We start from the raw sequence: 72,089 nt of genomic DNA on the forward strand, positions 1-72,089 counted from the left end.
GTTACTGCTATGATTAATATGAAAAGAAGATAACAATTCATATAATAGTTAATTTTTATACTGATCATTCAGACACCTTTGGGAGAATTGGGCAAACAAATTAATTTTAAAATTTAGGTGTCATAAAGGTATCAGTAAAATAGTGTCCTAGTTCAACAAAGTAACTATATTCTGGATACTTATGTTCTATCTCATGATCTAATCACCCTTTCTCTCTTTCCTGAAACCAGCCATTGTTCTCTAGTCTTGGGTAGTGTCGTAGTCTCTGCACCATGGTCTTCCATTGTCTTGGATTAGAGTTTTCTTGCTTGAAAAAAAAAAGCAAATCAGACAATGTCTAGGTTAAGTAAAATTTGGAAATCAAATCGCCTGAAATTACATATAAAAATCAGGTTATATATCAGTTTAGTGAGATCGGTGTTACTGTGTGGACATTAATCGTGGTATAACAATGAAACAATATCCAACAAATTTTGTAGATTTGAGAACAAATCCCTCAGAAGAATATTGGGAGTTAAATGGCAGGACAGCGTTAGAGATGAAACTATAAAAGAGATTACTCGACTGCCATATATGTATGAGATCATCTTTTCTCTCTAGGCCTACTCACCCCTACATAATTTCTTAACATACTTTGATTTCAAACCTTCTAAAAAGGTTTCTATTGTACAGAGGACTCAACACGTTTTATAATTATTTTAGCATTGTTTTTTATATATATATTTAATAATTTTTAAAGAAAACATCTTTATTTTTAAGTCTAAGCCCTTCATGTTTATTTTTTTTTACTGTAGGTCTACGCCCATTCAGAAGTACGTCCTCTCTCTCTCTTATATATATATATATATATATATATATATATATATATATATATATATATATATATATATATATATATATATATACAGTATATAGCCTATATAATAAGATGTTTGCTCTTAATGGTATAGGGGAGAATATTATTGTTTTAAAACAAAACAAAAAGGCAAATAGGAACAATAATGTGGTTCTTATGCCTATATTTTTCTTTTTCTTCTAATTTCACGTTGAACATTTCTAAAATTTAATAATTTTACGGTTTTTTTTATAGTTTCGATTAATTTGTATAGAGGAGACTTAAGCTTGATTCCAAATGAAGTCAAATCTTTTTGTATGTGTTAATTTTCTTAGTGTAGGTTTGCAATAACGTACATGTCTGGGTTGTTAATACCTTTCAAGATTTTAAGATAATATTACTGCAATGCATATAAATCTTAATTTATAAGAAGAATATCATTTATGTGTTTATATTTGTCCCTAGTATTCTAGAAGTTTTATTCCAGCTGTTACCAAGTTGTGGAATGATCTTCCTAATCGGGTGGTTGAATCAGTAGAACTTCAAAAGTTCAAAGTTGGAGCAAATGCTTTTTTGTTGACCAGGCGGACATGAGTCTTTTTATAGTTTATCTATGACTTATTTGTTTTTTATTTTGTTAATAGTTTATATATGACATGTCTGTTTTGACGTTGTTACTTATTTTAGAATGATTTATTGTTAATTTGTTCTCTTCATTTATTTATTTCCTTTCCTCACTGGGCTATTTTTCCCTGTTGGAGCCCCTGGGCTTATAGCATCTTGCTTTTCCAACTTGGGTTGTAGCTTGGATAGTAATAATAATAATAATAATAATAATAATAATAATAATAATAATAATAATAATAATAATAATAATCAGGTTCAGGTTCAGGTTCAGGGGTGAGGCATAGCCTTTACAACGGCGCCTCTAACGCTTATCTTCTTGTACTGTTTTGTCTTTTCTTCCACATTACGTTTAATACTTCTTTTTTCTTTTCTATATTTGTTTTACTAAATAAAAATAATCCTACTATTTTCTTTGGGTCTTCGTCTTTAATAGGAAGATATTTCTCTCTGTTTTGATCTCCCATGTGATCAAAATAATTTCAAGAAGAAGAAGCTTTCCTTCATGTTTCTCGAAGACTCGAAACATCAACAACAATCGTCTGAAACTGAGATCGAATTCTGGAAGCGTGACTCCCAACTTGCACCCATATATTACTTACTTCGCTGAAGTATCAAGGTATATTTGATTAAGTCGCAGAATGTTCGTAATTGAAGCAAGTGATAATGAGGCATTGTAGTTAGGAGCTATTTATTGCACGTCAAATCATGGGAACGTAAATAGGGCAGTAGTAATTACCACCGGTGTGGAAGGCGTGTTTTTCTTCGCGACAGTCCAAACCTTAGCTATTTCGTTGTCTTTGAATATCCCCTGTGTGATAATTTATGATAATTTGTAATATTTTAGGTGTGTAATATTCTACAATAGAGGATTGGACCTCGTGGGATTGTAAGACCAATGTTGCTGCGGTTTTTAACTTGCCGTAATCTTGGGCTCTACCCTTGATGGTATATATATACTCTAGCATCAAATAGGGCTAAATTCCACTTTTGCACTTTTGTTTTATGCCTCTAGCTGCATTTTCTTTAAATACTTCTACTTTACCTCTATTCTTGCTTCCATCTTGCTGCCCAACCTCGTCTTAATTTTACTTCAAAGTGAAAATGCACTCCAGAGCATTTGTAGGATGTTGGGTCACAATTCATAAATTAAGGAAGAATATTTTAATTTCACTTGACCTTGCCTTGCTTTTTACCTTATATAACCTTTATCTTATCTTACTTTTTACCTTACTAACCTTTACCTTACTTATCTTTTGTTTTACCTTACTTTATCTTACCTAGCAAGTTTTATTATACTATAGTACAATTTTAGTAAAGACACGAACTCGCATAGCCTAATTTAATAGATCTCGTCAATATTACTTTTAACATAGGTACTGATTTTAATTTAGATTTTCCTTTTTCCCCTCATACCATGTTCATCTTGACGCCTGTCATGAGAAGCTCTGCCACACAGTTAAGAAAAATAGGGATAGATGTTGCATCTGTCATAAGTTACTTGTTCGAACAGAAGTTAAGTCCCAACGTTTTACATTCATAACTTCTTGGTTATGTGTTTCTATTATCGAAATATACAATACATAGTAATAATGGCCTTGTTACATTTATGTGAATAATAATAAATTAGGGTAAGAATGTGATTTTGATATATTTAGTCATAGGTAACGGAACCCAAGCTTGATGTTCAAACAGATGCTGGAACGTTTAACCACAACACCTCTTTTTTGGCCGTGCACATTGGTGATTTGTATGCAGTCAAATTGAACAGCAGTTTCAAATATTTTAATAGAACTGTAATATACTATTCTTAGATATGATAGTAATTCAATTTATTTTGTTGTAGCTTCTGTTTTAAAACCCATGGGCCATGGCAGAGCAAAGACCATTTGAACTAAGTGATTTGGTAAGTGAATGAGATACAGTAACACCAAAATTCTCGCCAATGCGACTAAAGCGCAACATGTTTTACTTATCATGAAACCTCACCTATTTTCAAATTGTACCATGAAATATGAAAAATAACACGTCATCCGTAGCTATTCCTCATGATGTTAGTCGGCTGAATTTTATTGGGTAGATGTTCCGTAACTTACATCAAGGATTTTTGTAAATTAGGTTTATTCCTATACGTAGTACAAATATTCGACCTTTAATAGTGTTCTCTTGCATGAGGGTACACTCGTGCTCTATCTGTTTCCTTATTTCCTCTCCTCACTGGGCTATTTTTCTTATTGGAGCCTTTGGGCATATAGCATCCTGCTTTTCCAACTGGGTTTGTATCTTAGCTGATAATAATAGTAAATCCCTCCTCTTTGGAGGGGAATCATAGGCTAGCCTCTAGTAGCAGGTCTTTGTCGTTTCCACCTTCTAGACGGGCCTCATCCAGTCTAGCCCCTTCAGGTAGTGACTCCTAGGAGCGCCTCCCCCAAGCACACTTCTTCCAGACGTGCTTCAGCTTCCAGCTCTTCTCCTGAACGCCTTTCAACCCAGCGCACCTCCCACTCTAAGTGATCACCTTCCAGGCGAGTTCTGCTCTTGGACGCGCTTCTCCGGTAGGCTCTTCGCCTACGCTCACCTCAACTTCCGAACTCGCTTCACCAACTAGTTCCACTTCTGGATGCGCCTTATCCCGATGTGCTTTGATGGGATTCACCATCTTCCAAACGCGTTACACATGCGCCTTCTACTTCAAGACGCTCATCTGAACGCATTTCCCCTGAGCACTATGCACGTACATCCTGAGATTAACCAAAGCAGTTTCCTGAATGCGCTAAGCATGCAGCACCAGATTGTGCAAAATAATTTTACTCTGAACCCGTAAGTCGCGTCACCTCAGAGCGCTGTAGACGCTCCACCTCTGATCTAGGTAGACATACGAGATGTCTCATCCCGGATCACTCTAAGCGCGTCACTTCTGAAAACGCTAGACACATTTTCCCAGAACCAGATGCATTGATCCTGACCCTAAGAGATATTTGAAATCTTGTTCAGAATACACATGCCCTCAGTTGAAGCAAGACCTCCATCCTGGAACATTGTCATTATTTTACATTTCCTGAAGGTGGCACCTATGAGCCATTAAGGCAAGACTCCTGAAAATGGTTTGTTCCGTAACCTAATACAAACCACGCTATTTACATGGGGTATTATTTTGGCGGAGCTGAAATGACGAGCCATTAAATTTTAACGAGGGTTAACTACCCCCTCGCTAGTTAGGGGGGGGGTAGGGAAGGGGTAGCTAGCTACCCCTCCCCCCCTCACACACTGTGAATAGCTCAATTCACTTTTAGCTCGGGTGATGATCAGACGTTTCTGCTCTCACCCTCGCTTGACAGCCTTTAATCTTTTTTCTGCTTTCTCTTTAAACAGTTTGTGTGTGAAGTTGGCCTCGCATCTATAACAATGCATACTTGCCCTGGACTTCCTAATCGCCCGTGCGGGACTTTTATGTCCTCTATGGATACGGATCCTCACGCCCTTTGCCCCCTTTGCCGAGGTCAACGGTGTGACAAGGAAAATGTGTGCAGGTAGTGGTCTGCCTCCCATTGGGAGAAGTTTGGCCGTAGGCGCAAGAAGAAGTCCAAGAGAGACCGATCTCCTTCGAAGGTGACTTTGAAGAAGGAGGTCTCTAAGGACTCCCCTTGCGCCGCCCGAACCTTCTCCGAAGGTCTCCCTCGTCCGGCTTCACCTGTGAAACCGCTGAGTGAGATCGCAGGCCCTAGTGGTTTTTGCCAACTTCGGGGTGGTGGAGAGGACGTGGCCTCCCTTAGCGAGGTTGTTCCCTCTCCTCCCCCGGGGGAGGATATTTTATATTTTGATGAATTTGACTGTACGGTATCTAACCATGGTTTATTTCAGCTTTGGGCTTCTTTGGGGCTTAAGGGCACTCCCTCCAAGGAAGGCCTGTTTGACTTGTTGCAGCTGGGGGCTGCAGTCAAACAGTCGCCGGTAATTCCGGAGGTTTATCCTTTGGACATTGTCGACGCTGTTTTGACTGTCCCTTCTGACGTGACAAGTCAGGCCCTTGATCCTGCTGCCTCGGATGTTGCTGAAGACTCACCTCTCCCTTCCACGCAGCCTTCGAAGGGGAAGGTGGGTCCTCTGGTCTCTCCTGCGAGCTCTTCTCCCCCCCCCGGGGGAGCGCGCTTTCAGAGACACCTCTTCAAAGGACCGATGACCCTGACTCCTTACCCAGGGGTCGCATTCGACGAAAGGCCCGTAGGCCTCTTCGAGAGAGGGGGCTCCCTTCTCCCTATAAAGGGGGTGAAGAGGCGCCTCTTTGGGTCTCCTTCTCCTCCCCCTGCGGAGGAACTACCTCGTCAGGAGAAGGTCATACCTGCAACATCCTTTGACCTCTCTGCGGATCGTTCACGATCCCCTACTCCTGCCAGATCTTCAGTGCTTCCGTCACCTGTAATCCTACAGGCACCGTCCCCTTCGGGGGAAGAGGACTCTGGGGTTAAGTCCCTGGCCCCTGCGCGCTTGCGTGCAGTTGAGCGTAGGTCATCTTTGTCACCTACTCGTCAACGATCTCCAGTTCGCCAGCGATCTCCTGTGCGCCAGCGATCTCCTGTGCGCCAGCGCTCGCCAGCGCGCTCTTCATCTTGTGAATGATCAACGCTCCCCAACGCGCCAGCGCTTTTCTGGGCGCGCTCTTCAGCTTGTGAAGGACCAACGCTCCCCAACGCGCCAGCGCTCTCCTGCGCGCTAGCGCTCTCCTGGACATCCAGAGAAGGTACAACGCCTTCCAACGCACCAGCGATCTCCTACTCGCCAGAGCTCCCCTGCTCGCCAGCACTCCTTAGGGCGCCCCCAGCCTGAGAAGCATCAACTTCCTGATGGGTGCACTGCGCGCCATCACTCTCCTGCGCGTGCGCGCAAGCACGGACTAGTGCCTGTGGCTGTTATACGCCCTGAGCGCCCACGCTCGCCAGCGCCTTCAAGATCTTCTGATTCAGACACTCGCAAGGGTTCACCATTGCCTCACTCGTCGATTCCTGCACTCCCAGTTGCTCCTGCGCGCCCTTCAATTACTGAGCGCCTCTTAAGTTTGGCGCACACACGCCCACGATCTCCTACAGCTCGCCCTTCATGCCAACACGCTGTGGGGCCTGCAGGCTCTAAAGAAGGGGCCTCTCCTTCATGCGCCCCAATCTCTGACAGATCTGCGCGCCACCAGTTGAGGGAGACCAAGTCTTCTAGGAGACATCTCTCTCCCTCCTACCATCACCAGCGCTCTCCTAAGAGGTCGCGCGCCCACTCGCCAGCTCGTTCTCTGGAACGTTCTCCTACGCGTTCATATGCACACTCTCCTACTCGACCTCGTGCATACCCTCCTGTGCGTTCACCTGCGCGCCATCACGCGCGGTCCTATGGTCACCATTCTCCTATGCGCGAACGCTCACCCACAGGATGCTCGCCTACGCGCCATCGCGCTACCTCACCCGCGCGCGAACCTCCTTTACGAGCTCTCCCGGGCGCGGCATCGTACACGCCCGTGTGGGTCATACGGATCGCAAGGATCATCAGCAGGACACTCCTCCTGGGAGGCGTTCCCAGGATTCACCTCCGCGCAAGAGGAGGACAACGGCAGAACAAGAAAGATCGGCAGAGAGGTCTAGGCAATCATCTTTTTCTTTTCAGGAAGGCCCCGTGGTGTCCACTCCTAAGGGTCGCGAGATCCCCTTTTCTCCAGCGAGGATTGCTGACACAGCGTCAGTTACTCGTCTACCATGGTTCCGCCACATGATCAATGCTGTGGTCCAGGCTATTAAGCCTTCCAGCACTGATCAGGGACGGGACCCTGTGACGGGTTCTCCACCGTTGAAGAAAAGGAAAGGAGTGGGCTTCTTGGTGACTCCTCCCCGGGAAAAGCTGGTCTCCAGGAACCCCATCAGGGGGACCCCTTCTCCTTCTCCAACCTCTGCTGCTCCACCCCCTCCTGTAGATGAATTTATCTCGTCCTCGGGGGATTCCTCTAACTCGGAGAATTCTCCCTTGGCATCAAGGGGAGAATTTTCTCCGGATAGAGGAGGGGTTGCACGGGAGGAGGGTCCTCCTCGGGCGTCTTTGTTGGAGTCCTACTTCCCTCCCAAGAGGGAATCGAAGGACACCAAGACTGTTCCAAAATCTTCATCGAGGATTCGTCAAGAGCCAGCTATCCCTGGGGAGGACGTCCACGTTTCTCCCCAAGAAGACCTCTTGGGGATGGGAGACTTAGCTGCCAGTCCACCAAGAGGAGAGCACAGCGTTCTGGCAGGTCCTTGGATTGATGAGGGAGCTCAACAAAATCAAGGACCCGGAGACAGCCCCTCGCGAGGGGAAAGACACCGTGCTTGACGAGGTCTTTGGTGTCCAGAAGCCCCCCAAGACTAGTGCGGCTTTGCCCTGGTCTAAAGGGGTGAAAGGCGCCAGAGACAAGGTCAAAGCTCAACTCTCCGGTCTGGCCTCCTCAGGACGTTCTTCTGCCGGGTTCAAACTCCTCCCACCTCCTCTAGTCCAACAGAGGAGGTATCTCGAGATCGACGGGGAGTCTTGCATGTCTCTTCCACTCCATCATTCCGTGGAAGAACTAGCAAAGGGAACTTCTTTCGAGAAGCTCTCTACCCGGCAGGTGACGTTTGCAGCGTCAGAGACCCAAAACCTGGAAAAAGTCGCGAAGAGTGCCATGCAGGCAACTTCGTGGCTTGATCTCTAGCTTGGGTCTCTGGGCATCCTATTGCGATCCGAGGATCTGTCCAAGGAGAGCAATAGGAAAGCTTTGGAGACTTTCCTCCTCTCGGGCACTCGCTCTATTGAGTTTCTAGCCCACCAGGTCACTAACCTGTGGGTCAACATGATCCTCAAAAGACGCGATTCAGTGTCCGAGAGGTTCCATCCGAAGATCCCCACTGCAGACGTCAGCAGGCTCAGGCACTCCTCTATTTTTGGAGGGGAGTTACTGGAGCCTCGTGACATGGAGCAGACGGCTGAGAGGTGGAGGAGATCGAACCAGGACTCTCTCCTCCAAAGGGCCCTGACATCTCGGCCCTATAAACCTCCAGCCCCTCAACAACAACGTCAACACAGCCTCGCAAGACACCTAAGCAGGCTCCGGCAGCTAAGACAAGCGTGTCTAAGCCGCAGTCCTTTCAGCCGAAAGACAAGAAACGCGGCAAGTCCTCTAAGGGAGGTAGAACTCCTAGAGGAAGCGGCAAATGTCGCAAACACTAGGAGTGGCAGTCTCCCCGCGTGTCCACCTGTGGGGGGATGCCTAAAAAGTTACGTGCAGAGGTGGCAGCAACTCGGGGCCGACCCTTGGACGGTCTCTGTGATCGGTCAAGGGTATCACGTCCCGTTCACAACATCTCTACCTCCCCTGACAGCAAATCCAGTGTCGTTGAACTCCTATGCCTTGGGATCAGCAAAGGGGTTGGCCCTCCGGGCAGAAGTCGAGACCATGCTCAAGAAGGATGCTCTCCAGGAGGTCCACGACGGCTCCCCAGGCTTCTTCAGTCGAGTCTTTCTTGTAAAGAAGGCGTCTGGAGGCTGGAGACCGGTCATCGACCTCTCAGCACTAAACAAGTTTGTCGTACAAACTCGTTTCAGTATGGAGACAGCGAACATGGTCAGACTTGCAGTGAGACCACAAGACTTTATGTGCACTCTGGATCTGAAGGACGCGTACTTCCAGATCCCCATCCATCCGTCTTCCAGGAAGTACTTAAGATTCAGCCTAGACGGCAAGACATACCAGTTCAAGGTGCTGTGTTTCGGTCTCCACGGCACCCCAGGTGTTCACTCTGATCTCGTCGTGGGCTCACAGGAACGGCATCCGTCTCCTTCGTTATCTGGACTACTGGCTAATCCTGGCAGACTCTGAGTCGACCCTTCTGCGACACCGAGACAGGCTTCTGGAAGTTTGCCAAGATCTAGGGATCTTGGTAAATCTCGAGAAGTCCTGTCTGCGCCCTACAAAGAAACTGGTATACCTAGGCATGAAACTAGACACGATTCTCCACAAAGCCTTTCCATCAGACGGAAGGATAGCAAGGCTGAGGAAGGTAGCAGAACCTTTCCTCAGACGAGAAGAGCTTCCAGCCCAACTGTAGTTACGTCTCTTAGGCCATCTATCATCTTTGGTTCGTCTTGTTCCAAACGGCCGCCTCAGGATGAGATCCCTTCAGTGGCGGCTGAAGTCACGATGGAATCAGGGAAACGATTCCCCGGACTTCCTAGTTCCCATAGGACCTTCGGAACGGGCGGATCTTCGAAGGTGGCTGGACGACGAGAACCTACGGAAGGGAGCAGATCTTCTCGTCCTCCCCCCAGATTTGACTCTGTTTACGGACGCGTCAAATCAAGGGTGGGAGGCCCACATTCTGAACCAAAGAGCCTCAGGCCTTTGGTCAGAATCGGAAAGGTGCCTCCACATCAACCTGATAGAATTGAAGGCCGTTTTTCTGGCTCTTCAACAGTTCCTACAAACCCTGGCGGGCCACTCCGTGGTGGTGATGAGCGACAACACCACAGTAGTGGCTTATATCAACAAGCAGGGAGGTACCTTCTCGCAACAGCTATCCCATCTTGCAGTAGAGATTCTGAGATGGTCCGAAACCCGCTCGATCTCACTGTCAGCTCGCTTCATTCCTGGTAAGAGGAATGTCCTCGCCGACAGCCTCAGCAGGGCGACGCAGATAGTGAGTACCGAGTGGTCTTTGGATCCTCAGATAGCCAACAAAGTCCTGACTTTGTGGGGTTACCCGACTGTAGACCTGTTTGCGACAGCCTTGAATTTCAGGCTGCCCCTTTACTGCTCTCCAGTCCCGGACCCCAAGGCTCTGTGGCAGGATGCATTTCAACTCAGGTGGGACAACATGGACGTTTACGCCTTCCCACCTTTTTGTCTGATGAGAAGGGTGCTCAACAAGGCCATCCTATCGGTCAACCTCTCCATGACTCTCATAGCTCCGCTATGGCATCATGCGGAATGGTTCCCGGACCTTCTGCATCTCCTAACGGAACCCCCAAGAGAACTCCTTCCACGTCACGAGCTACTCAGACTACCACATTGCAACATCTTCCACAAGGCCGTAGCTTCGCTTCGGCTTCACGCCTGGAGACTATCCAGCGACTCCTCACGGAGAGAGGATTTTCTCAACAGGTTGCGGACAGGATGTCTCGACACCTGCGAGAATCCTCTGCCAGCGTCTATCAGGCGAAGTGGAAAGTCTTTTGTGGTTGGTGTCGTGGAAGGGGTATCTCTCCGCTCGATGCCCCTATTCCAACATTAGCGGAGTTCCTTGTATATCTTCGGGAGGAAATGCGCCTTTCGGTCTCAGCGGTGAAAGGCTATCGCTCAGCCTTAAGCTTAGCCTTCAGGCTGAAAGGAGTGGATATTTCCTCTTCGTTGGAACTTTCTCTACTCATACGCAACTACGAGCTTACTTGCCCCCAGTCGGAAGTCAGACCCCCTTCTTGGAACGTGGTTCAGGTGCTCAGGGCTCTGAAAAGAGCTCCCTTTGAACCATTACGCCAGGCGTCTGATCGCCACCTAACGTGGAAGACGGTGTTCTTACTCGCGTTGGCCTCGGCCATACGAGTAAGTGAACTTCATGGTCTCTCCTACGACGTCGCCCATTCAAGGGGATGGGGGGAGGTAACGTTCAGGTTCGTCCCTGAGTTCATTGCCAAGACTCAAAACCCTGGGGTGTCGGATCCAAGATTCGACTCCTTCAAGGTAACGAGTCTACGTTCTGTAACAAGTGACCCAGATCATCTGTTACTGTGCCCAGTCAGGAGTCTGAGGCGCTACCTCAAAAGAGCAGCTGCAGCCCGTCCTCATGTGCAAGCTTTGTTTGTGAGCACAGGGAGGACAAAGAGGAGGGTCACCAAAAACTCCATCTCTTCATGGATTCGCAAGGTAATAAGCAGCGCCTTGAATCCCGACTCTCCTCCGTCACGTCGTCCCAGAGCTCACGACGTCAGGGGTGTTGCTACTTCCCTGGCCTTCAAGAGAAACTTCTCTGTGACGCAGGTTCTACAAGCTGGGGTCTGGAAACGTCAGACGACGTTCACAGCCCACTACCTGCAGGACGTGACCCACAGGAACCTCGATACGTTTTCTATCGGTCCTGTGGTGGCTGCACAACAGCTGGTCTAGCCTCAGGCTCCTTATTGAACAAGTAGCAGAAGGTTGAGGGCATTGTTACCTGGTTTTAGTCTGCGTGAATGAAAGAGTATGTCTGGCCCTTACTTCTTTCTTCATTCTCCCCTCTCTCGGGGATAGCAGCATCCAGGTCTTTGCGCAGCTGACCTCAACCTCTGCAGGTAAACCATGCTTCCTTGTGCTCCTAGTATTAGCCTTAATACTGTCGCGTCCCCCATACCCTGACGAGGTGGTATTGGGAACGTCCTAGCCTAGAGTTCCACATAAAGAACTCCAGGTCAACTTCCTAGGACGAGTCACGTTATTCTCCTTCACACACATCCTAGTAGGCCGCACGATGGTCGAACATGACAACGTGCGAGGGTTAGGGACTCCCGTTCCTTGGGTTCTACAACTCGGAATTGGAGTCCCCGGGTAAAGCCGAAGCCAGAAGGCTGGGGACTTTCCGCCCTTCCTAAGGGTAAGTCACCCCATGTAAATAGCGTGGTTTGTATTAGGTTACGGAACAAATGACAAATTTCGTAGATAATTTGTATTTTTCCTACCATACAAACCTTTGCTATTTACGCAAATGTTACCCGCCAGCCCTGACCCCCAAGTCAAGTCCCACCTTTAAGTGAATTGAGCTATTCACAGTGTGTGAGGGGGGGAGGGGTAGCTAGCTACCCCTTCCCTACCCCCCGCTAACTAGCGAAGGGGTAGTTAACCCTCGTTAAAATTTAATGGCTCGTCATTTCAGCTCCGCCAAAATAATACCCCATGTAAATAGCTAAGGTTTGTATGGTAGGAAAAATACAAATTATCTACGAAATTTGTCATTTTCTTACTCACTTTAGCCTCGGCTAAATGAGTGAAATTTATGGTCTGTTTTGACATCACCCATTCAAGGGGGTTAGCGACTGGTCTCATACTCCTTCGTCCCTGAGTTCATAACCAAGACCCAAAATCCTTCCATTTCAGATTTCAGGTGTTGACCTTTTTAGATCACGAGCTTTAGAAAGGTAACCTATGACCTCTGACAGCATTGAGGTCTTACCTTGAACGTATAAGTGCTGCTAGATGTCACCTGCAACACCTATTCTTCAGCACTGATAGGATAAAGAAGAAAATATTGAAGATCAATTTCTTGAGAAGTGATTATACGAACGCTCTCACCCTCTGCTCTTTCTTCCTCAAGAACACACACAAAAGCTCATGATGTTGTCAGAGGCATCAATGCCTCCTTGGCATTTAGAAAAAAATCTTGGTGACGCAGGTGTTTGGAAATGTCAAACTACATTTGCTCCTCATTGTCTGCGGGATGTAACCCACAGGTGTAGGGATACTTTCTCTTTAGGGCCTGTTATAGCTGTACAACAGGTGATAAAGCTACCTTGGCTCCTCTCACCGGACCATTAACTTCAGATAAAGGGCAAATGTTACGTATTAGTGTGGAAGGAAAGAAAATGGATGACTACCTTTCTTTTTTCTTTCAATCCTCTCCTCTCTTGGTGCACAGCATCCAGAACCTCGCCAGCTGGACTCGATCTTATTGTCAGGTTAGCCCCACTCAGCGAGTGGTTCAGTGTGTGACTGTTCTGTACTGTAATTGGGTACAAAAAAGTTTTCCCTAGTTAGCCAGGCAAACCCATAATCATAAAGGGACTTCTGAAGATGAGAGCCAGACACATCACATGATTTTGGTAGGTGTACAACCCACATATTTCCGCCCCAAAAGCATATATTTCCGACAGCACCAACACCCTAGAAAGTCACAGCTGCTATCTTAAGTGAAATGTCAGTGAGCCAGCAGGGGCAGTTGTCTCCCCACTACCAACAGGTAACTACTTATTGGTCGTTAAGACCTTGTAAAGTTTTAACTGCCGTATTCCCAGCTTCACTGTTATCTTTCTCCTATGTAAAGGATTCAGGTTTTTAATTAGGAAAATACTGTTTACTTTAAGATTTTTTTTTTTTTTTTTTTTTTTCTTGTGGAAATTGTTGAAAGTTTTTTATATCTACTAGTAAGATAAAAAAAATTTATTGTAGAAGCAGCTTACACTACATGTTGTACTGTACGGATTCTGCACTTATTGAGAGTATTTTGGTAGTGTAACGATTGTTCTAATTTCCTTTTGTGTGTTTACTTTTTGCGTATTATGGTACAGTATACAGTACAGTAAAACATATTGTAACACATGAAAAAGTAATAGCTTGGGCAGTGTAAGATTTATTTTGTTTTTTTCAGTGTTTATTGAGCCACCATGGGCGGTGAGGAGCCTAACCAGATTGACCTTACCCCTAAGAAAGATGGAGGTGTTTTGAAAGAGGTAAGCCATTGGTACAGTGAACTGTATTTTCAATTAATGAAGACACAGGTTTTTAGTGGTTTATATGCTGCTTAGCTAGATACCTATTTGTGTATCCCTTCCATGCTGATAAATTTTATCATTAAGTACAGTACAGCATTCCCTGATAATAAAAGTTCAACTTATTTGCCCTTTAAAAACAAAGTTGTTCCGTAACTGGAATACAAACCACGCTATTTAATAGGGGTATTACTTTCGACATAGGTGAAATGACGAGCCATTAATTTTTAACGAGGGTTAACTACCCACACCGCTAGTTAGCCTGGGGTAGGGAGGGTAGCTTCCTACTGCTCCCCCCTCACACACCTGTGATTGAGCTCACTTTGTTTTCGGCTCGGATGGTGAACGGACGTTGCCGCTCTTTATCCTTGCCGAATATTGGCAGCCATTAACGACTTTTGTTTTTTTCAGCAGCAGTAGGGGATTCAGCATTATGAAGCTTCATCTGTGGTGGATAATGTGGGAGGTTGGGCTGTGGCACCCTAGCAGTACCAGCTGAACTCTGTTGAGTCCCTGGTTAGGCTGAAGGAACATAGAGAGTAGAGGTCCCCTTTTTGTTTTGTTTCATTGTTGGTGTCAGCTACCCCCCAAAATTGGGGGAAGTGCCTTGGTATATGGATGGATGGTTTTTTTCTTTTTCTCTTAGTGTGTGTGTGTGAAGTTGACTTCTGTGACCATGCGCACCTGCCCTGGACTCTCCGGCCGCCCTTGTTAGACATATATGTCGGCGGTGGAGACTGATCCTCACACCCTTTGTCCTGCCTGCAGAGGTCAACGGTATGATAGTGTTAATAAGTGCAATGAGTGTAGGGAGTGGTCTTTCTCCCAGTGGGAGAGGTTTGCGCGACTGCGGAAGTAGAAGTCCAAGCGGGGTTGCTTTTGTAGGAAGAAAAACCCAAGGCCTCTTCTTCCATCTCCCTACCCTCCTCCGAAGCTCCTACTCGTTCGGTCTCTTACGAGAAACCATCGAGTAGTAGCGTAGACCAAGTTATTATCGGCCAACCCCGGTTCTCGAGAGATGATGTTGCTTCCCCTAGCGAAGCAGCCCCCACCTCTCCCCCCGGGTGAGTCCTTGTCACTAACTCCCCTCTTACAGACATGGTCTTCCTTGGGGCTTACGGGTCCGCCCTAAGGAAGCTTTGCTGCAGTTCATCCGCATGGGTGCTTCTGTTAAGCAATCATCGTCGCTGTCAGAGGTAGATCCCCTGACCCTTGTCGACGTTGTTGTGTCAGAGGTGTCTCATGCGGTTTCATCCATCTCCTCTGTCACTCCAGACTACAGCGGTTGCTGCCGACTTAGTTTCCCCCATTCCTGATCATCCTCCGAGGGGGAAACTAAGTTCAATATCTGTCTCTCCTGCAAGTGTTTCTCTCTCTCGGGGGAGTTCACTTATAGAGACTCCTCTTCGGAGGACTGATGTGGCGCATGGTCCGCTTTCTGATCCAACGGCCCCCAGAGGGCGCATCCATCAGAAGGCTCGCCTTCCTCTTCTCCTTAGAAGTCTCCCTTCACCGGCGGTGAAGAGGCACCTTTTTGGTTCATCGTCGTCACTGCAGTCCCCTGCAGAGGAGCTCCGCTGCATTCAGACCTTCATTCATCAATCATCACTGCACCTGCAACCAGTCTTGTGACTTCGGTCCTGAACCTCTCTGCCGGTCGTTTGCGATCCCCTTCGGTGGATGGTTGCCCTTACAAAGGGCACGCCGACCATCCATCCTCCAGATCTGCCGACCTACCATCACCATTCCTGTCACCGGTAGAGTCTACTGTAGCTCTACCAAAGTGCACGCCATCACCCTGCAGCTCGCCATCTGTCAGACCTTCAGCACTCACCAGCAACTCGTCACTCTGTAGCGCTTCAGCGTGCCCCTTCACCTGTTCGCCCCCACAGAAGGCAGAAATCTCATGCGCTTGCGCGCCCACGTTCACCTGCGCTCACACGCCGGCACCCATCTGCGCACTAACGCTCGCCTACGCGCCCTTACTCTCCTGCGCGCCAGCCTGTGCACCATTCATCGCCTACGCGCCATTATTCTCCTGCACACAAGAACACTGTAGGTGAGACAGCAATCACATTGCAGCCCTCACCTACACGCCAACTCTCACTGGCGCTCTCGTGGACTTTTAGGCTCACCTGCGTGCCAAATATCTCCCGCGCATGCCAATATTCTCCCCCGCGCGAGCACGGCCGTAGGATCTACACCCGGCAAGGTCGCCAATGTCTCATTCCCCTCCCCACAAACGCATTCCAGCGCGCACTGCGGGAGAAGGGAAACAAACACAAGCAGAGGGGTTCAGGATCCCTAAACTGTCTTCTAAGGCGGACCCACCTATTACAGTGACTCCTCATAGGGAACCTTCGGTCCCTTTCCATTCAGGGGATCTGTCTGACAGTGCATCCGTCAGTCAGAAGCCTTGGTTCAGTGCCTTAGTGAGAGCTATAACACAGGCTTTCAAGCCAGTCCTGTCTGACCGCTCATCAGAGCAACCTATAGCTCTGGACTTAGGCACGGCACCATGGCTTTCTCTACCCCTTTGAAGAGGAAAAGAGGAGTTTCTGATGCGGTCACTTCCCCGAGGACGAAGCTGACTCCGTGCAGACCATCAAGGCAAGTTCCTCCAGTTTTTCAGAGATACTCTCCCTCCTTGTCAGACAAAGACCATCTGTCACCAAGGGAAGCGCGCGAGGAGAGACACTTCCATCGCACCAATGGAGGAAACCTCTCTTCGCGCGGAGAGTTCCCCGTAATCTGAGACCAGGAGGGACATGACACACAGGCCTTCAATGTTGGAGTCTTACCTCCTTCCTCGGAAGGAGTCCAAAGACTCCAAAACTCTACCAAAGTCCTCCACTAGGGCTAGAACGGAGACAGCCAGGCACTCAAGAAATGTCCGCGACTCACCCTAAGAAGAACTCTTGGGGATAGAAGGAGACTTCGCTGCGAGTCCTACATCAGGAGGAGACCAACAAGAATCAGAGCATGCATTCTGGCAGGTTCTGACTCTAATGAGGGTTCTCAATGGGTTATCCGACCCAGAGATATCCCCTCGAGAGGGCAAAGACATGGTCTTAGACCATGTCTTTGGTACTCAGAAACCCTCAAAGACCAGTGCAGCCGTGCCCTGGTCTCGAGGGTTGAAGAGTACCGGGGACAAGCTCCTCCCACCTCCTGGCGTACAGCCAAGGAGGTACTTTGAGAGATCCTGGAAGAACCCGGTTCAGCTCTTCCTCTTCACCACTTTCTGGAAGAGCTAACCAGGGGAGTCCCTCTTGAGAGACTCTCCAGCCGGCAGGTCTCGTTCTCGGCAACCGAGGTCCTTAACCAGGAAAAGGTCAGCAAGTATGCGATGCAAACTACTTCGTGGCTGAACATCTGGTTAGGGACTTTAGGTATCCTGATACGATCCGAGGATTTTTCCAAGGAGCGTACCAGGAAAGCAATGGAGACCTTACTTTCAGGCACTCGCACGTTCGAGTTTCTTGCCCACCAAGTCTCGAACTTGTGGGCAAACACCAACTTGAAACGTCGAGATGCAGTGTCTGAGAGGTTCCACCAACAGGTCCCAAACATGGAGATAAATAGGCTCAGACATTCCTTGTCGCTGAGAGGTGGAGGAAGTCTCATCGAGACTCCCTCTTCCATAGGGCTTTAATAACTAAGCCTTATAAACCTCCAGCACTCCAGCAGTCCCGTCCAACCAAGACCGCGATGATGACGAAAGCAGCAGCGAAGACAGTGGTGTCTAAGCCCTTTCCTGTCAAGGACAGGAAAGGCAAAAAGGCCTCCAGGGGAGGAAAGAATCCTAGTGGGAGCATCCGAGGTCGCAAACGCTAGGATAGGCACTCCCCTTGCATTTCCACCAGTGGGGGGATGCCTACAAAGTTGCTCAGACAGGTGGAAGCAACTCGGGGCCGATTCCTGGACAATCTCCGGGATCTGTCTAGGATATCGCGTCCCGTTCATAACATCCCTACCTCCCCTGACCAGGAATCTAGTGTCATTAGACTCCCTTGCCATGGGATCGGCAAGGGGGGCAAGCCCTTCGGGCAGAAGTCCAGACTCTGTTGAAGAAGAGCACTCTCCAAGAGGTCCTCGACAGGTCCCCAGGCTTCTTCAGTCAATGCTTTCTTGTATGAAAGGTGTCTGGAGGCTGGAGACCAGTCATCGACCTCTCAGCCCTGAACAAGTTTGTTAAACAAACTCTGTTCAACATGGAGACGGCAGACACGGTCAGACTAGTAGTAAGACCTCAAGACTTCATGTGTACACTGGACCTAAAGGACGCGCACTTCCAGATCCCAGTCCATCCATCTTCAAGGAAGTACTTAAGATTCAGCTTATACAACAGAAAGTACCAGTTCAAGGTGCTGTGCTTTGGTCTTTCCACAGCACCCCAAGTTTTCACCAGAGTGTTTGCCCTAGTGTCATTTTGGGCACACAGGATTGGCATCCATCTCCTCTGTTATCTGGACGACTGGCTAATCCTAGAAGACTCGGTTTCAACCCTTCTTCAACACCGAGACAAACTTCTGAGACTTTGCCAGGATCTAGGGTCATGGTAAATCTCAAGAAGTCTTCTCTGCTTCCTACAGAGAGACTGGTATACTTAGGCATGATCATAGACACCAATCTCCACAAAGCCTTCCCATCCGACGACAGGATAACAAGGCTGAGAAAGGTCGCAAGACCTTTTTTCAGACGAGAACTTCCAGCCCAGTCGTGGTTACGTCTCCTCGGTCACCTTTCATCGCTGGCCCGTCTAGTTCCCAATGGTCGGCTCAGGATGAGATCCCTCCAGTGGTAACTCAAGTCCCGGTGGAATCAAGCTCACGACTCCCCGGACATCCGGATCCCCATGGGATCAGCGGAACATACAAACCTCCAGTGGTGGGTGACAGACGAGAATCTACGAAAGGGAGTGGACCTTCTCGTCCTTCCCCCGGATTTGATGCTGTTCTCAGACGTTTCAAAAAAAAAGGGTGGGGGCCCCACGTGTTGCACCACACAACCTCAGGCCTCTGGTCACAGTCAGAAAAATACCTCCACATAAACCTAGAGATAAAGGCCGTCTTTCTGGCCCTTCATCAGTCCCTGGCAGGCCACTCAGTGGTGGTGATGAGCGACTACACCACAGTAGTGGCTTATATCAACAAGCAAGGAGGTACTTTTTCACAGCAGTTATCCCATCTATCTAGCAGTAGAGATACTGAGATGGGCCGAAATCCACTCAATACTTCTATCGGCCCACTTCATTCTAGGCAAAAGGAATGTGCTCGCCGACAACCTGAGCAGAGCATCTCAGATAGTGAGTACCAAGTGGTCTTTGGATCATCTAGTAGCCAACAAAGTCTTGACTTTGTGAGGTTCTCTGACTGTGGACCTCTTCGCAACGGCCCTGAACTTCAGGCTCCCGCTGTACTGTTCCCCAGTCCCAGACCCCAAGGCTCTCTGGCAAGATACTTTCCAACAACGGTGGGACAACATCGACGTTTACGCCTTTCCCTCATTCTGTCTGATGAGGAGGGTACTCAACAAGACCAGAACATGGGTCAATCTCTCAATGACCCTCATAGCTCCCCTATTGCATCATGCAGAATGGTTTCCGGACCTTCTGCAACTCCTAATGGAGCCCCCAAGAGAACTCCCTCCATGACTTCACGCCTGGAGACTATCCAGCATCTCCTCTCAGAGAGGATTTTCGCAACAAAGTTGCGATTATGATGGCTGAATACCTGCGTAAGTCGTCAGCAGCAGTCTACCAGGCAAAGTGGAAAGTCTTCTGTGGTTGGTATCGTTGGAGGAGTATCTCTCCAATCAATGCCACTATTCCAGCAATAGCGGAGTTCCTCTTGTATTTGTGTGAAGAAATGCGCCTATCAGTCTCGGCAGTGAAAGGCTATCACTCAGCCTTAAGCCTCGCCTTCAGACTGAGGAATGGACATTTCTTCATTGCTATAACTTTCTTTACTCATACAGAGTTATGAACTTATCTGCCCCCAGTCAGAAGTGAGACCTCCCCCATGGAACGTGGTTTGAGTTCTCAGGTCTCTTAAGAGACTTCCCTATGAATCATTACGCCAGGCAACCGATCGCCACTTGACTTGGATGACGGTGTTCCTGCTAGCTTTGACTTCGGCTAAGCAAGTCGGTGAACTTCATGGTCTCTTATACGACATCACCCATTCAAGAGGATGGGGAGAGGTAACGTTCAGCTTCATCCCTGAGTTTATTGCTAAGACTCGGAACCTGGGAGTAGCCGATCCACGATTCGACTCCTTCCGGATTTCTAGTCTCCGTACTGTAACAGATGACCCAGACCATCCCTTACTATGCCCATTGAGGAGTTTGAAGCTGTATCTTAAGAGAACAGCCGCAGCCCGTCCTCGTGTGCATGCACTATTCGTCAGCACAGGAAGGAACAAGAGGAGGGTCACCAAGAACACCATCTCAGCAGGGATTCGCAAGGTCATAGACCATGCACTGAATCCAGACCCTCCTTCGTCACGTCGCCCCAGAGCTCATGATGTCAGGGGCGTAGCTGCGTCGCTGGCATTCAAGCGAAAGTATTCAGTGAAGCAGGTTCTTCAAGCTGGGGTATGGAAGCGTCAGACCACGTTCACATCCCACTACCTGCAAGACGTGACCCACAGGAGACTCGATACGTTCTCTATCAGTCCTGTGGTGGCTGTACAACAGCTGGTTTAAAACCTCAAGCTCCTTATTAGACAAGTAGCAGAAGGTTGAGGTCATTGTTACCCAGTTTTAGTCTGCGTGAATGAAAAGGTTTGACTGGCCCTTATTCTTTCCTTCATTCTCCCCTCTCTTGGGGAAAGTAGCATCCTGGGTTCTCTGCATAGCTGACCTCAAACCACTGCAGGTAAACCATGCTCCTTTGTGTACCTAGTATTAAGACTAATACTGTTGCGTCCCCATACCCTGACGAGGCGGTTTTGCGAAAGTCCTAATGCACAGTTTTTCCTTCTAAAGAACTCGGAATAACTTTACCAGGACAGTCACACTTCTATATACCTCAACACACAGCTTGCGTAGGCCGCGAACCTTGCGTAACAAGGTTTTAGCAAGGCGCAGGGACTCCTTATTTTTTGAGTACTGATACACTCGGATAAGGAGCCCCCGGGTAAAAGCCAAAAGCCAGATTGGCTGGGACATCCACCATTCCTAATGGGTGAGTCACCCCTATTAAATAGCGTGGTTTGTATTCCAGTTACGGAACAGATGACAAATTCATGGATAATTTGTATTTTTCCTAACTATACAAACCTTAGCTATTTATGCAAACTTACCCGCCAGCCCTATACCCCTTGAAGTCCTACCTCCAAGCAAAGTGAGCTCAATCACAGGTGTGTTAGGGGGTTCGGTAGTAAGCTACCCTCCCTACCCCCTGCTAATTAGCGATGTGGGTAGTTAACCCTCATTAAAAATTAATGGCTCGTCATTTCAACTACGCCAAAAGTAATACCCTTATTAAATAGCTAAGGTTTGTATAGTTAGGGAAAATACAAATTATCTACCAATTTATCATATCACAGTAAAGATACATTTTCAATAGTAGTTAATGATATCACATTCAATGGAACTTTTAGCTCTAAGGATGGTGCAAGTAGCCTGTGTTAGGTTATCCCCAAATCATTAGCCTATGTAAAAATATGTGAAGTTAATTCTAATGAGTAGAGTCCACAGTATTGGTATAAAGTTTAGGAGAAAGTAAGTGAAGCAATGGGCCATAGTTTACATTCAGCAGAAATGACTCGAGTTCCTTTCCCAACTTCTTTCTTATTTGCTCACAAATATTTTTGGTCATAAGACAAAGAAAATTGAAAAAGAATTAAATATGAAAAAATGCATTATAGAAATTACTGTACATAGAAATGTATGATAATTTAAAATTACGATTTTGGAGATTGATTCTTATCAGTTGATAATAAACATGTTTTCCCTCTAGTGTCAGGCAGTCGAAAGATATTTAGTTGTATGTATACTGAACGGAACTGTACAGTATTTGCAATAGCCAAGTGAATCACCAATGTAAAAATCTCTCTATATTTTTCATTAAATTTCATTACATCCCAGTGTTCCTAAGGGTGAATGTTAAAGGAATGTACTTTTTACAAAGAAGATAGAAATGATCAAGTATCATGAGATTTGAAAAGAAGTACCCAAGTTGAAGAGGGTTTAAAAGGAAAAGTGAAAGATGTAGGTAGTTGAAGTAATTAAAAAAGTGAAGGGTATTGCCTATAGGTTTTTGATAGTGGAGAGTATTGGTAATGGATCATTTGATCTGTGTGGTGGTGGTATTTGGGAGTAGCTACTTATCAATGTCAGTACATTATTACTACCAGGTTCCTGTAGGGCAGTGGTTCTTAAACTTTTTTGCCTTGCGCCCCCCTTCTGCATTAAGCAGAGATCCCATGCCCCCTTCCCCACCCTTGAAATTTCTGCCAAAGTAGAAAGTATTATTTCAATAAAATAAACATTGTTAATAGAAAATGGGTAAAATAAATATATTATGATGAAACAAAATTTTCATAATCTTTTTTCAAACTGTTTTAGCATTATACAGATTACAGTTACTACATTGATAGAAAATACTGGAAAAAATACAAATTACTGCAAAAATAAACACAATTTTTACTCCTAATACAATCATTCATGGATCATGACCACATCAAAAAATATTACACATCCTCCTTAGTAATTGATTTATCCATATTTATGTAGTATTGTAAAACAAAAGTCATCATAATTACTACATTTTTATTTTCATTGTTACTATTTTAACTACTTGCGCCCCCCTTGAAAGCTCCTGGCGCGCCCCCCAGTTTAAGAATCACTGCTGTAGGGGAATTACATTGATTGTAGTTGCTGTATTTTTGTTCAACTTTCTCATGTATAATTACTTATGTTAGCATAAGAATGTGCTGTAGTACTATCCATCGACAAAGACTTTTTTTTTTTTTTTGACTGCCTTGAAATTTGATTTACGGATCCTTGCAGATTTTAAGAGGTGGGGAAGGCGAAGAGGGACCTCTTCAAGGAGATAAGGTGTTCGTTCATTATGTTGGCACTCTGGAAGATGGGAGCCAGTTTGACTCGAGCCGTGATCGTGGTGACAAGTTCAGCTTCACTCTAGGGAAAGGTAAGTCTTACATAGCTTTAATTTACAATTGTAAATGGTTAAAGGGAGGATATACAGTATATTGATATTGCATGTCACATGATGTTTATATGGCAATTTTGCCATTTTGTAAAAGTTTTTTTTTTTTTTTTTTTTTTTTTTTTTCTCTTCCATTCAGATCTTTGTAGAGTTTAACTTATGGTAAAGTAAAATCACAAGTTCACAAGGTTAGATGTGCTCATGTTTTGAAATGATCCAGTGCCTTCTCAACAGCCACAAATTGATTACTGTATACAATTTTTTTTTTCTTTTCTTTTTTTTTTAGTGACCTTATTTAGATGACAATTTTTTGCCCCCCCCCCCCCCCCCCCCCTTCCAACGCTTTCGCTCTGCTAAACCTGTTTGTCTTTTTGTGCTGTTTCCAACTGTTTCTTTTGAAAGCAGCTTCTGCTACCAGACCTTACTACTATTTTTCATGCCATCTTATCATTTGCATGCCTCATGACTTTCCACCCTAAACTCTACTGATCTCTTCACTCATTCTTTACTCCTTCATTAGTCTTTGCTATAACCACAAGATAGTCTGCAGACAGTATAAAAATTCACATATTTGTTTTTATTCCCTCACTCTGTACATCCATAACTAGCACAAACTGGCACATATCCTTGATGTAAATTAACTAACCTCAAAATTTTCTTTCTGTTATTATTGCTCCTCTTGTAATTTTATTCATAATTTCAACATAGTTTTCTGGCAAATTTCTTCAGCAGGCACATATCCTTGATGTAAATTAACTAACCTCAAAATTTTCTTTCTGTTATTATTGCTGCTCTTGTAATGTTATTCATAATTTCAACAAAGTTTTCTGGCAAATTTCTTCCTTCTTGAACACCAAAATGCAACAGCCCTTTGCTCATTGTGATATCTTATCAATAAAAATTCTTTGTAATCTATTACTTAAAAATTATATTTCACCAATAAACGCAAATAGCAGCTTTAGTGGACGGGTCCCTTGGCACATACCGGTTGTATAGGTGCTATATTGTATTGCTACTAGTGTCTGAAATATTATTCCTTGGCTGTAGAATTGCTGATTGGTCTTCCTGATGATATTATTAAAGGTACCGTAAATGTGCCATGCACCTCTGCCTCAGGTTTTCAACCATCAATGTCATTTTTTTATATATTAATTTTTGAGCTTGTTTATTTATTCCTTCCTTTTCTTATCTTCTTTTTCACATAGCATTATTTTCTGTGAGAGCATGCTTTGTAAGTTGTTGACTTTTTAGGTTTGATGTATATAAATGTATGTTTTTAATTATTTTAAATTTTAGGGTAATTTTTTTATTAATACTTAAAATTTTAAAGTGGTATTGTAATAAAACTTTGTAAACATAATGTCAGTTCTGTACTTCTTAACCCCTTTAATTTTCAAAGCTTTGAATTTTATTAAGAACAAGTTACTTTGGATACTGGTTGCAAGAAAATCTGTTTGCATCCCCAGCTCCGTCTGTACCTCAGGCACCCATCCATTAACCATCTCGTAAACTGAGTTGGAAACTACTGTGGTTGGGAGGTGTGTTACAAATATGATTGATGAATTTACATTATATGAAAAAGCTAGTTAGGATGTAAAACTTTTGTCCTCTCTTACCAAACCCATCAATCATTGTGTGCAAATTGCTATTTAGGTACTGGTGCAATTGTCAAATATTTTATTATTATTATTATTATTACTAGCTAAGCTACAACTTTAGTTGGAAAAGTAAGATACTATAATGTCAAGGGCTCCAACTGGGAAAAATAGCCCAGTGAGGAAAGGAAACTAGTAAATGAATATATTAAAAGAGAAGTTATGGATAATCAGAGTAAAATGTTCTAAGAACAATTGACAACATTAAAAATGATCATTCATATATGAACTATAAAAAATAAAAAGTTAAATAAGATAAAATTGTGCATACAGCAAGGATTTGGGCCTTCGTTTTGCCTTGAAGGATGAGTAGAAACAGACAGCCAAAGAATAAAAGCGAAAAAGTCAGGATGAATGTTAGTGGGTTATGAAAATATGAAAGGTTCATCTCGATTAAGGATTCTGATAAATTCTACTTTATATTTTTTTAAATAATGTTTACAGTACCAAGGCAGGTTAGAAGATAGAGAAATTTTTTATTACAGTACCGGCAGCTGACGACCTGTACAGTAAATGGGAATTAGCCACCTGAAATTAGGACAACTTCATTAGAAGCAACGTATTTATTTTTCAATATTAAACTTAGCCGGTGATTATATAGGCTGCAACTCTGTTGCTCGACAGAAAACTCTACGTTCAAAATACGCCAGCGATCGCTATGCAGGTAGGGGGTGTACATCAACAGCGCCATCTGTCTAGCAGGTACTCAATACTCAATGTAAACACAGAACCAATTTTCTCTCTGTCGGGCTACCGGCAAGACCTACTAATACGCTGTTACTAACTGGATTTGTTTTCACAACTATTTGGTGAAGTACACTATTCTAGTTTTGAGCTTTCGCTATGCAGGTGTTTTATCTTCATCTCAAAACTTGAACTCGTTTTGGATAGATTTAATTAGGGTGACAAAGAGAGTATGGACTCTCACTTTTAAATGGCCGACCCTTCCCTTAGACGGAAGTGTGTTTAGGTTTTTAGTAATTTTGCTTAACACGTTATAGATCTATATATTTTATATCTCTCCGCCTTTATTAGGCCTCTTCGATTAACTTTCCATTTATTATAAACATATAAAGATAATTTTTATGTTTTGTTTATATGCGACCTTTCCTGATAGTAGGCGGTCCTACTTGGAACCGAAGTTAATCAACGTTGAGCCCGTTATATCGTATTTAGCCTTTAAAGAATTTAAAACTTTTTAAATTTAATGTTTTATGAAAGAATTTCTTTGATAGTCTTCGTACTGTTTTCAAAGATGAACTAACGTTTAGTTTTTTAGACTACGCAGTTGTTGACGTTCAGGACGTTCAACATGCGCTCTATCGTTACGATAGAGAGAGAGTGTATCACGGTTTCACTTTGCAGTAAGAGTAAATCGATTCTGACGTTTTGTTCATTCTTTCTTAGCTTTAATGTTTTAAATTCTAAATTAAAGGAACTTTTTATTGGAAAACCTTTCAGTTTTTTTCCTTTAGTCAAATAACATGTTTTTTTGACGATATATAATTGGGCTCTTCTCTTAGGTGCGAAATCAAGAGAGAAAGAGAGAGAGAGATAGAGACGGAGGGAGAGAGAGGAGAGAAAACGTTCCGTTCAAGCGGGTAACGTGTTCTCGCGTTACTCTCGTCCCTAGTCGCTGTACGGGGAAGAAGGTAAAACGTTTCTAGGGTTTTATTCTTGTCCCCAGGCTATGTGCGGTGAGAGATTGTAAACGTAGTTTATTTGAACTAGTGTTTAGTCTCTTTCCCAGCCACTGAAATTTTTATCTTTATATATGTTTTCTGTTTTTTGCTAGTATTAATGAGCTGCATTATACGACTGATTTCGCAATTACTACCTTTTAAATTAGGGTAGAATTGCGTGTTTCAGGTAGAAATCAGTAAAGTTTCGATTTCAGTGAAATAAGTGCAAAACAGAAAGTCAAAGTGATAAAGTGATATGCGCAAAGTGTTACAGTGTTGCGTCCGAGGGTTCGTCTGTTCGTGCCTGTCGTTCACCTAGTCCGGGACCTCTTGCAAGCTCCCAAGCCCAGGGGAGAAGTAATGTCGAACGACTTATGGGTTCGTCAGGCCTTGATCAACGAACAGACGTTTCCCTCCGTGGTTTCGGGCGTATCTTCCCAAGATCGCCCCACCCACACAAAGACGAGAGAGCCCATTTATTTCTCGTCTGCGGAAGAGGTTTTCTGTAAGAAACCATGGACCAAGGTCTCGCAGCTTATTAAGCGCAAGTCGGTCCCTTCCGCGCAAGTCCAACGGCCCAGTTGTAGCCACTGGGTCAGTTCGGACTCGCTGCAGTCTTCCGACGACTGCTCACCTCCTAAGAGAGGCAAAGCGGTACCGCATCAGGCAGTCACACCGTCTGTTGCCGCACCTGCTCCTGTAGACCCTAAGTGGTCTTTGCTGCAGACCATGCAGTCTCAGTTAACGTCATTGATGCGGGACTTTCGTGCGGAGAAGGTTGACACTGCACCAACCTCTAACCTACAACCAACCACGGTTGTGCGTCCTGTGGACGCTGAGGCAACCTTCTGCCGCACTCCAGCTGAGAGAGTCCCGCCACCCATGCGTTCCAGTGTACCCTGCCAGCCGCATGTTGACGTTCAGTAACGCACGGAACCTTCCGTTGACGTTCGCGAGGTACAACAACAGTCTAAGTTGTTTTGTTTTGACGCGGTGCGTCAACCTCCGCATTCTAGAGTTGTTTTGACTGCTCAGTATAGACAGTCAAAGCAGTCTCGAGTGAACACTGTATGTCCTCACGCACCTGTTTTGGTTGACTGTTCAGTTGTTGACAGTTCACAGACTGTCAAGCAGTTACATGACGTTGCCTTCTGGTCTGCTACTAATGCACCAGTGAGAGACTCACTGAGGTAACCTAGCTTTTATCGGACAAGGTTCCTGTAGCTGAGAAAGTGCTGTTCTCCCTCCTACTGATATTCCCTTGAGGACTCTGTCATTTGGAGAGGAGCCTTAAGCTGCTTAGCCTCCTATGGACTTTAATTAAATCATGATGATTTTTTAAGGATCTTCGTCCGGATCTTGTAACTGCTGCTCCTCGTTCGCCTAAACATCAGAACTTACACTAGGCCTAGCTACTTCGAAGCCGTTGTTTTTAAGCTAGTGCTCTCTCGCTCTCCTAGAGAGCGTTACGTTGGCTAGGCGACTGGTTTTTGCACCAGGAGGAGTTTTAGGGATACAGCCTTTGATTTCCCTTCTTTTATACTGGCTTATAGAGCGAGAGTCTGATAGGACACGAGAGAAGTTCTCGGCTTGGGAGTTCATGCCTCTGCCCAGATACTTCTCAATTCTGGTAGACTCGCCCTGGCGCCTAGCCAGGAGACGCTCCAAGTTGTTTACAGGTCAACTTCTCAACTTTTGTCGAGCCTTTGAAGTTTTGCTGTACTATTATGTCACACATAACAAGGCTTTCAGGGATGGTAAATGGTTCCGCCTCAGTCGCTAACCCCGTCTGTTGCCACACCTGCTCCCGTAGACCCTAAAGGGCTTTGCTGCAAGACATGCAGTCCAAGCTTGCGTCCTTGATAGAGGACTTAAATGCGGAGAAGAACCTTCTGGCCAACAACCTTCCAACCGGTTGGTTGTGCGCCCTGTTGACGCTGAGGTAACCTACTCGCGTCTGCCAGTTGAGGTGGTTCCTCCTTCTGGCCAACAATCTTCCAACCGGTCGGTTGTGCGCCCTGTTGACGCTGAGGTAACCTACTCGCGTCTGCCAGTTGAGGTGGTTCCTCCACCGATGCGACCCAGTGTGGGTTGCCAGTCGCACGTTGACGTTAAGCGACGCTCGGAGGTGGTTGTTGACGTTCAGGACGTTCAACAACCAGCAGAGGTGACTTGTTGTGACGCAGTGCGTCAACCTCAGCAACCCGGTAGGGTGTTGACTGCACAACCCAGACAGTCTAGACAGTTTCGGGTTGACGCTGTACTTCCTCGCGCACCCATGGTTGTTGACAGTTCACAGACTGTGCAGCAGTTCCATGATATTGCGTCCGGCTCCGTCACGCATCCACCAGTGCGACCGGATTCAGCGAGTCAGACGTTGCCCACTCCGTTGCCGTTTCCTCATCAGTTTCGGATGAGGAACCCTCTGATGAGGACGTTGCTGAACAAGACGATCAGCCCCCAGCCCTGCTATCCATCCAGAAGATGCTGAAGAAGGAATGCTGCCCAGTCAGGCTGTGGATGAGTCTGGTAGGGACACTGTCATCCGTGGATCAATTTGTGTCACTAGGAAGACTACACCTCCGTCCTCTTCTATACCATCTAGCTTTTCACTGGAAAAAGGACAAGACGCTAGAAGCGGTCTCGATCCCGGTTTCCGGAAAGATAAAGTCTTGTCTGACTTGGTGAAAGGACTATATCAACCTTAGAGAGGGTCTTCCCCTGACTGTTCAGACTCCTAACCACGTTCTCTTCTCGGACGCATCGGACGTAGGCTGGGGTGCGACATTAGACGGTCGGGAATGCTCGGGATTATGGAACTCGAGTCAAAGGACAATGCATTTCAACTGCAAGGAGCTACTGGCAGTAAGTCTGACCTGGAAAAGCTTCAGGTCTCTCCTTTAAGGCAAAGTGGTGGAGGTGAACTCGGACAACACCACGGCTTTGGCGTACATCTCCAAGCAAGGAGGGACCTACTCTCTGACATTGTACGAGATCGCAAGGGACCTCCTCACCTGGTCAAAAGGTCTAGACATATCACTAGTAACGAGGTTCATCCAAGGCAACTTGAATGTCATGGCAGATTGTCTCAGTCGGAAGGGACAAATAATTCCAACAGAATGGACCCTCCACAAGGATGTATGCTAGAGACTTTGGGCCACCTGGGGCCAGCCAACCATAGATCTCTTTGCAACCTCGATGACCAAGAGGCTCCCAATATTTTGCTCACCAATCCCGGACCCAGCAGCAGTTCATATAGATGCCTTTCTACTAGATTGGTCACATCTAGATCTATATGCATTCCCTCCGTTCAAGATTGTCAACAAGGTACTGCAGAAGTTCGCCTCACGAAGGGACAAGGTTGACGCTAGTTGCTTCCCTCTGGCCCGCGAGAGAATGGTTCACCGAGGTACTTCGATGGCTAGTAGACGTTCCCAGAACACTTCCCCTAAGGGTGGACCTTCTACGTCAGCCACGCGTAAAGAAGGTACACCAAGGCCTCCACGCTCTTCGTCTGACTGCCTTCAGACTATCGAAAGACTCTCGAGAGCTAGAGGCTTTTCGAAGGAGGCAACCAGAGCGATTGCTAGAGCAAGGAGAACATCCACCCTTAGTGTCTACCAATCGAAGTGGGAAATCTTCCGAAACTGGTGCAAGTCAGTATCCGTATCCTCGACCAGTACCTCTGTAACTCAAATAGCTGACTTCCTCTTATATCTGAGGAAAGAACGATCTCTTTCAGCTCCCACTATCAAGGGTTACAGAAGCATGTTGGCATCAGTCTTCCGTCACAGAGGCTTAGATCTTTCCAACAATAAAGATCTACAGGACCTCCTTAAGTCTTTTGAGACCACGAAGGAGCGTCGTTTGGTTACACCTGGTTGGAATTTAGACGTGGTACTAAGATTCCTTATGTCAGACAGGTTCGAACCGCTACAATCAGCCTCCCTGAAAGATCTCACCTTAAAGACACTTTTCCTGGTATGCTTAGCCACAGCTAAAAGAGTCAGTGAGATTCATGCCTTCAGCAAGAACATCGGATTCTCATCCGAAACGGCTACATGTTCTACAACTTGGTTTTCTAGCCAAACACGAGCTGCCTTCTCGGCCTTGGCCAATATCGTTCGATATTCCAAACTTATCGTATGGTTGGTAATGAACTAGAAAGAGTCTTATGTCCTGTAAGAGCTCTTAAGTTCTATTTTAAAAACCTTTACGAGGCCCGTCTGAAGCTTTATGGTGTTCAGTTAAGAAACCATCTTTGCCTATGTCAAAGAATGCTTTATCCTATTTTATCAGACTGTTAATACGAGAAGCTCATTCCCATCTGAATGAGGAAGACCAAGCTTTGCTGAAGGTAAGGACACACGAAGTTAGAGCTGTCGCAACTTCCGTGGCCTTTAAACAAAATAGATCTCTGCAAAGTATAATCGACGCAACCTATTGGAAAAGCAAGTCAGTGTTCGCGTCTTTTTATCTTAAGAATGTCCAGTCTCTTTACGAGAACTGCTACACTCTGGGACCATTCGTAGCAACGAGTGCAGTAGTGGGTGAGGGCTCAACCACTACAATTCCCTAATTCCATAACCTTTTTAATCTTTCTCTTGAAATGTTTTATTATTGTTTTTGGGTTGTCCGGAAGGCTAAGAAGCCTTTCGCATCCTACTTGATTTGGCGGGTGGTCAAAGTCATTTCTTGAGAAGCGCCTGGATTAGAGGTTTTGATGAGGTCCTGTTGTATGGGTTGCAACCCTTGATACTTCAGATCCTAGGGGTCGCTCAGCATCCTAAGAGGATCGCGAGGCTCCGTAAGGAAGACGTACTTAAAAAGGCAGAGTAATTGTTCAAGTCGACTTCCTTACCAGGTACTTATTTATTTTATGTTTGTTATTTTGAATAACTACTAAAATGAAATACAAAATACTTAGCTCATAATAATGTAAACAAGTAATGCTGGTCTCTACCCACCCCCCTGGGTGTGAATCAGCCTATATAATCACCGGCTAAGTTTAATATTGAAAAATTTTATTTTTATTAATAAAATAAATTTTTGAATATACTTACCCGGTGATTATATATTAAAGGACCCTCCCTTCCTCCCCAATAGAGACCCAGTGGACCGAGGAGAAAATTGGTTCTGTGTTTACATTGAGTATTGAGTACCTGCTAGACAGATGGCGCTGTTGATGTACACCCCCTACCTGCATAGCGATCGCTGGCGTATTTTGAACGTAGAGTTTTCTGTCGAGCAACAGAGTTGCAGCCTATATAATCACCGGGTAAGTATATTCAAAAATTTATTTTATTAATAAAAATAACATATTTCAAAACTTCTTTTTACATTTATCTTACTTAACAAACAAGAGTTGTGAAGTAACTAGAGTGGATCAGTATTAGAGTAGAGTATAATTGATAAGAAAATTACTATCGTAGCCTTCCTTAGAATTGTTGCCAGCACAGCACATGTGAATTATGAGATGGTTGATGGATGGATAATAGAGTCAAGACGAGACTTGTGTCACAAGCCTGTTGTCCAATTGTATGAAGTAAAGCCTGTGAGGTACTGTATATGATTAATGAGTTTAATACAAACAAATTGTAATTTAGACTCTAAGCATCCTTCATTTAGCAGTTAGAAGTAATGAGTGTGTAAATCTTTTATATCAAAACACTTTGATAGGTTGGCCAGGGCACCAGCCACATGTTGAGATACTACCGCTAAAGAGTTATGTAGTCCTTTGACTGGCCAGACAGTACTGCATTGGATCCTTCTCTCTTGTTACGGTTCACTTTCCCTTTGCCTACACATACACCGAATAGTCTGGCCTATTCTTTACAGATTCTCCTCTGTCCTCATTCACCTGACAACACTGAGATCACCAAACAATTCCTCTTCACCCAAGGAGTTAACTACTGCACTGTAATTGTCCAGTGGCTACTTTCCTCTTGGTAAGGGTAGAGGAGACTCTTTAGCTATGGTAAGCAGCTCTTCTAGGAGGACACTCCAAAATCAAACCATTGTTCTCTAGTCTTGGGTAGTGCCATAACCTCTGTACCATGGTCTTCCACTGTCTTGGGTTAGAGTTCTCTTGCTTGAGGGTACACTCGGGCACACTATTCTATCTCGTTTCTCTTCCTCTTGTTTTGTTAAAGTTTTCATAGTTTATATAGGAAATATTTATTTAAATGTCATTGTTCTTAAAATATATTTTTTCTTGTTTCCTTTCCTCACTGGGCTATTTTCCCTGTTGGAGCCCCCTGGGCTTATAGCATCTTGTTTTTCCAACTAGGGTTGTAGCTTAGCAAGTAATAATAATAATATTTAGGTTTCAATTACATTCTTCATGTGACCGAACATCCATAAATTCAATCCATTCTTTGTGAATGCAGGTGAGGTTATTAAGGCATGGGACCTTGGTGTGGCTTCAATGAAAAAAGGTGAATTAGCGAGGTTGACTTGTGCAAGTTCTTATGCGTATGGTGAAAATGGAAGTCCTCCAAAGATACCCCCGAATGCAACGCTAATATTTGAGGTATGTATATGTGATAGGAGGCATTCAATTATTTAGCTCATCATGGTCATAAACTATTTTACCTGTTTTCTACAATTCCATTTTTCTCCTGCTTTCTCAATTTTTGTTTATTTTAATTTAAACATTTTAATGCTTTTTTCGCAAATATAATTTCCCTTTAATTTATGTAGAAAGTTAACATGTTTTTTTTTTCTATTGAATATTTAGAATTATATTGAATTGTGTTTTTTTAGGATAATCAGTGAATTTCTTGCCATACTTTGTTTTTATTTTTTATCCATGAAAAGTATATTATTATTGAACGCTGTAACTATTTTATTTTAATTCTTCTCTAGGAGTTTTTTTTTTTTTTTTCTTTAACATTGGAGATCATATACAGTATACTGTAGTAGTAGAAATTTATGTAACTGGTCCCTTGATTATTTAAACATTTTAAGAGAGGATAATATATATTTTATAAATTCAACATGCTTGGTCTTATCTCCTTAAATATTTTGAATTTAGATTGAGTTATTCGAATGGCGAGGAGAGGATCTCAGTCCCAAAGAAGATGGAGGAATTATACGAAGAAACATTAAACAAGGAGAAGGCTACCAAACGCCTAATGATGGTGCCATTGTCGATGGTATGTCAGTGATTTTATTTATTTATCACTTAATTTCTATTAGAATGCATGTTCATACAATGTTTTGGTAACTTTAATTCTGAAGTTTGTCTGTCAACATTCATTAACCCTTTTACCCCAAAAGGACGTACTGGTACGTTTCACAAAACCCATCCCTTTACCCCCATGGACGTACCGGTACGTCCTTGCAAAAAATGCTATAAAATTATTTTTTTTTCATATTTTTGATAATTTTTTGAGAAAATTCAGGCATTTTCCAAGAGAATGAGACCAACCTGACCTCTATATGACAAAAATTAAGGCTGGTAGAGCAATTAAAAAAAATTATACTGCAAAATGTGCTGGGGAAAAAATAACCCCCTGGGGGTTAAGGGTTGGAAATTTCCAAAGAGCCTGGGGGTAAAAGGGTTAAGTAACAGTTATTTTTTTACTAATTGTGCATTCATGGATTTATGTAGGTATATAGCAGTAAATAACAATCAGTAGTTTAATTTTGGTACTAAGTCACATTACCTCTTTTATTCCTTTTGCAGTTCATGTCGTAGGTCGTGTAAATGGGACTGTTTTTGATGAAAGAGAAGTCAAGTTTCCATTAGGGGAAGGCACTGAACACAATGTTCCTGAAGGGTTGGAGAGGGCTATTGAGAGATTTAAGAAAGGGGAAAAGTCTTCAATAAAGCTCGCCCCAAAGGTATGAGCATTTTTTGAGTATTTTTCCGTGCAGGTTCTGTTCTAGTGTAAGGTCCTAATTGAATAAGATATACTGTCAATGTTTTTGGAGTTACTCCAGTCCTACCCCTGTGTATGTCTGTTTCTACGTCGTAAACTAATTATCAAGTGCTTTTCTTACTGTACAAAACAGTACATCACATGGAATATTACAAATATTACCGCTAGAGAGTTATGGGGTCTTTTGACTGGCCAGACAGTACTACATTGGATCCTCCTCTCTGGTTACGGTTCATTTTCCCTTTGCCTACATACACACTGAATAGTCTGGCATATTCTTTACATATTCTCCTCTATCCTCATACACCTGACAACACAGATTACCAAACAATTCTTCATCACCCAAGGGGTTGTCGCACTGTAATTGTTCAGTGCCACTTTCCTCTTGGTAAGGGTAGAAGAGACTCTTTAGCTATGGTAAGCAGCTCTTCTAGGAGAAGGACACTCCAAAATCAAACCACTGTTCTCTAGTCTTGGGTAGTGCCATAGCCTCTGTACCATGGCCTTTCACTGTCTTGAGTTAGAGTTCTCTTGCTTGAGGGTACACTCGAGCACACTCTCCTATCTTATTTATCTTCCTTTTGTTTTGTTAAAGTTTTTATAGTTTATATAGGAGATATTTATTGTTGTTACTCTTCTTAGAATGTTTTATTTTCCTTTTTTCCTTTCCTCACTGAGCTATTTTCCCTGTTGGAGCCCCAGGGCTTATAGCATACTGCTTTTCCAACTAGGGTTGTAGCTTAGTAAGTAATAATAATAATAATAATAATGAAGATGTCTGGTTTTTATATAATAATCGAAAGTTATAATTACTTATTCATGTTTAGTATGTGTATGGAGAATACATGTCATTGTATAGGGTGGAAATCACCTTTCATCAAGTTTCATGGAACCTGTATGTTTTTATTTTTTGTCATGATAGCTAACATTTTCATCTGGAAAAGACTTCATTGTAGTATGTATTTAACAATATGATTGTCGTCATCACGGCCACCCTTTTGTGCTTCGTTAAATTCTGTTAGTATTGACCACTTGATTAAACTCGTAGTCATGCTTTACTATCTTCTCTCTTGAGTGACCTGTTGTTGAAAATTAAGTTGTCCTGGAGGTTTGACATTTATAATGTGGAGTTTGTCTAATTTGCTAAAATGAGAAAAAATTTATGAAATAGAAATGTTGTAAAGGTTTATTCTTTTAATATTGGAGAGCAATGTTTGTTCTTACATGAAAATAAACAATTGTCCTTTACTATAGGAAATTGGATAACAGCGAAGCTGGAACATGGTAGTGAAAACTTATAATGAGGTTTAAACAACCAACAGGCAGTTTTCCTGCTAGTAGTGGAAGGCAACAGCCCCCTATTAGTTCACTGACAACTCCCTTAGATTTCAGCCGTAGCAGAGGACAGGTGTCTCTCTCTCTTGACTTGAAACATTTGGCAGAACCCCTCGAAGAGGTTGAAGTACAGTAAAAGCCCATGATGTCAGAGGTGTGAGCACCTTCCTAGCTTTCAGAAGAAACTTCTCTGTGTTGCAGATTCTCTAGGCAGATTCTTGAAACGTCGGACGACCTTCACCACCCATTATGTGCAGAATGTGACACAGGTCCATGGATATGTTCTCCCTATGGCCTGCAGTAGCTGCACAGCAGGTTATTTAGCTACCTCGGCTCCACTTGTAGAACCATTAACTGCAGATTGAGGGCTAAGGTTACGAGTAAATCTGGGATGAGAGTGAAGAATGGCAGGCCTTCAAGTATCTTTCCGTCTTCCCCTCTCTTGGCGGCAAAGCCTCAAATACTTCACCAGCTGGACTTGATTTGAAGTTAGTTAAGATCAGCTTTAATCTATCTCTTGTGTAAACACACGGGTGTCTTTTCCCCCACACCCCAATAATCCATAATTCGGTCTTCAGGAATATTTTTGACAAACTCATTTTTCTTCATTTACCCAGTTATACCACCGGGGTTTCTTACTCAACTATAACCTGGCAAGGCACGGGCCATGACACCCGCAAGTTTTCTGCCTCACAAAGTATAAGAGACTTTATTTCTGAAGCATCTCTGATGCACGAGTCTTGAGTTCCCCGGTAAAGTTTCTAGCCAGGAACTTCCTATAGTAAAGGGCAATGGTTTGTATTCGTGTAGGAAAAAATCACAAATTTTTAAAGTAATTTGTATATTCCTAACTATACAAACCTGAGTTCTTTACTCAAACTTTCCTGCCAGACCAACCCCCGAATGATTCCCGGATGCCATATAAGAGAGTTCTCAATTGTTGAAAGGGAATAGATGAAGATATCTAAGAACATTGCTTCTTCTGACTCGTGCACCGTCAGTCTTTTTCATCCAATGAGATTCCAGAAGTTCCTACTTGGTTCAACCGGATGAAGTCAGGGATATCAGATCTACCCTAACCTCCAGCAAGAATCTGTTTGTGGTATTAGTCCTGAAGGTAGTAGCCTCGTGAGATAGACAACTTTCGCTGCCCACTACTCACAAGTCCCTGGATAACCTTATCCTCGGTCCTGCAGTAGCACTCAATAAGTAGCTTCCTCACAGGACAAGTAGTATCTTTTCTCATACACCTGTTGCGAGATAAGTCCAGGAGAGGTAGAATTTCTGGTCGTTCTCCTCTTTATTTTTGCCCTCTGTAGGGTGAAGCAGTTGCTCCGCTATATGCTGGATCAGATGCTAGATGCAGGGAAGTAATTTTTCTACACAGTCGTGGTTTGTATTGGGGTACCTCCCCCATCCTCCCAGAAGACGGAAAGTTGTATGGATGAAATATGTCACGCATTTCTCATGATAAACTCACATATCAGACACCATAACCTTACTGGTATAAGTTCATCCACGCCTGCCTACTACAACATCATGCTCAGGTTGTTAGGTGGTTGACGGAAGTCATCATATTTGCTCTTCTCCAAGACTAAAGTGCATTGACATTTCCCAGGTTAGTAAAACAACCAGATTGGTTTTAGGGACTTCCTCCCTCCTAAGGATATTAAAGCTCAAAAGTTTGTCTTTTATGCAGTTACACTGCCTGCCTTAACCATCCTGCAAGTCTTCGATTAAGATCAAAATGAGGGTTACACTTCCTTTCAGGTGGGCAGGGGTACCTGCCTGCCACCTGCTAGCTACTACTACTACCTCTTTAAAAGTTTAAACAGCTATTACAGCATTGCCGAAGTTGTACTCCTATTAAATGTCTCAGGTTTGTATGGTTCTTATTGAAAAATACAAAATACTTTAAAAATTTGAGATTTTTTTTACTTTCCTTCGACAGTATGCGTTTGGATCTGCAGGGAACCCTTCCTTAAATGTTCCTCCTGGTGCTTCCTTGGAGTATGAAGTTGAATTGCGAAGCTTTGAGAAAGCCAAAGAATCCTGGGAGATGGATCAGGAAGAAAAAATTGAACAAGCAAAAGTTTGCAAAGACAGAGGCACATTATTCTTTAAACAAGACAAATTTAGATTAGCCGTGAAACAGTATAAGAAAATAATTGATTTACTTCAGTATGATTCTGGTAAGTTTACTGTAGTCTTTTTCAATATCTAACTTTTAGCTTAAGATAAAATACAGATTGTGTGTGACTGTTGATTTCGTGTAACAATTGATAGGCGTTAGACTCGCATCCCTTGAATAAGATTTAAATTTTCTTTATATTCAAAGTAAAAAATAAATTGAAACCTAATGAGAGATATTTTTAATCAAGAAAAAATCTTTTGTGCATATTTTTCACTTATTACTTGAACTATTTTACCGTATACAATAAAATCATGCAGTTTTTCATAAAAAAAAAAATATCATATTTCATTTACTGTTGATTTTAATGGCATATCAAAGTTTAGAGGTATTTCATCCTGTTGGCAATGCTAGATAATTATATAGTTTTTCCCCTTACTATGATTGATTATACTGTAAATATATCAGTCATTTTGTACTTGAACATCATTTGTAACAAGTACAGTAATAATATGCAGTACTGTTGTACGATAGTTGAAATGTAAGCTAAACAACTGTTGTGATTCAAATCAGTTGTTCATAACAAAACAGCTGATTTTTGTTCAGTTGTTTATACTATAGTCCTATTCGTTATTAACTTTTAAAATCCATTCTTTTTGAAGTAAGGATAAAGAGGTTAGTTTGTAATTTGGTCTCAAAAAAGGAACTCTTATGATACACAAGCTACAGGATAAAATAATTTTGTATTGGTGAAAATTTGGGGCTTGCACAATATGCGAGATTGCAAGTGTATGTATGGTTTTACTGTAATTTACTGTATAATATAAATTTTTGGCCCAAAAATTACCTCATAATAAAAAATAATTAAGATATAAAATTTACCTGCCCTCAGAAAGCTGCGATATAGATTTACATACATTATGGTGTATTTATAAATCCGCTGTGTACTGATGTAGCAATAGTTGTACCGCGATATGGCAAGGAATTATAGTACTTTATAAGAAATAAGCTAGACTGAATTAAATAGTTAAAATCACTGAGTAACAGAAATGCAAATGAAATAGAATGGGGAAGAATGGGTGACAACTATTAGCATTTGGGCCAGCACTCCCTTTACTTGAAACATGACTTAACAGCAGCCTACAGTGCATATTTTAATTTTATTCTGTGCATACCTTTATACTTCATAACACTTGAACATGTGTGTTTACAGTTGTTGTATAAACTTCTAGACCCTTTCATTTATAAGTTTAATGTGAAGTCATTGTACAAATGTTAAGTTTACTTGCCAAACTTCTAGAATATTCGTATGCCGGGAGGATAATATTTGTCAACCTTTGAATTTTTTTTTATTACTATATTAACTGATTCAAGATATAACATTTTCAAAAGATTTTAATCGAACATTAATTTAATAGCAAGCGTTTAGCTCAATTATCAGAAAATCTTTTGCAGAAGAAATTAACACTTTAATATAAAAAAAGTGTTGAAAATATAAAAAAAAAATTCAATGGAAGTACACATCGTTGTGGTATCCCTTGATCACTTGGTATACTGTATGTCTAGTCTTAAGCCGACGACGACGAGTCTGAAGAAGATATTTAACACTCTTGCTCATACTAAGTCGCATAGTCTTGCAACATTTTATGAGAGAGTTCCCTCTTCTTGGCACATCCTATTTGTTTCGCCTATTTTAGCTTGGTGGAGCAATAACATTACTTGACAATGAATAAATAGACTCTAGTCAAAGAAGGATTCAAGATGCTGTTCCATATCTCTAACAATTTTTCTGATTGTGGTAAACATTATACCTTGCCTCGGAGCATAGAGCAAATAAACAATAAAGGTTGGTAGGGGAGTAGAATTATTTTGTATTCATGTATTATTATAAACTAGATTTTCACATATTTGTTTTGTTTGCAGGCTTAGATGACGAAAAGAAAGCTGAAAGCCATTCGGTTCTATTAGCTGGACATTTAAATCTAGCAATGACGTACCTCAAATTGAAGGACAACTCCCACGCGAGGGAGCATGCGTCGAAGGCGCTTGATTTGGACGCTTCCAGTGTCAAAGCACTCTTCAGAAGGGGTCAGGTAAGAGTTTTTGTATAGCTTAGATGCCAAGCTGTATAGGTTGTAGCTTAGTATATTTTCATGAAGATATTGATTTTCTCATGACTCATGCCCATGTCTAGTTCATGGAAGTCTACTTGATGTTTAAGAATTGGTAACCACCTCAGAATGGCCTTGAATTTTTCACAATTGAATTACAGTAGGTCCCTTAGGTAAATAGATTTTAAAGGAATAGGAAAAAAAAAATTAAATCAATTAATTAAATTCTTTTAGAAGCATTTTATTATGTATAGATAGCAGCTGGAATATACACTAGCAAAATATTCAGAACCCCTACTGAATGGAATACTTAATACCACTATACCAAACTTATAAAGTCAGGTTAGGGTTTGCAACTGGGGAGGAAGATCAGAATTAGTGCTTACAAGTAATGACTCGCTGGCATTCTTGGATTAAACCGAAAGAAGCAATATAAACATTAGATTAGTATATAAATACATTTTTTTATTGAAATAATATTTTGGTTATATAGTTTATCAGGTTTCTCTTATTTAAATTGTGTCTCGGTACATTTTTATCAGATTTTCTTTAAATGGCATTAGACATTCATGCATATCTAAATTTTTGTATAGTAATATAAATTAGAAATTAAACTAGGAGCGTTTATTCAGGTGCCAAATGTGGATGAGATCATAGTGAGGGGTAGATGGTGATGATTTGGGCATGCTCTTCGCACTCCTCAGGAGAGATTAGTTCACCAAACATTTAACTGGGCTCTACCAGGTACGAGAAGAGTTGGAAGACCCAGGCCCACATGGCTGAGAACGATGAAGCGTGAAGCAGATGATGAATGCAGAAGTCTAACTGAGGCTTCTTGTGTCAATAAGTGTAGGAGATGATGATGATGAATATAGATTTATTATTTTAAGTATTTCTCTATTTCATCAATGTTGGCAACCATAATTGTTTCTTGGGCTTATAGGAAATGATTCATTAATCTCTCTTTCAGGCTAACTTGAACATGGGAGATGCTGTGCAGGCCCAGAGGGACTTTCAGGCTTGCCTGGATTTGGAAGAAACGAACAAAGCTGCTAAGCAGCAGTTACAGATATGTGCCGCTAGAATCAAAGCTGATAAGTTAAAGGAAAAGCAGCTGTATGGAGGAATGTTTGACAAATTTGCCCAACAAGATAGAGCAGTGAGTATAGGCATTGAAAGTATACAAGATAAATTCATTACATTTTACAAACATTGTAGGACTTACGTGTTAATTTGTCTAAGGCATGCCAATCATTCTTTTAAAAAATTTATTCAGCCTCCATGAAAATATAATTATTTCAATGATTCTTACCCGTGGTTCACCTAACTTCCTTGACATAGCTCTCTATTTTCTAAGCCTTATCATTAAAAAATTAAAATATTCCCCCTTCCCCGCACTCTCTAATTGCCTTCCCACCTAGTATGTTATGGTTGTGCACTCTTTGGGCCTGGGTCAGTGTTGCCAGTTTGGTTAGTATAAAAATCCCCAAAACAACCTAAATATCCCCAAAACAGCCTAAAAAATCCCAATTTCCACATATATATTCTCTTCTGTCTTGATCACGTAGGCTTTATTAATATAGAAATTACTCAATATACTTCATATAAGTACAAACAAACAAATTCCAATAATATAAAGGCTCGCTCATCTTTGTTTCTTCATAGAACTTTGTACAGATTATCCCCATCAGTCACCCAAAATCCCCAAATCTAGGAATAAATTCCCGTACCTGGCAACACTGGCCTGGGTAGGCTTCGTAATTTTGGTTGGCACCCTTTGGTAGGACACGCTATTCAATTTGATCTTTGGATTCTTCGTTGTGAGTTTTGTAGTGATTATTTTTGTTAGATTGCTCAAACGCATGGAATTATGCTTCAACTGGTTTTACCCCTTTTACCCCCAGGCTATTTGGAAATTTCCAACCCTTAACCCCCAAGGGGTTGTTTTTTTCCCAGCACATTTTGCAGTTTTTTTTTTTTTTTAAATTGCTCTAACAGCCTTAATTTTTGTCATAGAGAGGTCAGGTTGGTCTCATTCTCTTGGAAAATGCCTGAATTTTCTCAAAAAATTATCAAAAATATGAAAAAAAAAAAATTTATAGCATTTTTTGCAAGGACGTACCGGTACGTCCATGGGGGTTAAGGGATGGCTTTTGTGAAACGTACCAGTCTTTTGGGGGTAAAAGGGTTAATATTTCTTTGGGTGCTAAATTTCAGTGAATATGTTCTCTTTATAAAAAAGAAAGATCCCTTTTTTATTTCGTGTCAAGGACAACATGAGATTGATGGTCTTAAATCTTAAATTACAATTTGTTGCGACAAACACAAACCTTTGTTTTTAACAAGGATTGACTTGGCGTAGCTGGGTGTTCACAGCCATAAAAAACAATGAGGTGGCACTCAATCCCCCCAGTTAGCAGGAGAGAAACCTACTCAGCCTGCACACTCACACTCGACTGCCACCACTTTTGACTTGGCTGTCGGAGAGAGTGAACATGCATCGCTCTTCCATGTTGAGTTTAATTGGTATATCTAACTTTATATCTTTCTTTTTCAGTTGTGTTTGCATTAATTTTAGATGGATCTTTATTAAGGGATTCAGCAACTCCAGATTTACATTCAGGAAATGGCATTAATGCAAAGAGAGTACAGTAGTATCATTTGCATATGCAATGAGCTTGTTTTCCAGGCCAAACTACATATCGTGTAAATAGTATGAAATGTAATGGTCCCAGAACACTACCCTGAGGAACACCAGATTATTATTATTAACTAAGCTACAACCCTAGTGGGAAAAGCGGGATGCCATAAACCCAAGGACTCCAACAGAGAAAAAATAGCTCAGTGAGGAAAGGACACAAGGAAGTATATTAACTACAAGAGAAGTAATAAACAATCAAAATATTTTAAGAGAAGTAATAATATTTAATTGGATCTATCATATATAAATTATAATAACCACAAAAACAAAGAGGAAGAGAAATAAGATAGTGTACCCTCAGGCAAGAGAACTCTACCCCAAGACAGTGGAAGACTGGTACACAGGCTAAAGCACTACCCAAGACTAGAGAACAATGGTTTGATTTTGGAGTGTCCTTCTAGAAGAGTTGCTTACCATAGCTATAGAGTTGTTTCTACCCTTGCCAAGAGAAAAGTAGCCACTGAACAATTACAGTGCAGTAGTCAACCCCATAAGCAAAAAAATTTTGTTTAATAATCTCAGTGTTGTCAGGTGTATGAAGACATGAGAATGTGGAAAGAATAGACCTGACTTCGGTGTATGTGTAGGCAGAGGTAAGATGGGCCCTAACCAGAGAAAGGGATCCAATGTTGTACTGTCTGGCTAGTCAAAGGACCCAATAACTCTAGCGGTAGTATCTCAGCGGGTAGCTGGTGCCTTGGCAAGACGTCAGGATTTGGATTTAATTTTAGATTAGGTGACTTGCTTTAACCCTTTTACCCCCAGGCTATTTGGAAATTTCCAACCCTTAACCCCCAGGGGGTTATTTTTTTCCCAGCACATTTTGTAGTAGCCTATATTTTTTTAAATTGCTCTAAAAGCCTTAATTTTATGAATAGAACTTACCTGGCAGTTATATATATATAGCTGAGTCTCCGACTGCGGCAGAAGTTAATCGAAAATCGCGGCAACCGCCTTGTGGTGGTTGTGTGGTTAGATGGTTAACAACCCTTACAGGGTGGTACTTGGAATCATTCCCGTTTTCTGTTCCTCAGATTATCTCTGCCGGCCGGATCGACAACATCGTTGGTCCGCCTTTCAGAGTTTTTCGGATCGCTTTCCCTTCATCGCCTTTTTGGACTTCGTTTTTGGTGAAGTACACTGTGTTGGGATTTGGCAATCGTGTTGTTTTTGTTTTTTTGTCTTTTTTCCTTTATTATCATGAGTGAGAAAATTCATTATCGTGTTTGTGCGAATGATATTTGCAAGGTGAGGTTGCCGAAGGTTTCGGTTGACCCTCACACTATCTGTATGGGTTGCAGGGGGTTTGAATGTGCTTTAGATAATAAGTGCAAGGAATGCGAGGTTTTAAGTGATGATGATTGGTTAGCTATGAAGCGCTATGTGCGCAAACTTGAGATTGATAGAGTTAGAAGAGCTAAATCAAAGTCAAAGTCTGCTAGTGAGCCTAGCTTAGATTTATCTATTGACCCTTTGCTTGTAACCCCTTTGGAAGGTATTCCTTCCCCAAATGTAGTGACTCCTGCCCCTTCTACAGGACCTGTGCCTACGGATGACCCTGGGTATGCTAAATTAGCTGCTGAATTGGAGGCCATTAAAGCACAGTTGGAGGCCTTTAAAGGTAAGGGTGTAGGTGAAATTAGTGCTTGTGAAAGTGCAGTGGAGGTGGCGACTGATCGAATCTGTCATGCCCCTAGGTCTAGACCTCTACCAAGCTCCCAGGACCAAGGGAGAAGGTACGTCGAAAGCCGAAAGGGGGTGAGAGGGGCTTATCCTCGGTCAGTCGTCGCCTCAGACAGTCCTGTTGCGATCTCCCAGGCTGCTCTTGACCGCCGTAGGAAAGGCGTGTCGGATACGTTTGTGTCTTCGCCTGATCGTTCTCCCAGACGTAATTGGCGTTACGAATCAAGACCAATGAAGAGAGGGTGGAACCGGGACGTGCAGTCTCGCTCTCCCTCCCGGTTCGAGTAGCAGAGACCCTGATCCTTCGGAAGACGATTTCGATGTTCCTGTTAAAAGGGCGAAACAGAGAGTCCTTAGCCCAGTTAATCCTGCTTCTTCTGCCAGCGCTCCCAGTCAAGCCGTACGACAACTGCCGTCTTCGGCACCGCGAGAGCCAGCGGAGGTTGCTAAAGCTTTCATGGTTGTTATGCAGGAACAACTTTCATCGTTAGTTAAAGCTTTCAGCCACCCTTCTCAGTCCGTCAGACGTAAGGACGTCTCTTTGCCTGTTAAGAGATCTTCTTCTAAGAGATATTTTAGTATCTCTCCCAAGAAACCTCTGCGCACTTCGTCGGCCGTACGGCAACGTACACCCTCTTCATCGGCATGCTGCCAGGAATTTCCTTCCCCCCTCTCCTGGCGCCAGGACGATACTGCCTCTCGTTCTCGGCGCCGTGACGATTCCGTTTCCCTTTCGAAACGCCTGGACGTTACTGCCTCGTTTCTTAGGAAACAGGATGAATGCAGTCTGCATTTTCAAGGCGACGGCAGCCTGCATCTTCAGGACGCTTCCGTTTCTCGTCATCGTGACGATACTGCCTCTCGTCATCGTGACGATACCGCTTCTCGTCATCGTGACGATACCGCTTCTCGTCATCGTGACGATACCGCTTCTCGCCGACTGGATGTTAGCGGCGCTCGGCGCCAGGATTCAAACAGCTCTCGCTGCCAGACTGCTGGCAGCCCAACTCTTCGGGATGTTATCCTTGAGCAGGACCTCGAAGATATTTCGGAAGAGGAAGAAAAACCTGCCGACTCTTCTAGCGATTACAAGGTTCTTTCTCGCTCTCTTTTGGAACTTTATGGGGAGGAATTTCAACCTTCGGCCCCTCGTTCTCCTCAGTCTCAATTTACCAGGAAGAAAGCTACTAAGTCTTCGGCCTTCATCAAAATGAAACTTTCAATTTCGGCCAGGAAAGCTCTCGCTAAAGTGGATGATTGGATGAAGGAACGGAGACAAGCTGTCAAGACCACCTTTTCTTTTCCACCGTCTCGGCTCGCTTCCAAGGCCGGTATGTGGTATGAGACAGGGGAACCTTTGGGGTTAGGAGTGCCTTCCTCCTCCCAAGGTGACTTCTCGGCTCTTGTGGACTCGGCAAGAAGGCATGCTTTAAACTCTGCCAAGGTGATGTGGTCCATGTCGGAGCTTGATCACCTCGTCAAGGGAATTTTCAGGTTTTCGAGGTTTTCAGCTTCCTGGACTGGTCTCTCGGGACTCTGGCCAAGAAGTCTGAACTCCTGGAGGACACGAAGGACCTGACGAGTATCATGTCCTGCATGGACAAAGCTCTAAGGGATGGAGCTAATGAATTGGCTTCCCTTTTCTCAGCAGGGGTCTTAAAGAAGAGGGCCCTTTTGTGCTCCTTCACCTCTAGATCTGTGACTGTTGCCCAGAAGTCGGAGCTACTTTACGCCCCTTTTTCACGTCTTCTTTTTCCTGAAGCTCTGGTCAGAGATATCTCCCTTTCTCTGGCTCAGAAGGCTACGCAGGACCTTTTGTCTCGGTCGGCTAGAAAGACCTTACCTGTTGCTCCTGCTCCTCTGAAGAAGGAGGAGAAGAAGTTCAACAGTCCTTTCGGGGCAGGATCTCCTCGAGAGCGGATTTTAGGGGGAGAAGACAAGAGTCAGGGCCAAGGACCAGCAGGGGTGCGTTTAGGCCCCGGTCCAAAAAATGAGATGGAAGTCCTCCAGACACCAGTAGGGGCAAGACTGTCTCGTTTTTGGCAGTCTTGGAAAAGGAGAGGGGCGGACACCTGGTCCCTCTCAGTCGTCAAGGAAGGTTACAAGATCCCCTTTTTAAAGAAACCACCTCTCTCAGACTCTCCCCTAGCCTTAGTGGCTCAGTACACCGACGCGGGGAAACGAGAGGCTCTTCTGGAGCTAGTCGACCAGATGTTGGTCAAGGGAGCAATAGAGCCAGTTCAAGACTCACCTCCCCAGGCTTTTACAATCGCCTGTTTCTGGTTCCCAAGAACTCGGGTGGATGGAGACCAGTCCTAGATGTCAGCTCTCTGAACGCCTTCGTGGAGAAAACAAAGTTCTCCATGGAGACGACTCAGTCAGTGCTGGCTGCAGTTCGTCCAGGAGACTGGATGGTTTCTCTCGACCTGCAGGACGCTTATTTTCACGTCCCCATTCATCCGTCTTCGAGGAGATATCTGAGGTTTGTGTTCCAGGGCAAGTACTTCCAGTTCAGGGCACTTTGCTTCGGTCTCAGCACAGTTCCCCAAGTTTTCACCAGACTAATGGCGAATGTGGCAGGCTGGTTGCACCCGGAGGGGATAAGGGTCTCCTTCTATCTAGACGACTGGCTGATCCGGTCACAGTCGAAAGAGAAATGTCTGGAGGACCTAATGAAAACTTATACGATCACTCAGGACCTGGGACTCATCGTCAACTAGGGGAAGTCTCAGACCGAGCCGAATCAGACTATTCTCTATTTGGGGATAGTTCTGAATTCAGTTCTTTTTCAGGCTTCTCCCTCCCAGGAGAGGCAGACCAGGTGCCTGGACAAAGTCAAAGACTTTTTGAGGAAGCAGGAATGCTCAGCGAAGGAGTGGATGAGTCTGCTGGGAACTCTATCCTCCCTGGAGCAGTTTGTCCCTTTGGGGAGACTGCACCTAAGGCCTCTGCAACACTTCCTCGCAAAGGTTTGGAACAGAAAGATCCAGGAGGACACCTTTTCTTTTCCCATTCCGACAGAGATCAAGGATCTTTTAATGTGGTGGCTGGACCCAGCTCTGTTGGGAAAAGGGATCTCCTTGTTCAAGAAGAACCCCGACCTAGTGTTATTCTCAGACGCGTCCGAGTCAGGCTGGGGAGCAACACTAGGGAACAAAGAGGTCTCAGGTATTTGGGAAGGGAGTCAGGTCAGTTGGCATATCAACAGGAAGGAATTGATGGCCATTTTGTTAGGGCTCAAGGCCTTCAAAACCTCGGTGTCGGGGAAGACTGTGGAGATCAATTCCGACAACACCACAGCTCTCGCGTACATAAGGAAGCAAGGGGGAACTCACTCCCTCTCTCTGTTCTCAACTGCGAGAGAGCTTCTCCTCTGGGCGAACGAGAACGAGACCCAGCTGTTGACAAGGTTTGTTCAAGGGCAGAGAAACATCAGGGCAGACATGCTCAGCAGGAGGGGACAGGTCCTTCCTACAGAGTGGACTCTCAACCCGCATGTCTGTCAGAGCCTCTGGAAGTTGTGGGGCAGACCAGTAATAGACCTTTTCGCCTCCGGTCTAAACAAGAGGATCCCCAACTACTGCTCCCTAGTCCCGGACGAGGAAGCTGTTGCAGTGGACGCCTTCTTGATGGAAGATCAAGATCATCAATCTGGTTGTCAGGAAGTTCGCTCTCCTTGATTCGGGACGAATGATCCTAGTGGCTCCATTCTGGCCTGCGAGGGAATGGTTCACCGAAGTGGTAGGGTTGCTGATGGACTTTCCAAGAAGACTCCCGGCAAGTCCAGATCTTCTCAGACAACCCCACTTCGAGAGATTTCACCAAAACCCCCTCGCTCTCAATCTGACTGCCTTCAGACTGTCGAGAAGCTCGTTAGATCTCTAGGCTTTTCGGCACAAGCGGCGAAAGCTATTGCCAGGGCAAGGAGGATCTCTTCACAAAGAGTCTACCAGTCAAAGTGGGAGACCTTTAGAGCTTGGTGCAGGAGGCGCAAGGTTTCCTCGTCCTCTACCTCTCTAAGCCAGATTGCAGACTTTCTTTTGTACCTCAGGCAGGATGCTAAGCTGGCTGTATCTACCATTAAAGGATACAGGAGCATGCTCTCAACCGTCTTTAGGCATAGAGGCGTAGAGTTATCTCAGAATAAGGACTTGCAGGACCTCATTAGGTCTTTTGAGACAACGAAGCAGGTGCACTTAAGACCCCCTTCTTGGAACCTGGATGTGGTGCTTAAGTTTTTGTGCTCCAGGAAGTTTGAGCCTATCTCGCAAGCTTCTCTGCGAGATGTGACTAAGAAAACCCTCTTCCTTTTGTCTCTAGCGACTGCCAGGAGGATCAGCGAGGTCCAGGCAATCGAGAAGCGTGTAGGCTTCACCCTAAATGGAGCGGTTTGTTCCTTGAGGTTCGACTTTCTCGCCAAGAATGAGAACCCTTCGAAACCCTGGCCTAGGACTTTTGAAGTCCCTAACCTCACGAATCTAGTAGGTCAGGAACAGGAAAGCCTCCTCTGCCCGGGTAGGGCTCTCAAGGCTTATTTGGCCCACACTAAGAGCGTGAGGGGTGCTTCCAACTCCTTATGGTGTTCAGTGAAGGATCCTCAAAAACCCCTGTCAAAGAACGCTTTGTCCTTTTTCCCGAGGGAAACTATTAGGGAAGCCCACCTCTTTTGTGAGGAAGAAAACTTCGCCCTGTTAAAAGTACGGGCTCACGAAGTAAGGGCCATTGCTGCTTCGCTGGCATACCGGAAAAATATGTCGGTTAAGCAGATCATGGACGCAACGTTCTGGAGGAGCAACTCTGTCTTCGCTTCTCATTACCTCAGAGAGGTAAGAGTGGACTATGACAAGTGTTATACCTTGGGCCCATATGTAGCTGCGGCTTCTGTATTAGGCAAAGGAGTTACTACCCCCACTCAACCTTAGTTTATGTACTTGTATATGGGTTTGTGTTTTTTATGGTTGTCTGAGGTCCTCGTCCTGTGGTACGGTTCCCTCAGTCCAGATAGATAGTTTATATCTATTTCTGCAAGGTTAGATGGTTAGCTTTAGTAAGGTTGCAGGTTTTTTATATGGGAAGGTAGTTTTCTGAAGTCTAGTCAAGTTGTTGGTCCTACCCCTTTGACAGACTCGATTGAGTTGTTTGCAGCGTAGCAGGTCTACTCCTGGCTGAACACTCCTAAGGGAAAGCGACTCTAGAGGCAGTTACCTTTGAAGTCAGCTACCTTAGCAGGTAAGGAATCAAGGTGTTTGTTCTCCTACAACTCTTTTGTTGTTTCCCCAACTATGTTTTTCTGTCTGTTTCCCTCCTCCAAATGTTTGAATCAGCTATATATATATATAACTGCCAGGTAAGTTCTATTCATAAAAATGGAGTTTTTATGATAAAACAAAGTTTTATGAATACTTACCTGGCAGTTATATATATATTTTAAAGCCCACCCACCTCCCCTCAGGAGACAGGTCGGGCAAAGATAATCTGAGGAACAGAAAACGGGAATGATTCCAAGTACCACCCTGTAAGGGTTGTTAATCATCTAACCACACAACCACCACAAGGCGGTTGCTGCGATTTTCGATTAAATTCTGCCGCAGTCGGAGACTCAGCTATATATATATAACTGCCAGGTAAGTATTCATAAAACTTTGTTTTATCATAAAAACTCCATTTTTCGTCATAGAGAGGTCAGGTTGGTCTCATTCTCTTGGAAAATGCCTGAATTTTCTCAAAAAATTCTCAAAAATATGAAAAAAAAAAAATTTATAGCATTTTTTTTGCAAAGACGTACCAGTACGTCCATGGGGGTAAAGAGATGGCTTTTGTGAAACGTACCAGTACGTCCTTTGGGGGTAAAAGGGTTAATAAAACTGTCAGATGGGACCTCCAAAGCATTAACAGACTTTTGTGCGTACAGTATTTGTTATCAAGAGAAGATATCGGATGTGTACATTTATACAGTAGTAGGTTCAGTATCAGAAGCACAAAAACAAAAATTAATTTCTATTCCTATAATGAGACCTGTTAGATGAAATTAACGTAGATAGAGTAGTTGCTCAAGTAAAGAGCCAAACTCAAACCAATACCCTGAGGTCTGCTTCTGGAAATACTCAACCTTCTAGTTATGGATAAGGTTTCTCAAGCTTAGACGGGCCAACAAGGAGGCCTCTTTGTTCAAGAGATAACACGATTCCCTGTGACATAAGACATTCCAGAATGATTGTCACCTGAATTCAAAAACCTTATCGTTGAACAGTTTGACTGAATTCCTGTAGGAGAAAGACTATAACCTGACCCAAGGCTGTTGGCTGTGGGCAAAGGAGGTTACACTGAATTCCAATAACTTCCAAGCTTCCTTTATCCTAGAAACCAGTTCTGTGCCCAAATTATCTTACCAGTACAGCGAAGGCTCAGTTATTGCAACTGGAAATTGTGAAACTTCCAGAGAAGCATGTGATAGATGAGACCATAATCCCTTCCCCGGGGTTCTGCAGCAGGTTTCCAAAAGCTCGAGAGTTTGGAGACCAGTTCCAGGTATCTCAGCACTTGGCTAGTAAACTGCTTACAAAGTTCTTGAAGGAAACACCCTCAACAGTCTACTGTAGGAGCGATAAAGCAAAAAAGACTGGATGTTATCAGTAGACCTCTCAGATGCATATTTTCCTAATCAGATTTATCTGAATTCAAGGAAATACCTTCGCTTTGTTAAGGATCAAAGTGCCTATTTTTTTCGCTCTGGATGGCCCCACAGGTGTTCATCAGAATGATGGCCCCCATCTGGAAATAGTTAATGTTACTGAGACTAAGATTTCTTTTGTACATGGACAATTATCTAATTTTAATCGATTCATTGAAGAAGATTGAGTTCAGCCAGTTTAATTACTTGGGTTGTTGTGTCATGGTGGGGGGGGTGTTCATAGTCAATTATTATTATTACTCGCTAAGTTACAACCCTAGTTGGAAAAGCAGGATACTATAAGCCCAGGGGCTCCAACAAGGAAAATAGCCTAGTAAGGAAAGGAAACAAGGAAAATTAAAATATTTTAAGAGCAGTAACAACATTTAATATGAATATTTCCTATTTAAACTACAAAACTTTAACAAAACCAGGGGAAGATAAATAAGATAGAATAGTATGCCCAAGTGTACCCTCAAGCAAGAGAACTCTAACCTAGGACAGTGGAAAGCCATGGTACAGAGGCTATGGCACTACCCAAAACTAGAGAATAATGGTTTGATTTTAAATTGAATTGTCCTTCTTCTAGAAGAGTTGCTTACCATAGCTAAAGTGTCTCCTATACCCTTACCAAAGGAAAGCGGCCACTAAACAATTACAGTGCAGTAGTTAACCCCTTGGATGAAGAAGAATTGTTTGGTAATCTCAGTGTTGTCAGGTGTTTGAGGACAGAGGAGAACATGAAAATAATAGGCCAGACTATTCGGTGTATGTGTAGACAAAGGGAAAATTAACCGTAACTAGGGAGAAGGATCCAATGTAGTACTGTCTGACCAGTCAAAGGACCCCATAACACTCTAGCAGTAGTATCTCAGCAGGTGGCTGGCGCCTTGGCCAATCTACTGTCCACATTAGAAGTCCCTCCTGGATCTAACTCGGAAGAATTTATATTTAGGAATGATAGTAGCAGCATTTCCTTTCAAGTTTTTCTGTCAGAGAAGAGAATCAATTCCTTTGGGTTTTTCAATTTCATCTTAGTCACATTGGAGTAAGATGACTGTACTAGGCATTGTATCTATGCCACTAGTGATAAATCAACTTCTACTGAATTAGTGGTACGATTGCAGTCGCTTGTCACAAGGAGTCTCTTAGGAGTTGAAAATCCCAGACCTATCTTTGTTCACAGATGTGTCACAGTAAGGGTGGGGAGCAACTCGTGATCATTTATATCTCTCAGGGAAATGGAGCCCACAGGAGACAAAGCTACACATCAATTGCCTAGTGTAGAGTTACCAACAATATTCAAGATCATGAACTACTAGTTTTTGCAAAATGTGATGACACTATCTTATGTTGAAAACAAAGGGAATAAAAGATCTTCATCCCTGTATCAAGTAGTGGACAAACTATTATCGTGGATGAGTCTGAGAGGAATTACAAATAGACCTGGAAAAATAGGCGAAAAGACAGTAAAATGTCATATTAATTATGATCCATGAAGGAAGATGATAAGAGGGTTGATTTTAAAAGGAATATCTAGGCTTCTTTTTCATTAGTGACCCATCCTTTTAACCATTTTAAAAATGTTGAAAGGAAAGTCCAGAAAATGCTGTGATATATTGAATGTCAATATAATAGTTGGATAAATTAGGCAAGACTGATGTTGAAATATGCAAGAATCCAACCCCACATATAGCATGCTGTCCGTAGCACCATCACGAAGGAAAAGTATAGAAGTTTTAGAAGCAGTACAGACAAATATAACCAAACTAATACCATCATTCTGACATATTTTTTACCAAAGGAGAATAGAATGCCTCAATTTGTACTCTGTAAATATGCTGACTTTAAATTTAATTAGTAGAAACCTTTAAGGAACTCAAATGGATAAGTAACGTCCTGTACGAATCTATTTACCTCAAGGAGCGACTATTTCTGATTGAAATGGAGCATAAGAAAAAGTTCAACATCAGCTACTGTAGAACTTTTCATTTGATAAAAGCCTTATTTTGGAATCTACCATAAACTAAGGTTGGAAATAGTACCATCACTGACACGTTTAAGAGAGCAGACAAGGTAATAAACATACCCCGTAATTCTTTAGTTGTGTTGTCAAAGGGGGGGAATAAGTCTGAGGCACATCTATCCCTCTAACACTGTCTCATACTGTACCAACACTCACCGAAAATAACTTTGATCTTTGATGCTGACAATTATCATTGATTTTTAGTACCTGTAGTGTCAATATTTTGAGATGTTAAGATTACTTTTTATGCGAATTTTTTCGCAGTTATACCAGGCAGATACAAATTGTGTAATTTAAAGTTATATAATAGATTTTTTATAATTATTTCTCAACTGCATGGTATGTAAGATTACTGTATTTTAAATTTTTCTCTTAAGGTGTAAGTAACTGCATTTGCATTAATTGCGATTAATGGTTTTACTTCCTTCTATTGCAATTTTCAAGAGTTTACATTGATTATAGCTATTGTTTTATTTTCAGAGAGAGGAAGCGGAAGCTAGGAGAAAGAAGGATGTTATGGGTGGGGATTTAGGTGAATGGGGAAATGCAGAGGAAAAGAGTGACCAAGGAAAGTTTGATCTCGCTAAAGATTTGGACATAGAAAATATTGAGATGCTTTAATGTTAGTTTGTTGTGCTTCCCATGACATGAAAACAGTTTCAGCACAAGAATTTAACGTTAAATAGGAATCGTGTGACTTCTGTGGAGTTGAAAGAAAATCTAGAAAAAAGTAGTGACTCCAGTGAGATTTACAACAGGACATTAAGTGGTGGAGTTTTGTCTTTCACATCAGAGTTAGTCCCATGTCAACGAATGTCATGGGACAGTCAATCATTATTAATTGTAATATTTAAACAGGCTAAGATGTTTTGTGAACAAAATAAACTTATTTCAATGACCATTGCCTACTCAAGTTTTAAGTAATTTTGAAATCTAACTGCTGCTCAAATTTTAAGTAATTTTAAAGTTTAACTGCTGCACTTATTAATGATGGAAAAGTGATTCAGTTTGTGGTTTAAGATTTATAATTATATTGAGGCAGCTGCATACTCTTTAAAAGATGGGAAATTTTTATTTTGTTCCACTTCCTGAAAGAACCGTGTGTACTTACCATCCTGGTTTTCCATCCTTGAATTAAACTTAACTTTGTGTCCACATGTTTGTTGTACCACTGCATAGTCACTAATTTTCTTGACTGAATACGTTTTAAACAGCTTCAAATCACGATTGATGCATTTTATATTCTTTCTTTAAAATATATTTCAGAAAATTCCAATAGAGATAGATGAATTTTATTTGCGCCTAGTGGAAATATCCGAGACTCACAATGTGTGGGTCCAGAGTGCGAACCCCTCTCACAGCCTGATAGTTTACGTTAGCGAGTACAATCTTACCATCCTTGTGAGCTAGGGACGGCGGCTTTCTGGGTACCATAGCTCTTCCTGTTGGGTCATTAACAGCCATTGCCTTGTTCTAGGTTGGGCCGCTGATCATGTGTGTATATGGCTAATCTCAATTACCCATCCCTTTCCTCTTCTGCTCATGAGTGATTATTTTCCCCTACGTTAAAAACAAATTTACTCCTGTTTGTCTGTGATTGGTAGTAATATGCAATTTTTTACTTGGAATATAGCTTGTAAATCTTCATTAATGTGGTTACACTAGTACAAAATGTATTGATTTATGTATTTCATTATTTTTACCTTTTAAGCTGTCATAATCATTCCATTACTTAATTTTATAAGTGCGTGTGTGTGACGAGTGGACATAACCTGATCTTGACAATTGCATATGCCACATAAGGAAATTACAGTAATATGAAAAAATGTGACAGATTCTTTTACAATTGATTTTTTAAGCAGTAGTGGCAGTTATTGATAGGGAGATTTGAATTCTTCAAGTAGAGTATTTATGAGTTGGCTGTTGGTCATAGTTGTGCTTTTTACATGCTTAGGATTAACATCAACCTCTCAAATCCAAATATAAAATTGTGCATAGCATATGATGTTATTTGTGGCTTTTTCTACCCTCAGTGAACACTACTGTTTCTTCTCTTAATGTGATTTTTCATTTAATGGAAAATTTTATTGAGAATACCAAATACCAGAATTCTCAAAAGTATTGTTCAGAATATACACATGTCAAATATTTTGACAAAAATGTTATTGGTTGATGATACACTTCCTCTTCTAAAAGACAAAGATTATTTTCTTGTCTTAATCTATGATATGTTCCCCTCTTTTATGGCATTCAATTTATACTAAATTCTAGCCTGCATGAGTTCAGTAGACTAGCAAATAATAACAAAAAGATATGGAAATTCAAGTCCGAGAGAGTGAATTTACTTGTTTCATGCTGCTATATTGCCTTAAGTTAATAAGTATAAGGTAAATATTTGGGAGATTAAATTCCATGAGCTATTAATTAAGCATAGATGAGAATACTTATTGCGCGAGAGGGTTGTGGTGTCTGCATTAAGGCATATTGTAACCGGTATGCCTTTATTGTGAGAGGTAAGAATTTGGGTTTGACGATGTGGTTACTCTATTGCATGCAAATAACATACAGTAGTGGTAATTTCAGTGAAATACTGCTTGTAAGATATGTAAATCGTCTAACCTAATTAGATTCCATTATTATAAACTACTGAAGTTTGTTATCAATGACCATATAGTATTTTAAGTGTACAGTAATCTTAATTAAGTATCTCGGTTATGTGCTATGCTGTGGACAGATATCACTGTTTCCATTGTGTTTAATGAGCCTGAACAATAATTGAAGATCAAGACCCAAAGAACACCTTGAACTAATAGCCCGTGAAATGGTTGATGAAATTCAGTCATTGAAATCTGATTAGTTTTACCGAACAATATATTTAATGAAATATTTGTGTAATCCTGAGGTAGATGATAGATTTGTGAATCATAAGTGTCTACTGTCTCTTGATATTCTGTTTGTTATACAGTTTACTGTTTTAAACCTTATGGAATTTTGACAATGACTAACTATTGGTTAGGTATTGTTGCATAGGAAAGTGGTTTTATTGCACTGCATTTTGAATTTCGTAGCTTCTGTTTATGTGAAACAATCAGCAACTTTTGTGTTGTGAAAAGCCTTTTTGAGCCTTTGATATGAATGGATATTTTCATGTGCAGATTATTCTAATTCCATTAAAAAATGAAAGTTGCCTCATTTTGTAGATGTGATGATATGTACTGTATGCTATATAACATCAATCTGTTACTGTATTTGTATTTAAACTTTACATTGTATCTTACATAGACTTTCATTGCCTTTCAAATATTTTTAACAGAGTCAGAATTCGCGTGTGGGTTGGGTAACAGGGATCACCGCAAAAAGCAAAGATCCGCTAAAAATTAGTTTACTATACTCAACGTAGCGAAAAATGACCTTGGTCTTGTGTACGGTACGCTCAAAAATCAACCAATGGCAGCATAAGACATCCATTCCCTGCAGTCGTTTAGTAACTTGACCTGCTCCAAGGACATGCCCTTTTGCTGCTTAGGGTTAGCTTAAGAGGATGATGAAGCTGTCTTAGGGACCATGGCAAAAGCCATGCAGTATGAGTATAGCACACAGGATAAGATCGCATGTTTACTAGACAACGAATGCAGTTAGACTGAAACAGTGAGTGTGGAAATATGCAAACTACAGAAAAAGAGCAATGCCTAACGAAGCGCACCAATAATAACGGTTGCCACCAAGAGGCTGCGAAAAAACAAAATTATTAGATATCTCGAAGTCTCCATTAAAAATAAAGGAAACCTTGAACCCCTAATCAGCCAATACTGAAGAATGAATGTATTGTAGGAGCATATTTGCTTGCTTTCCTTTTACTGTGTGATCTCCTAAGTAGTTCAATTTAAATGACCCAGTGTTCAACAAGATGGAAATTATTTGTCTGGTAGTTGAATATCTTAATCCTTATTTTTGTTATATTAGTGTACTGTAAGTGTAATATTAATGTAGACTGTACTGTAAAATATGTGTGTAAAATATGTGGTCAGACATGATTGGAGATGTAAAGGAAATTTTTTTTAATGTTTCTTTATAGGTAATTAGAGATATTTATTCAGGTATATGGTGCCTTTAGGATCTAGGTTGTGCTGATAGTTCTTGAAATGTTATACCAATAAGAAATATAGTATCCTAGTACTCCAAACATATTTTATAGTATTTGCTTTATATGTACAAGTCACTTGTTTTGGCACCCGTGAAAAAACTTAATCAATAGCATTGCATAACGGTACATTTCTGTCCATCCCAATTACGATTTCTTACTGCTTTAACTACTGCACAATAAATGTGCTTTGCTCTCTCTGTCTTTTACAATATTTATTAATACAACATTTTTATGAAAAGATTTATTTTAGAAAATTTCCTGGGATGCCAAATTTTTGAAGACGAGGCTTACAGTTTGGGGCCTCGTATAGTTACCTGTAATTCTTCTACCAGTATTTAGTTTGTGCCTCTGATGATATTAATGGGGATAATGGAAAATAATTCATATGCTACAGAATGATGTTCTCATAAAGTTATTGATGATGTAAACTTATATACGGTACTTGACTTACGACTAGTTCATCTCCTTCCCAAGCAATCGTAACCCTTGGATGATGTAGGTATGTTTTTATTGTTAATTTTTAAATATTTAACTTAGCCGGTGAATATATAATAGCTGCTACTCTGCGGCTCGACAGAAAACACACTCAAAAAACTCGCGAGCGATCGCTATGAAGGTTGCGGGTGTGCCCACCAGCGCCACTATCGGCCAGATACCACTCTTGCATGTAAACAAACCCTTCAATTCTTCTCTGTCGACGTTGACGACAAGACGTATCAATACTCGCTGTAGAACCTGGAGTTTTCTCAACATATTTGGTGAAGTACTTCATTTTGGTTTGAGCTTTCGCAGTGCAGGTGTTTTATCTTCATCTTAAATCTTGAACTCGTTTTTGGATAGATTTAATTTTTGATGACAAGAGAGAGAGTATGGACTTTCTTTGACTTTTAAATGGCCGACCCTTCCCTTAGACGGAAGTTTGTTTTAGGCTTTAAGCAATTATCTTATCACGTTATAAATTAATTATAGATTTTCCTCTATATATTTTATATCTCAACCGCCTTTATTAGGCCTCTTCGATTAGCTTTCCATTTATAATAAACATCAAAATAAATTTTAATGATTTGTTTATATGCGACCTTTCCTGAGAGTAGGCGGTCCTAACTTGGAAACCGAAGTTAAACAGCGTTGAGCCCTTTTCAATCGTAAATAACTTTTACAGAGCTAATGATTTAAAACTTATTAAATGAAATATTTTTAGTAAATATTTTATGATAGTTTTTTTCTTTGAATAGTCTTCGTACTGTTTCAAAGATGAACTAACGTTTAGTTTATTTATGCTACGCAGTTTGCGCTCTATCGTTACGATAGAGAGAGAGAGTATCACGGTTTCACTTTGCAGAAAGAGTAAATCGATTCTGACGTTTTGTTCTTTTTTCTTTCAAAGCTTAAATGTTTTAAAGACTATTTTAAAGGAACTTTTAATTGAAAAACCTTTTAGTTTTTTCCTTTGGTCAAATAACCTGTTTATTGACGAAAGGTAAGTGGGCTCTTCTCTTCGGGGCGAAATCAAGAGAGAGAGAGATAGAGACGGAGAGAGAGAGAGGAGAGAGAACGTTCCGATCTTTATCTCGTCCCAAGCGAGTAACGTTGTTCTCGAGTTACTCTCGTCCCTAGTCTCTGTACGGGGAGAAAGGATAAAACGTTTTTAGTTTTTATTCTCGTCCCAAGGCACTGTACGGTGAGAGATTGAAAACGTAGTTTTGAATGAACTAGTGTTTAGTCTCTTCCCCAGCCACTGATTTTTTTATCTTAAAATATGTTTACTGTTTTTTGCTGGTATTAATGTGCTTACATTATACGACTGATTTCGCAATTACAACCTTTTGATGAGGGTAGAATTGCGTGCTTCAGGTAGAAATCAGTTTTATTCATACCTAATGTGAATTGTTAAAAAATTCGATTTCAGTGAAATAAGTGCAAAACAGAAAATCGTAGTGATAAAGTGATATTGCGCAAAGTGTTATCAGTGTTGCGACCGAGGGTTCGTCTGTTCGTGCCTGTCGTTCGCCTAGTCCGGGACCTCTTGCAAGCTCCCAAGCCCAGGGGAGAAGTAATGTCGTATGACTTATGGGTTCGAGAGGCCTTGATCAGCGAACAGACGTTCCCTCTATGGTATCAGGTGTATCTTACCAAGATCACCCCTACCATAAGGCGAGAGAGACGATTTTCTCCTCGTCATCCGAAGGCTTTTCGCATAAGAAACCGTGGAACAAGGTTTCGAGGCCCTTTAAGCGAAAGTCAGTCCTTTCAGGACAGGTCCAGCGTCCTGGTTTTAACTATTAGGACAGCTCTGACCCTATGCAGTCATCGGAAGACTGCTCGCCGCCTAAACAAAAGCGTAACACCGACTCCGAGAGTCTTTTTGTAGGCAAGGTTTTGCAGTCACAGACGTTACCCTCGTCTCTTACCGCAACCATTCCCGTTGATCCTAAATGGGTTGTACGGCAAGACATGCAGAATAAGCTTGCCTCCCTTATGGAAGACTATTCTGCCGATAAGTCCGTTGAGCCTAGCCGTTTATCTCATCGAGATCCTGGCCTTCAGCCACCCTAACGTTCCTTTGTGCGTCCTGTTGACGTTGGCGTAGCCAAGTCACGTCAGTCAGGTTGTTTAGAACCACACTCGATGCGGTCTCGTGTGGATTTTCAGCCACATTTGGACGTTAGGCCACTTGCTGATGCTCCTGTTGACGTTCAGGACGTTCGCCAACAATCGGAGTTGACTTGTTTTGACGCTGAGCGTCAACCTCCGCATTCTAGAGTTGTTTTGACTGCTCAGTCTAGGCGGTCAAAGCAGTCTCGAGTGGACGCTGTGCGTCCTCACGCACCTGTTGTTGTTGACAGTTCACAGACTGTCAAGCAGTTACATGACGTTGCGTCCTGGTCCGCTACTAATGCACCAGTGCGTGTGGACTCTGCTTGTAAAGCATTGCCACCACGGTAGGTCTCTCCCTTGCTTGAGACTCGGCTATTGTCGGACAAGGTTCCTTCAGATGAGGAAGTTGCTGTTCCCCCTCCTACTGATATTCCTTTGAGGACTCTGTCAGACGGAGAGGAGCCTAAAGCTGCTTAGCCCTCTATGGACTTTAAATAAATCATGCTGATTTTTAAGGATCTTTGTCCGGATCTTTTTGTAACTGCTGCTCCTCGTTCGCCTAAACGTCAGATCTTACACTAGGCCTAGCTACTTCGAAGCCGTTGTTTTATAAGCTAGTGCTCTCTCGCTCTTCTAAGAGAGCTTTACGTTTGCTAGGCGACTGGTTTATCACCAGGAGGAGTTTGGGGGAGACAGCCTTTGCTTTCCCTTCTTTTAAGCTGGCTTATAGAGCGAGAGTCTGATATGACACGAGAGAAGTTCTCGGCTTGGGAGTTCCTGCCTCTGCCCAGATAGACTTCTCAAACCTCATAGACTCTCCCTGGCGCCTGGCCATGAGACGCTCCAAGATTTTACAGGTCGACTTCAGAGCTATTTTCGAGCGTTTGAAGTTTTGCTGTACAATTATGTCATGCATAAACAAGGCTTTCAGGGATGGCTCCAATGATCTGACAGCCACGTTCTCTGCAGGAACAAGTCCCTCAGGGATGGCTCCAATGATTTGGCAGCCATGTTCACTGCAGGAGTACGTAAGAGGCAAGTGCGCTCAATGTGTTCATTGTCAAGACAAACTTCACGATGAAGTCTACCAGGCTGTCTTGACAGCATTTATGGAAGGCGACTGGATGGTCTCTCTCGACCTTCAGGAGGCATACTTCCACATTCCTATACACCCGGATTCCCAACCGTTTCTGAGGTTTGTTTACAGGAATGTGGGGTACCAGTTTCGAGCCCTGTGCTTTGGCCTCAGTCCTGCGCCTCTCGTGTTTACGAGGCTCTTGAGGAATGTGGCAAAATCCCTCCATCTATCGGGGATCCGAGCCTCCCTGTACTTGGACGACTGGCTTCTCAGAGCATCGTCCAGTCTTCGCTGTCTGCAGGATCTACATTGGACGTTGAGTCTGGCCAGGGAGTTGGGACTTTTGGTCAACCTAAAAGTCCCAACTGATCCCATCCCAGATTATTCTATATTTGGGGATGGAGATTCGCAGTCAAGCCCTGCTCGAAGTCCAACTAATGCTGAAACGAAACGTTTATTCAGTCAGGAGTTGGAACAGTCTCGTAGGGACTCTCTCATCCCTGGAGCAGTTTGTCTCACTAGGGAGACTACACCTTCTGCCTCTCCGGTTCCATCTAGCCTCTCACTGGAACTAGGACAAGACATTAGAGACGGTATCATTCCCAGTCTCCGAACCAGTAAAGGCATGCCTGAAATGGTGGGACAGCAATATCAGTCTGAGAGAGGGACTATCCCTAGCAGTCAAGAACCCAAACCACGTGTTGTCCTCAGACGCGTCGGATTTGGGTTGGGGTGCGACCCTGGACGGTCGGGGATGCTCGGGTCTGTGGACCTCAAGTCAGAAGAGCATGCACATCAACGGCAAGGAGCTATTAGCAGTCCACTTGGCCTTGATGATATTAGAAAGCTTCTTCGAAACTAAGTGGTAGAGGTCAACTCAGACAACACCACAACTTTGGCGTACATCTCCAAGCAAGGAGGCACACACTCCTTCACGCTGATCGAGATCGCAAGGGACCTTCTCTTATGGTCAAGAATTCGAGGCATCTCCCTGTTGACGAGATTCATCCAGGGGGACTTGAACGTCTTGGCAGACTGTCTCAGTCGGAGGGGTCAGGTGATACCCACGGAATGGACCCTCCACAAGGACGTGGGCAAGAGTCTTTGGGCTACTTGGGGTCAACCCACCATAGACCTCTTTGCCTCCTCGTTGACCAAAAGGTTACCAATCTATTGCTCTCCAGTCCTAGATACAGAAGAAATCTACATAGACGCGTTTCTACTGGATTGGTCTTTTCTGGACTTATAGGCATTCCCACCATTCAAGATAGTCAACAAGGTACTGCAGAAGTTCGCCTCTCACGAAGGGACAAGGTTGACGTTGGTTGCTACCCTCTGGCCCGCGAGAGAGTGGTGCACCGAGGTACTTCAATGGCTGGTAGACTTTCCAAGAAGTCTTCCTCTAACGGTAGATCTGTTACGTCAGCCCCACGTAAAGAATGTCCATCAAAACCTCCCCGCTCTTCGTCTGACTTCCTTCAGACTATCGAAAGACTCTCAAGAGCTAGAGGCTTTTCGAAGGAGGCAGCCAGTGCGATTGCAAGAGCTAGGAGAGCTTCTACCATTAGAGTATACCAGTCGAAGTGGGAAGTCTTTCGAGACTGGTGCAAGTCAGCATCTGTGTCCTCGTCCAGTACCTCTGTAGCCCAAATCGCAGATTTTCTTTTACATCTGAGAAAGGTTCACTCCCTTTCAGCTCCCACGATTAAGGGCTACAGGAGCATGTTGGCTTCGGTCTTTCGACATAGAGGCTTAGATCTTTCCAACAATAAAGATCTCCAAGATCTCCTTAAGTCTTTCGAGACCTCTAAGGAACGTCGTTTGGCAACTCCTGGATGGAACTTAGACGTGGTCCTAAGGTTCCTCATGTCAGACAGGTTTGAGCCATTACATTCAGCCTCCCTGAAGGATCTCACCCTCAAGACACTTTTCCTAGTGTGCTTGGCTTCGGCTAAAAGGGTCAGTGAACTTCATGCCTTCAGTAAGAACATCGGCTTTTCTACAGAAAAAAGCCACTTGTTCACTTCAACTTGGTTTCCTGGCCAAAAATGAACTGCCTTCTCGTCCTTGGCCTAAATCTTTTGATATTCCTTGCTTATCAGAGATCGTAGGCAACGAACTGGAAAGAGTATTATGTCCTGTTAGAGCTCTTAAGTTCGATTTAGCTCGTACTAAGTCATTATGAGGGAAATCTGAGGCATTATGGTGCTCAGTTAAGAAACCTTCATTGCCTATGTCAAAGAATGCTTTGTCATATTTTATCAGATTTTTTTAATACGAGAAGCTCATTCTCACTTGAATAAGAAAGACCGATGTTTGCTTAAGGTTAAGACGCACGAAGTTAGAGATATAGCAACCTCCGTGGCCTTCAAGCAAAATAAATCTCTGCAAAGTATTATGGACGCGACTTTTTGGAGAAGCAAGTCAGTGTTCGCGTCATTTTACTTAAAAGATGTCCAGACTCTTTACGAGGACTGCTACACACTGGGTCCATTCGTTGCAGCGAGTGCAGTAGTGGGTGAGGGTTCTACCACTACATTACCCTAATTCCAATATTCTTTTTAATCTGTCTCTTGAAATGTTTTTAATATTGTTTTTTTGGGTTGTACGGAAGGCTAAGAAGCCTTTCGCATCCTGATTGATTTGGCGGGTGGTCAAAGTCATTTCTTGAGAGCGCCCAGATTAAGGGTTTGATGAGGTCCTGTTGTATGGGTTGCAGCCCTTAATACTTCAGCTCCTGGGAGTCTTTCAGCATCCTAAGAGGATCGCTGGGCTTCGTGAGGAAGACAGACTTATAAGGCAGAGTAATCGTCTAAGTCAACTTCCTTACCAGGTACCTATATATTTTGGTTTTGTTATATTGATAACTGTCAAAAACTCTTAGCTTATACGCTGTAAACTTTATTAACTCTGGTCTCTACCCACCGCCTTGGGTGTGAATCAGCTATTATATATTCACCGGCTAAGTTAAATATTTAAAAATTATATTTTAATTATAAAATAAATTTTTGAATATACTTACCCGGTGAATATATAAATTAAAGGCCCTCCCTTCCTCCCCAATAGAGACGCAGCGGGACGAGAAGAATTGAAGGGTTTGTTTACATGCAAGAGTGGTATCTGGTCGATAGTGGCGCTGGTGGGCACACCCGCAACCTTCATAGCGATCGCTCGCGAGTTTTTTGAGTGTTTTCTGTCGAGCCGCAGAGTAGCAGCTATTATATATTCACCGGGTAAGTATATTCAAAAATTTATTTTATAATTAAAATATCATATTACAATGCCAACTCCACTTGATATGAGTCTAATTTAAAGACTTACATTTTTATGACCAGTGAAAATCTACTATTTACCATTTTCTGCATTTATAATGTTCATCTAGCAATTGATAATGCGGCCATGAGTAAGTGCAGCCAGGCCCCTAGTAGTACGAGCATTTTGTGGATTAACACACTTGTATTATTTAAATAACATATCTTATAAGGAAAATATATTAAGAGGTTAATGAACGCTGAACTTGGGAAATATTGAATTTGGGGAATGAAAAATGCTGGAAGGTGAAACTTTTTTTTCATTTACATATATGAGAAATTGAACTGATAATCATTGCGCTGTATCACAACACGCTTTATTTCAGGTTTTATACTCTTACGGCTGGCAACCATTATTCACACAATATGGGAAATTGGAAAGTACTGTTTAATCGTATATGAACTAACGAGTATGAATGCCTGTGACATTTCTCCAAGTACTACCTAATAATTATTTTCAGCAACATATCTGGTTGTTCATCTTTTCCAGTTTTGTGCTCAATAGGACAGTTTGGAAAGAAGCTCTTGCCTTAGACGAGTCAGTGATGTAGAAAAAGCATGCTCTGGAAAATTTTTATCACCCAATGATCTCCTACTAATTGTTTTCCTGTGGAAAGGGAGATTAAAAATCTGGATGTTTAAATGGTTCCAGTAAAGCAAGCAGCAGGTTCTTGCAAAGGGTGAGTGAAAATTCATAACGTATGAGATTTGAAGACTTATTTTAATGTTATAATTAAACATCTTTAGTAGTTTATTTTTGTATTTCCTTTCCTCACTAGGCTATTTTCCCTGTTGAAGCCTTGAGCCCTTGGGTTAATAGCATCCTGCTTTCCCAATTAGGGTTGTAGCTATAAGAAACATCATGATTTCAGTTTGACTGTGAATGAGGGCTGCATTTCATAATTGTTTCTTATACTGTACATTTTGTATGCTCTGTTGGCTCCACTATCCATTATTTTTTCTCAGGTTAAAGATAGAATATTCACCACCAAATCACCCCATATCCTTGATCTGTTTTTGGGAGTCTCATAGTTTATTTATTTTAAAGTGGTTACCAATCTTAAAACTTTATATTTTTTATTCATTACTTTTATATAGTTTATTTTCTATTCCCTTTTTCCTTTTCTCACAGGTCTACTTTCCCTGTTGGAGCCATTAGGCTTGTAGCATTATGCTTTTATAACCAGGATTGTAGTTTAGGTAGTAATAATTATGGTAGGGGGTGGTAGCAGAGAGGCGATGGCACCAGTACTTCAATGACATTGGACTTTTGGGTTTAGACGGATGACATTGCACCTCAGCTGCTAACCAAAAATATTTCAGTTGGCCTTCTCTTTCTAATAATTTCCTTTTTCCTTTCTCCCGTGCAAAAGTAAACCTAGTGTTGAAGACTATGATTTAGAAAAAGATGACGATAGTTCTTGAAGAAACTGATGGGGAGTGGAGTGGGAGAATGTGCTTGCCTCCAGTAAGAATAGTAACTGACTTGACCTAGTGAAGAGAAAGTACTTCATTGTTGAACATTGCCCTGAGTGCTTGATCAACACACTGATATTGAAGGTAAGCAGTATTTGCTCATATCCTTGTAGGAAACTCCTGGATGGAGGGAAACCATCCTAATTGGGGTTGTGGTAACCTATTAAAAATATCAGACTCAGTCTATGAGCCTCAATTTTTTGTATCACTCACTGCCTAAGTGTTTTCATTATTCATCAACAGCCAATGTGGGTCTTCGTGGCTAATTTTGTGTGCAGTATATATTTAGTGTTTGGGATATTGTTTAACAGATAGACGTTTCCATTGCCTCCGTTGCTGCTTAGCGACTTTCCAATATTTTTTTTATTTGCAATTAAAATATAACTTCTTTTGCTAAAAGTACTAAAAATATCATATTGATACCTTTTGAAGTAACAAAATAAAAAGGGAGAATTGGATAAGATCCAATCTCAACTCCCTTTCATCCTCTTTTTGGAGGTAAAAATTATTCTTGTTACATGGTATTAACATTTATTCTTGGAAATTTCCTTTTAAACCAATTGTTCTGGGCTCGACCTGTGTCGCTCCATGAAATGCTCCTATAGCACCATTTCTAAAGCATAGTTATTGCTAAATATACCAGAGAAAAAAAAGGATGCATGGAATGCCAGGAATAAACCCAGCTCGCTCACTCTATGAGTGTCGGTATAGTAAACTGGGGCGTGATAGAACCACGACCATAGGTCCCTCACCAGTTAGACCTCTCCCTCATCATCCCCTGGAACGAGGTGCCGTCCTACACTTATCTGCTGCCGCCTAATACGACTATCCTTCCCCACCCCTACACCTCCTTTACCCCCCTACCTCATTCCTCCATAGCACCAGCGTTGGTCAGACGTGTTTTGCTTTGCTCTGTGTTGTTTTGTGCTTTTGAAGATGTCCGACGTTTTGGAGATCCCTGCTCCCAAGTTGAGTATTATTTATTAAAATTTATTCTTGGAAGTTTCCTTTTAAACCAATGTTATTAAGATGACTTTTGGACATAAAATAGATCAAACCTGATTGGTCTAAGCCTATGCACATTATTTAGCAGTCTAATTTAGATTGATTAAAAAACACATTGAACAGAATACACTTAACTATAATAGAAGATAGATTGGAGAAAGCACAGCCTTGTTCTTGGATACTACCATTTCATAAGTACGGAGTTGGGGCCATCAGACTGCAAGGATTACTTCAAGGTTTTTGCAGCATCCTTTCAACCTCTAGTGGCACTCACTTTTAGCTTTGTTCTCCATACTCCAACTGCCAGGTTTTAGTGCTGACACAGATAGTTGCTGATTGACTTCCAAACCCCCAGTATGCGGCCTTCACGTCACAAATTCGTAAACCACCATTAGTAATATATGATCTTTATAACAGTTGGCCAGATGGCTCCTGTTTTTTTGTTTTTTTTCACAATCTTCATAAACAGAATGGTTTGGCATATTCCTTACCAATTCTCCTATTTTCTTAATCATTTCAAAACACTGCTTACTACACCTTCCATGCACTTGTGATTACCTATTGCATCTGTTCAGTTTACTATACCTTCCATGCACTTGTGATTACCTATTGCAACTGTTTAGCTTACTACACCTTCCATGCACTTGTGATTACCTATTGCAATTGTTCAGCTTACTACATCGTCTATGCACTTGTGATTACCTATTGCAACTTTTCAGCTTACTACAAGAAGATCATTTTACATTCATGTGCAACTGGGGAAAAACTCTTTTAGTTGCTGTATAATAATGTAAAATTTTAATTTAAGAGTTTCGACAGCAAGTTGAGAGAAAGGAAGCCTGATTTAGGCTTAGTTGAAGGCTAAAAAAGTGAAAGCAGCTAAGGGCTGAAAAGACATTGTAAATACCTTAAGTAATGCCTTTATTGGACTGCTTGCGATGTAGTGAATATGCTACCCCCTTACGGGACAATGAACTTTATTAAGATTCATTGAACTAACTATTTTTCTTAGCCATGTAAACTTGGAATTGTACGGTATATCGGTTTATGTAAAAACACAGTTTACAATATTAAACTTAGCCGGTGATTATATAAGCTGCAACTCTGTTGCTCGACAGAAAACTCTACGTAAAAAATCCGCCAGCGATCGCTATGCAGGTAGGGGGTGTACTTCAACAGCGCCATCTGTCGTGCAGGTACTCAGTACTCAATGTAAACACAGAACTCAATTTTCTCTCTGTCGGGCTACCGGCAAGACCTACTAATTCGCTGTTACTAACTGGATTTGTTTTCACAACTATTTGGTGAAGTACACTATTCTAGTTTTGAGCTTTCGCTATGCAGGTGTTTTATCTTCATCTCAAAACTTGAACTCGTTTTGGATAGATTTAATTATGGTGACAAAGAGAGTATGGACTCTCTTTCACTTTTAAATGGCCGACCCTTCCCTTAGACGGAAGTGTGTTTAGGTTTTTAGTAATTTTTCTTATCACGTTATAGATCTATATATTTTATATCTCTCCGCCTTTATTAGGCCTCTTCGATTAACTTTCCATTTATTATAAACATATAAAAATAAATTTTAATGTTTTGTTTATATGCGACCTTTCCTGATAGTAGGCGGTCCTAGCTTGGAACCGAAGTTAATCAACGTTGAGCCCGTTATATCGTATCTAGCCTTTAAAGAATTTGAAACTTTTTAAATGTAATGTTTTATGAAAGAATTTCTTTGATAGTCTTCGTACTGTTTTCAAAGATGAACTAACGTTTAGTTTTTTATGCTACGCAGTTGTTGACGTTCAGGACGTTCAACATGCGCTCTATCGTTACGATAGAGAGAGAGTGTATCACGGTTTCACTTTGCAGTAAGAGTAAATCGATTCTGACGTTTTGTTCATTCTTTCTTAGCTTAAATGTTTTAAATTCTAATTTAAAGGAATTTTTATTTGGAAAACCTTTCAGTTTTTTCCTTTAGTCAAATAACATGTTTTTTTGACGATATATAATTGGGCTCTTCTCTTAGGTGCGAAATCAAGAGAGAAAGAGAGAGTGAGATAGAGACGGAGGGAGAGAGAGGAGAGAAAACGTTCCGTTCAAGCGGGTAACGTTGTTCTCGTGTTACTCTCGTCCCTAGTCTCTGTACGGGGAGGGAGGTAAAACGTTTTTAGGTTTTTATTCTCGTCCCCAGGCTATGTGCGGTGAGAGATTGAAAACGTAGTTTATATGAACTAGTGTTTAGTCTCTTTCCCAGCCACTGAATTTTCATCTTAATATATGTTTTCTGTTTTTTGCTGGTATTAATGAGCTGCATTATACGACTGATTTCGCAATTACTACCTTTTAATGAAGGGTAGAATTGCGTGTTTCAGGTAGAAATCAGTAAAAGTTTCGATTTCCGTGAAATAAGTGCAAAACAGAAAATCGATAAAGTGATATGCGCAAAGTGTACAGTGTTGCGTCCGAGGGTTCGTCTGTTCGTGCCTGTTGTTCACCTAGTCCGGGACCTCTTGCAAGCTCCCAAGCCCAGGGGAGAAGTAATGTCGAACGACTTATGGGTTCGAGAGGCCTTGATCAACGAACAGACGTTTCCCTCCGTGGTTTCGGGCGTATCTACCCAAGATCGCCCCACCCACACAAAGACGAGAGAGCCCATTTATTCCTCGTCTGCGGAAGAGGTTTCTCGTAAGAAACCATGGACCAAGGTCTCGCGGCTTATTAAGCGCAAGTCGGTCCCTTCCGCGCAAGTCCAACGGCCCAGTTGTAGCCACTGGGTCAGTTCGGACTCGCTGCAGTCTTCCGACGACTGCTCACCTCCTAAGAGAGGCAAAGCGGTACCGCATCAGGCAGTCACACCGTCTGTTGCCGCACCTGCTCCTGTAGACCCTAAGTGGTCTTTGCTGCAGACCATGCAGTCTCAGTTAACGTCATTGATGCAGGACTTTCGTGCGGAGAAGGTTGACACTGCACCAACCTCTAGCCTACAACCAACCACGGTTGTGCGTCCTGTGGACGCTGAGGCGACCTTCTGCCGCACTCCAGCTGAGAGAGTCCCGCCACCCATGCGCTCCAGTGTACCCTGCCAGCCGCATGTTGACGTTCAGCGACGCACGGAACCTTCCGTTGACGTTCGCGAGGTACAACAACACTCTAAGTTGTTTTGTTTTGACGCGGTGCGTCAACCTCCGCATTCTAGAGTTGTTTTGACTGCTCAGTCTAGACAGTCAAAGCAGTCTCGAGTGGACACTGTACGTCCTCACGCACCTGTTGTGGTTGACAGTTCAGTGGTTGACAGTTCACAGACTGTCAAGCAGTTACATGACGTTGCGTTCTGGTCCGCTACTAATGCACCAGTGAGAGACTCAGCTTTTGTCGGACAAGGTTCCTGTAGATGAGGAAGTTGCTGTTCTCCCTCCTACTGATATTCCCTTGAGGACTCTGTCAGATGGAGAGGAGCCTTAAGCTGCTTAGCCTCCTATGGACTTTAATTAAATCATGATGATTTTTTTAAGGATCTTCGTCCGGATCTTGTAACTGCTGCTCCTCGTTCGCCTAAACATCAGAACTTACACTAGGCCTAGCTACTTCGAAGCCGTTGTTTTTAAGCTAGTGCTCTCTCGCTCTCCTAGAGAGCGTTACGTTGGCTAGGCGACTGGTTTTTTCACCAGGAGGTGTTTTGGGGATACAGCCTTTGATTTCCCTTCTTTTAAACTGGCTTATAGAGCGAGAGTCTGATATGACACGAGAGAAGTTCTCGGCTTGGGAGTTCATGCCTCTGCCCAGATAGACTTCTCAATTCTGGTAGACTCTCCCTGGCGCCTAGCCAGGAGACGCTCCAAGTTGTTTACAGGTCAACTTCTCAGCTTTTGTCGAGCCTTTGAAGTTTTGCTGTACTATTATGTCACACATAACAAGGCTTTCAGGGATGGTAAACGGTTCCGCCTCAGTCGCTAACCCCGTCTGTTGCCACACCTGCTCCCGTAGACCCTAAATGGGCTTTGCTGCAAGACATGCAGTCCAAGCTTGCATCCTTGATAGAGGACTTAAATGCGGAGAAGAACCTTCTGGCCAACAACCTTCCAACCGGTCGGTTGTGCGCCCTGTCGACGCTGAGGTAACCTACTCGCGTCTGCCAGTTGAGGTGGTTCCTCCTTCTGGCCAACAACCTTCCAACCGGTCGGTTGTGCGCCCTGTTGACGCTGAGGTAACCTACTCGCGTCTGCCAGTTGAGGTGGTTCCTCCACCGATGCGACCCAGTGTGGGTTGCCAGCCGCACGTTGACGTTAAGCGACGCTCGGAGGTGGTTGTTGACGTTCAGGACGTTCAACAACCAGCAGAGGTGACTTGTTGTGACGCAGTGCGTCAACCTCAGCAACCCGGTAGGGTGTTGACTGCACAACCCAGACGGTCTAGACAGTTTCGGGTTGACGCTGTACTTCCTCGCGCACCCATGGTTGTTGACAGTTCACAGACTGTGCAGCAGTTCCATGATATTGCGTCCGGCTCCGTCACGCATCCACCAGTGCGACGGGATTCAGCGAGTCAGACGTTTCCCACTCCGTTGCCGTTTCCTCATCAGTTTCGGATGAGGAACCCTCTGATGAGGACGTTGCTGAACAAGACGATCAGCCCCCAGCCCTGCTATCCATCCAGAAGATGCTGAAGAAGGAACGCTGCTCAGTCAGGCTGTGGATGAGTCTGGTAGGGACGCTGTCATCCGTGGATCAATTTGTGTCACTAGGAAGACTACACCTCCGTCCTCTTCTATACCATCTAGCTTTTCACTGGAAAAGGACAAGACGCTAGAAGCGGTCTCGATCCCGGTTTCCGAAAAGATAAAGTCTTGTTTGACTTGGTGAAAGGACTATATCAACCTAAGAGAGGGTCTTCCCCTGACTGTTCAGACTCCCAACCACGTTCTCTTCTCGGACGCATCGGACGTAGGCTGGGGTGCGACATTAGACGGTCGGGAATGCTCGGGATTATGGAACTCGAGTCAAAGGACAATGCATTTCAACTGCAAGGAGCTACTGGCAGTACGTCTGGCCTGGAAAAGCTTCAGGTCTCTCCTTCAAGGCAAAGTGGTGGAGGTGAACTCGGACAACACCACGGCTTTGGCGTACATCTCCAAGCAAGGAGGGACCTACTCTCTGACGTTGTACGAGATCGCAAGGGACCTCCTCACCTGGTCAAAAGGTCTAGACATATCACTAGTAACGAGGTTCATCCAAGGCAACTTGAATGTCATGGCAGATTGTCTCAGTCGGAAGGGACAAATAATTCCAACAGAATGGACCCTCCACAAGGATGTATGCAAGAGACTTTGGGCCACCTGAGGCCAGCCAACCATAAATCTCTTCGCAACCTCGATGACCAAGATGCTCCCAATATTTTGCTCACCAAATCCCGGACCCAGTAGCAGTTCATATAGATGCCTTTCTCCTAGATTGGTCACATCTAGATCT

The 72,089-nt window shown here is 42.9% G+C and overlaps 1 protein-coding gene across 1 annotated transcript; it reads left to right on the top strand.

Moving 5' to 3' along the window:
* Nucleotides 1-1,921: 1,921 nt before the first annotated feature.
* On the top strand, nucleotides 1,922-56,292 carry LOC137639962 (peptidyl-prolyl cis-trans isomerase FKBP4-like). Its single transcript, XM_068372281.1, has 10 exons — nucleotides 1,922-2,078; nucleotides 13,837-13,918; nucleotides 22,976-23,117; nucleotides 32,862-33,004; nucleotides 33,509-33,629; nucleotides 34,163-34,320; nucleotides 37,645-37,885; nucleotides 39,748-39,917; nucleotides 40,906-41,094; nucleotides 53,496-56,292. Exons 2-10 carry the CDS (start codon nucleotides 13,853-13,855, stop codon nucleotides 53,634-53,636), a joined length of 1,371 nt encoding a protein of 456 aa, XP_068228382.1. The 5' UTR covers nucleotides 1,922-2,078; nucleotides 13,837-13,852; the 3' UTR covers nucleotides 53,637-56,292.
* The last annotated feature ends 15,797 nt before the right edge of the window (nucleotides 56,293-72,089 follow it).

The sequence above is a fragment of the Palaemon carinicauda genome, chromosome 4, assembly GCF_036898095.1.
Source record: "Palaemon carinicauda isolate YSFRI2023 chromosome 4, ASM3689809v2, whole genome shotgun sequence".
NCBI classification, from domain to species: Eukaryota; Metazoa; Arthropoda; class Malacostraca; order Decapoda; family Palaemonidae; genus Palaemon; species Palaemon carinicauda.

What these genes read in the sequence shown, in the direction of transcription:
- LOC137639962 (XM_068372281.1), top strand. Translation starts at nt 13,853, where the DNA reads ATGGGCGGTGAGGAGCCTAACCAGATTGACCTTACCCCTAAGAAAGAT. An exon ending in TGATGGTGCCATTGTCGATG is followed by an intron (nt 33,630 to 34,162) that starts GTATGTCAGTGA and finishes TTCCTTTTGCAG; the next exon opens with TTCATGTCGTAGGTCGTGTA. An exon ending in TTGCCCAACAAGATAGAGCA is followed by an intron (nt 41,095 to 53,495) that starts GTGAGTATAGGC and finishes TTTTATTTTCAG; the next exon opens with AGAGAGGAAGCGGAAGCTAG.